General features: G+C 38.2%; 1 long non-coding RNA gene across 1 annotated transcript, besides 2 other annotated features; it reads right to left on the bottom strand.

Moving 5' to 3' along the window:
- Positions 1 to 38,279: 38,279 nt before the first annotated feature.
- LOC107985703 (uncharacterized) lies at positions 38,280 to 70,236 on the bottom strand. The gene is made up of 3 exons (XR_001755968.1): positions 70,094 to 70,236; positions 67,667 to 67,797; positions 38,280 to 38,551 (listed from the first exon to the last, which is right to left on the bottom strand). It is a non-coding gene; the product is annotated as an uncharacterized LOC107985703 (long non-coding RNA).
- Positions 47,768 to 48,296: an enhancer, noted in NCBI's record as "OCT4-NANOG hESC enhancer chrX:144947148-144947676 (GRCh37/hg19 assembly coordinates)". NCBI's record gives its function as "activates a minimal SCP1, AML or CMV promoter by ChIP-STARR-seq in naive H9 embryonic stem cells {active_cell/tissue: H9 hESC(naive)}" and the evidence as "EXISTENCE:reporter gene assay evidence [ECO:0000049][PMID:30033119]".
- Positions 54,796 to 55,995: an enhancer, noted in NCBI's record as "MED14-independent group 3 enhancer chrX:144939449-144940648 (GRCh37/hg19 assembly coordinates)". NCBI's record gives its function as "activates an origin of replication core promoter dependent on BRD2, BRD4, P300/CBP and CDK7 cofactors, and independent of MED14, by STARR-seq in HCT116 cells {active_cell/tissue: HCT116}" and the evidence as "EXISTENCE:reporter gene assay evidence [ECO:0000049][PMID:35650434]".
- Positions 70,237 to 72,089: the final 1,853 nt, after the last annotated feature.

Here is a 72,089-nt window from a genome sequence, read left to right as displayed (position 1 = left end):
TGGCCAAGTGCAATGGCTCATGCCTGTAATCCCAACACTTTAGGAGGCTGAGGTGGGAGGATTGCTTGAGGTCAGAAGGCCAGGACCAGCCTAAGAAACATAGCAAGACTCAAGAAGACGTTTATGCAGCCAACAGATACATGAAAAAATGCTCATCATCACTGGCCATCAGAGAAATGCAAATCAAAACCACAATGAGATACCATCTCATACCAGTTAGAATGGCGATCATTAAAAAGTCTGGAAACAACAGGTGCTGGAGAAGACGTGGAGAAATAGGAACACTTTTACACTGTTGGTGGGACTGTAAACTAGTTCAACCATTGTGGAAGACAGTGTGGCAATTCCTCAAGGATCTAAAACTAGAAATACTATTTGACCCAGCCATCCCATTACTGGGTATATACCCAAAGGATTATAAATCATGCTGCTATAAAGACACATGCACACCTATGTTTATTGCGGCACTATTCACAATAGTGAAGTCTTGGAACCAACCCAAATGTCCATCAATGATAGACTGGATTAAGAAAATGTGGCACATATACACCATGGAATACTATGCAGCCATAAAAAGGATGAGTTCATGTCCTTTTTAGGGACATGGATGAAGCTGGAAACCATCATTCTCAGCAAACTATTGCAAGGACAGAAAACCAAACACCACATGTTCTCACTCACAGGTGGGAATTGAACAATGAGAACACTTGGACACAGGAAGGGGAACATCACACACCGGGGCCTGTTGTGGGGTGGGGGGAGGGGGGAGGGATAGCATTAGGAGATATACCTAATGCTAGATGACGAGTTAAGGGGTGCAGCACACCAACATGGCACATGTATACATATGTAACAAACCTGCACATTGTGCACATGTACCCTAGAACTTAAAGTATAATAATAATAAAAAGAAACATAGCAAGACTCCATCTCTACACAAAATAAAAATAAATTAGCAGAATGTGGTGCTGCGTGCCTATAGTCCCAGCTACTTGGGAGGTGGCGGTGGGAGGTTCACTTGAGCTCAGGATTTCGAGTGTGCAGTGAGCTAAAATCACACCACTGCACTCTAGTCTGGGTAACAGAGACCCTGTCTCTAAACATTAAATAAGTAAATAAATAATAGTAAAGACATGAAATTGTTATCGCTTTAAATTATTTGTACAGATGTATTTTAACATCAGTTTCTCACATCCCTCGTATTTAATATAATTACCTTGTACATGGCACTCATTCTTCTAAGTTAGGTTCATGTATGTGTACACAATTATTTAAATCACTTATAAAAATTCCTACATAATAATCTGTCATTTCTTTTACATATATTCTGGAAACTTATTGATATATCTGTTCATAACCATATAAATCTTGTTTCTGTTGCCAAGATATTCTTGGTTTGGTCAACTTAAAAAATCTATATCAAAATTACATGTTTTTCAAAAAACTAATTCCACAAGGCTTGTAATAAACATTACAGTATCATTTTGAACCACTCTCTCTAACCCTGATCCTTCTTCTCTAGATGAAGCCACTTTTCCATTGTTTCTTTGGGAATTTGTATCCATGTTTTAGAAAAATATGCTTATACTATTACTTATTGATTTTTAAGTTCTAAACGGCCACTATTGGCTTTTGCTACTATGGAAGAAGATAAGTTTCTCTCTCTCTTTCTCTCTCTCTCTCTGTTTCTCTCTCTTTCTCTTTCTCTCTCTTCCTCTCTCTCCCCCCTCTCTCTCTCACACACACACACGCACACACACACACAGCACCACCATCACCACAAAAACAACCCTCACTACATGTCCTTTTTCTCATCTCATCCAGCCAATATAACATGTTTATATATCATCAAGCCAATATATCATCCAGCCAATATAATATGTTTTTGTTAGGACAATAGTGAGTGGTTAATCTATTAGAGAAATGCAAACATTGTTCAAATCGAAACCGAGTAATATACTTTGATTATATTTCCTTTTTTATAGGGCTTGTGCTTGTTTTCTCCCTCGCAGTTAACAACTGTCTTGTTATAGTTTTGTATGTATCTATCACTAATTTATCCCATACTCTCAACAGAGACATAAATCTCCTCACAATACTTTCAGAAATATCGATCCATCTTTCATTTGAAACTTGTTCTGGGAAACATCACTTCTGGAGTTCTTTGTCACCGTACTCTAACCTCGTATGCTGCTCTCCGGGCTTATTGCCCATGGGAGAATATGAGCGTGTGTGGTTTATGGTGTCCTAACTGCTTCCTGTGTGGACATTTAGCAAATATTCTTGTGTTTCGCCCTACCTTCACCTTCATTGTCACAAGTACCTGATATTTCCAATTCCTTGGGAATTTTTATATTTAAGGCCTTCCAAACCAACCTGCTTCTGGGATTCCCCATTGCTAGGTTTGCACAGGGCTTTCTCTCTCTGCTCAATCATTTCCTGGTCACTTATCAACATTTCTACGTCCAAAATATTATTCCTAAGCCTTCTCTTCCTTTATCTTGCAAGTATATGCTTTTAAAACTTCTCATTGTTGCCTTTTGTTCCAATTAAGTAGGGAATTATGACAAAGGGGTGTGATCTATCTAATGTGTATAACCTGAAGAATTTTCTTTTATATTTTAAATATATTTAAAAGAAGAATATATTTTATATTTTAAAATATAAAACCTTAAAAGTCTGGAAGTATTGTTTATTCAAGAGAGTCGTTGATGTTACATAGAGAAGTCATCACTTATTTTTTCCGTCTTTTTCTGTCTGCCCTGTCTGCTGAAGAAACTAAAATAGTATATGTTCTGGTTGATTTTCTTATTTTAGAATGTGTATCCGTATTTATATCTATATATAAAACCATTTCAAAATGATTAGGCTAGGGATAAAATAGCATTGTAAACAGTAAGTACTATAACATGCCTATGAAGAAGACGACAGTATTTTTGAGAATACATACCCCTGATAACAACTCAACCCTTATCTTTTATACCTGAGACACTCATTCTTTTTTCTAGAGTCTGGTCTTTCAGGTCAACTATTGACAAGAGAGTTTGCTGCCTGATCCTGCTCAGTTATCCATGCAGTCACTTGAAACGCATATATTTATTGTTTTATGTATAATAAAAATTGATAGTATTTATTGCACTTCAGATTCAGAGAATTAGAATAGTCCTAATTCTTTGTGTATGACATGCTCTCAATATCAGTCCATGGCTGCTTTTATTTAATTATTTAGTTAGTTGTTTTAAATAATTAAGACATACTCACAAGCCTATAACTGAAGACAAAATCTAGGAAAGCAAGAGTAATAATAATAATAATATAATTACATATAAGCAATCTTCTGCTTTTATTTAATTATTTAATTAGTTGTTTTAAATAATTAAGAAACACTCACAAGACTATCACTGAAAACAAAATCTAGGACATCAATAAAAACACTCAAAAGCCTATCACTAAAACCAAAAGCTAGGACAGCAATAGTAATAATAATAATAACACAATAATAATAATTATTATTATATATAAGCAGTCTTATATATATTCCCTATTGTCCATGTATAAAGAGTTTTTCTTGTTTTTTCTTATGAGGGAAATCAACGGGCCATATTTTATACAAGAGTTCAGCTTTAGGAGATTATGTTAAACCATTTCCCAAACTAACTCCACTGGGTTACACCGCCACCAAGCAGTGGGTAAAATGTTGTGCATTCACATCTTGGCCAACACTAGGTGTCATCAGTCTTTTATATTTGTGGCAATAAGATAGAGTTAGACTGTAACCTATCTTGATATGCTCTTAGTGGTCTTGATTTGCGTTTCTCTGATCACTAATGATGTGGAATATCTCTTCATAATTTTCTTGTTATTAATATTAAGTGTATTAGTTTGTTCTCACACTGCTATAAAGAACTACCTGAGACTGGGTAACTTTTGAAGAAAAAAGGTTTAATTGAGTCACAGTTGCACATGCTGGACAGGAGCCATAACTGGAGAGGCCTCGGGAAACTTACAATCATTGTGGAAGACAAAGGGGAAGCAAACACATATTCACATGGCCAGGAGGAGACAGAGAGAGTAAAGGGGGGAAGTGCTACACACTTTGAAACAACCAGATCTCATGAGAACTCACCCATTATCATGAGAACAGCAAGGGGGAAATCTACCTCCATAATCCAATCACTTCCCACCAGGCCCCTCCCACAACATTGGAGATTAGAATTCAACATGAGATTTGGCTAGGAACACAAAGACAAATCATATCACTAAGAGCAAATATTTCACATTAAACATATATTTACTGTAGCTTTTTGGCAGATATATTTATAAGTCAGTTTTCTTCTATTTCTAGCTTTTAAGAGTATTATTAGGAATGAATCTTTAATTTGATTAGGTGTCTTTATTGTGAGAATTCTGTTCTAATTTCCTACCTTGCCTGGGCTTACAGCCATGTTCCTGTCCTGCTTGCTATTGTAAAAACTCAAGACTTTAGGTTAGTGAGTCTAGCATGGGCCCTCCCATCACCCACTGTTCATTTCCATTTACCCTCTGGTAATTTCTCCTTTATGAATTTCTATCCCTACTTTATTATGAGCTCAGCTCTACATTGAAAAAAGTTTTATTTTATCTCATATTTCTAAGTTTATCAGAGATGGGTAGCTGTTTTAGGTCATCTACACCACTGATTCTCAAACTTTAATGTTGATAGAAATCACCTGGAGATCTCGTTTAAAATTCAGATTATTATTAAGCATATCTGGAATAGAACCAAAGATTCTAGATTTCTAACAAGTTCTCAGGGGATACCTCTGCTGCTAATCCCTGAACCACACTTTGAGTAGCAAGTGCCTACCTTGACCATTATAGTGCTGGAAACAAGATTCCAAAATCATTTTTCAGCTTTGGACTCTAAAGAAAACAGTTTATAGGGATTTTTCAGCCAAATTCATCCAGGGTTGCCCTGGAAGCAACATGAAACCCAAAATTCACTGAACAAATTCTGGTATAAAAATTGCAGTTTACAAGTTAGAGCTTAATTTTAACAAATAAGAGGGTTTATTCAAAGCTCTTACCTCCTGGAGTTTTGACCGGTAGTTTTCAAATAGGAAGCTAACGTGTTGTAAGTAAACGTGTATTGGGCATGAGATTGAATTTTTGATATGTAAATGACCTACAGTGCTCTGATGTTACAATTTGCTGAAATATGGTGATACGTATTGGCTAATCTGAGCCCCATAACAAATATGGGAGGCAGAGGTAATAACACCCTCTCTCTGCAAAGGGTTTTGTGTGAGGGTTGGATGGGATGATGCTCATAAAAGCATTTAGTCACTGTTTGAAATGGAAGCAATCAATCAGGAAAGGTTATTTTTTGTTTCTCTTTCTTTTTTTGTTATTACTTTCACTATGTCCATGTGTTCCTTTTTTTCCGATCATAAAACTTGAACCTTGCCAGAGGCTAAGTGACATGTATGATGTGACATGTATGATCTTAATCTCAGGCCAAGAGTGGCCTAGATTTGCTTTTCTTATCAAATTGTTTTCTCTACAACGTTTTATGACAGAAGCGATGCTCCCTCATCCTAATTATCCAAATAGTGCAAAAGTAGATAAAGAATAATTGTACAATCTCCCCCTATATTGCTTCATTCTCATTTCCTTGACAGGATTCTCAAAAATGCTGACAGCATTTACATAAACATCTGTGTGTTTTTTTTGGGGGGGGGGGGCTCAAGCAAATATTTATCAACACACATATATTTAAGTCAAGATCATTTCCTGGGTTGTTGCTTTTTATAAACAATGAGATCTACAAAAATAGATTGTTTTACGACTTCCCGTCAGCACATTGCAATACATCATGGGCATCTTATAGGTCAGTAGATTTCCTTCGTTTTTTTTTGTTGTTGTTGTTGTTAATATTCTCCTGTAATTCCCATGAATGATATTTTGTTGTATGCTGTGAAGTTAGGGTTACATTTTTTTAAATGTGCAAATCTCTAATTTTTCCTGGTTCACAATTTCATTTCAGTGAAATTTCTGTCAATTTTGGAGCCAATACCAGGTTTAAAAAAATAATACATAATTACAGTGTCATTTAGAATCTGACATGACAAATGCTCCTTATGGATTTCCTATTGTACTATATTTCTTTAATAATGAAACCTTTTTATTTTTAAGAAAAATGCAACAACATTTATCAAGGTGAGGAAGTTCTTTTCTATTGTTAGTCTGCTGGGAGTTTTTATCATGAATAAGTATTGGATTTTGCTAATTGCTTTTATTGATACGATCTTAGGATTTTTCTTCTTTAGCTGTTGATGTGATAGAGTAATTAATTGATTTTTGAACGTTCCTCTGTGGTTGTTTAGTTAGCACTCTTTACTTTCTCATGCCTTGCCATTTTGCTTCATCTGTTCCCTAAATAAAAATCTTGGATCACTAAAAAAAAAAAAAAAAAAAGTCACATTTGATGATTTGATGTGATATGCTATGGTTTGATTTGTTTCAAAGAAATCCAAAAATAGGATCACTGGAAGGGTAGTAGATGGAGTATAAAAGAAATATTTAATCATGAGTTGACTATCATTACAGCTGGATGGTGGGTAAACTATTAACTATTTTCACATGTGTTTGAAATTGTCCATATAAAAAAATTAAAACGTAGATTCGGCTTCTGTGTTCCACTTTTTAAAAAAAATGTCACTTTGGAGTTTCTAATGAGCAAAAATATAAATGAATTTGAGAAAAACTGACATCTTCACAATAACCAGTCTTCTAGAATGAAGGGAACACATGCCAATATTCAAGCCTTCTTTAATACCTTTCAGGAAATGATGGTAGAACAAGCACTTTATATATTTCTAGAATAACTTGACCATTTTATTCTAGATATTTTATCCTTATCCTTGTTGTCAATGGATTGTTTTTCAACTGATTAATACTAGTGTAGTGTAAAAAAACTAACAATTTTTACATACTTCTTTTTGCTGAATGCCCGTCTTACTTTTCCTATCTTAATACTTACCATGTACTTTTAGGTATGTAATCCTATTAACTGTGTTAATTATGGAACATTGAAAGCAAGGTTAAAAATAGAAGTATTAAGTATTGACCAGTGGCATGCGCTGCCAAATAGAACAAATCAAGTAGAGCATTTTTTTTTCTATGCCCCCTACTTGGCTTGTACCCGGCGATCTCATCTTTTAGACGTGGGACATCCAGCTGTACTATGGGATCTGGTCCCTTAGGTGGAAGGCGTAAAGAGAAAGGCTGAACCAGAGATGCAATAACAGCCACAGAAAACTCAAATTCATTACTGACCTTGGGATACGAAAATCATGATTTATGACTGGAGGCTGAGAAATGTGTGCAAACTTAGCCAGCAGGCAGATTTATTCATAGAATCAAAATCTGGTATGTAAGCTTCTATATTCTAAATAGGATGCCAATATCTTATCTATGAATGGGTTTTCTTGGGCATAGATTCAAAAGTCCTGATAATATAATCTCTTTCTGTTTGTTTCTAGAATTAAACTTTACAAAAAAATTTTTACTTACATTGCTTCATTTGATCCTCAAGATAAATCTCTTGAAAGAAGGGAAATCAAAGTATTTATTTGGTAGGATTGTAATGAAGCTCAATGAAATAAAGCACAGGAAATGGTTCAGCAAAATGTCTGATACATTAGTAAACACTCAGTATACATTGGTTATGGTTATTATTGTTATTATTACTAATATTTTGCCTTATCATATGCTTGCAAAAGGTGAGGAAACTTCAGATTTGAGAACGTTTAGTGATTTTTTCAAGACCCACACAATGTGAGCAGCCCAAATTAAAGAATTGTTTGTTGTTGTTTTTCTTTGTGTGTGTGTGTGTGTTTGAGATGGGGTCTCACTCTGTTGCCCAGGCTGGAGTGTAGTAGCATAATCACAGCTCACAACAGCCTTGACCTCCTGGGCTCAAGTGATCCTTCTACCTCAGTCTCCCAAGTAGCTGGGACTATGGGCATGCACCACCATGGCTGCCTTTTTGTTGTTGTTGTTAGAGATGGGCTTTCCCTATGTTGTTCAGTCTGGTCTCAAACTCCTGGGCTCAAGGGATCCTCCTGCCTTTGCCTCCCAAAATGTTGGTATTACAGGCATGAGCCACCACACCTGGTTGAAGTTATTTTTATTTAGATGTTTTCATCAGTATTTTAAAATATCAAAACAATATTTTGTCATGATAGATAGGGAAATAATGCAAAGATGAATTTTAAGAGTTTCTAATTTTCCTTTTTTCATTCTTATCTTCCTCCTAATCAGCAGCAAATGCCTGATGCATATTTTCTGTGCACAACCAAACATGTATAAGTGCACAAACACATATATGACAGAGTTGGTGGTTTTCATTTGTTTAAAACTTGAATTATTCTATTTACATTTTTTTCTGTGCTTTGCCCAATACGGATAGATGTATGTTGTCTGCCCTTTTCCTAATACAGACAGATATACCTTTCTCCATCAAAATTCATGGTTTATGATTTAATGTTTAATCCTTTAGTTAACATGGAAAGTATTTAGTACAATATGGAAAGTAACTGAAGAACTTGTGTATTTTCCACACATGTTCATGTTGGTTGGTATCATTCGAGTTGATAATTCTGTTCCATTTAATACTCATTCAATTTTTCGAGGCATATCCATGGTTTAAACTATCATGATTTCACTAAAATAATGCCATATTCTATGACATAGCCTTCTTGAAGCTTTTCTTTAAAACCCTCAACAATTTATTTATGCAGATGAATTTTAACATAATCTATTTGATTTCTCCCCTCCCCAAGGAATTTTAATGTAATTTATAATATTTAATCATCCCAGTAAAGATCATAATAATATATTCATTTATTTGGATTGCTTTTTATAGCCCTCATAAAATATTTATTGTATTAGTCCATTCTCACACTGCTATAAAGAACTGCCGGAGACTGGGTAATTTATGAAGAAAAGAGTTTTAATTGACTCACAGTTCTGCACGGCTGGGGAAGCTTCAGGAAACTTACGATCATGGCGGTAGGCAAAGGAGAAGCAAGTACCTTCCTCACAAGGTGGCAGGAGAGAGAGAGGGAGCAGGTGAAACTGCCACTGTTGAACCATCAGATCTCCTGAGAATTCTCTCACTCATGGGAACAGCATGGGGGAAACCACCTCCATGATCCAATCACCTCCCACCAGGTCTCTCCCCAACACCTGGGGATTACACTTTGATATGAGATTTGGGTGGGGACACTGAGCTACACCCTATCATTTGCATTTTTTTCATAGATTCTCCAAAATTATTCCTAACTTTTTCTCTGAGATATTATACATTTTGTTTCCATTATGAGTTGGTTCATTACCTAATAACCATTTTGAAATACATACTGCTAACCATTGGGAATTTTAATATTTCTATTTAGCTAGTAATGTGTTATCATTTGATTCCAGGTTTATGATAATTTACACGTTTAATAACTCATGAATGTAAACTGAAGTCCTGAAACACTCATTATTATCCCTGTGCACTTCACATGCCCATATATAAGAAATTATCCAATAGCCTTGCTCTTGGATACAAGTCTCTTAGCTATCCCTCAACATTTATTATTTCAATAAGAAATGTTTACCCTTATTTAATATCCAGGAAATCTGTGTCCTCATTTGCATGGTTAGATGGATTTTGATTTTGCTCTCTGCTGTTCCAGAGTTCCTTGGACAGCTTCCTGAAAACCAGCTCACTCTATGTATACATTTATAGACACCACAAATACACACACACACACACACACACATATATATATAGTGAAAGAGAGACTGAATTATTGATTGATTGATTTTTGAGGAATTGACTCATGATTGTTTGGGCTAACAAGGCCAAGTCTAAATTATTTAGAACAGGCTAGCAGGCCGGGCACTCAGGAAAGAGTTATTGCAGTCTTGAGTTCAAAATTTGCAGGACAGGACAGGCAAGCTACAAATTCAGGCAGGATTTCTCTATTGCAGTCTTGAAGTAGATTTGATTCTTCTTCAGGAAACTGAAGTCTTCGCTCTTAAGGCAGTCAAGTGATTGGATGAGGCCCACCCACATTATGGATAGTAATTGGCACTACTCAAAATCGACTCATTTAAATGTTAATCATATGTAAAATAATACCTCCACAGCAACATTTAGACTGGAGTTTGACCAAACAACCGGGCACCATATCCTAGCCAAGCTGACATGTCAAATTAAACATTATCCATAACAAGGAAGGATTTCCCAAGCCACCTAAACCATGGCAAGGCAGATGTAGAGGTGTTGAATAATAATTCAACATACTCGTAGTAAAGAACTGTGTTTTGTTACACATGGAGCAAAATTTTGTCATAATAAAAAGGATTATGTTTTTCAACCATTTTTCGGTCACCTAAGTGTTTTTCCTTTTGTTGACTTACTCGATCCTCGGGAAAATCTGTGATGCAGATGTAATCATATTCTTTGCACCAGGGTTTTTTTTGGTCACAATTTAATGGAATACTATACATGGAAGCAGCTAGCAAGCTGCTGAGCATGTAAATAGGCACACAGTGAAAGTTAATGTTTATCTCGTTTTCATTATTATTGATGCTAAGAGATTTTTTTCTATCTTCATACACAAAAAAATTTGAATGTGATGAATATTTAAGTGATGAGACAAAGTCCAAAACAACCAATCATTCTATATTTGCTTCAAATAAAAATTCTTAAATATTTTTATATACAAAAATAATACTTATACTAGATAGTTGAAAAAAAGGCAGATAGGTAAAGAAAATTTATTAATCTCCCCCTTCAAGGTGAATACAAAACTCACTAATGTTTTCTTATTAAAAAACTGCAACTTAGTAGTGTAGGTTAGTCTTACCATTAAGGAGTACTCAGAGTACTTAACTTCTGGCAGGTTTATAAGTATATATTTAAAAGAATTCACCATATTATAAATTATCCAAATACAAGCCAAATATAAAATTTTCTTTGTAATAGCATGTACCCTCCTTCTCTGAGTTTTTATATTTGCAAGAATTTTTACATGTATTATCTCATTTGATCAGCAGGAGTATAATCCATAATACATGCCTTGGGTTCATTCTTAAGATTAAATAAACTAATCCAGGTTTAGGCATTTAGAATATGGATACGATCATTCAGTAAACTCCATTCTTATTAGTCTTTTTTATTCTGAAAGCTCATATTTTTAACTCCTTCAGACACATAACAATATGATTGGTTTGGAAAATTTACATGAGGAGTTAAAGTCACAAAACGATAAAATGGCCTGTGTTTGCTCTAAATGTTTTTAAAACATATTTTCTTTACTTTTTAATTATAAATTACAATATTTGGTCATAAAAAGTAAAAAATGTATCCTCCTACAACTCCCCATTTCTGTTGCCCTAACTTAATGTTAAATGTACAAACAGCATACTTCCACAATTTTCTGTGCTAGAAAAAATGCATAATCAACCTGCCGACAATTAGAGAAGGGAGTGTGTGACTGTGGCTTGTTTCCGCGGAAGTGCTATTGTGCTATTTATTTGTGCTATTTATGCATAAGCTGCATTTCTCACCTAATTATACATAATAGTTCTGTCAATCTGTTTTTTCAGGGATTAATATTCTAAAATTATTACTCTGACAATGCAAAATGCAATTGTGAAGTGAAAATTTAATTTTTATAAATCTGCAAATGCTGAATTTTTCCAACATCGTTTGAGCCATCAGTTTATGTCTGTGGTTTGGAATAAATACTAAATTGCTTTATTATTATTTTGTCTTTAGTATCTATTATGAGAACTGTCCCTCATTGCTGTTTTTAATAGAGGTTGGCATTGCATATTGAAGTTCATGTACACTTCCAGATGAAGTTTAATATCAGTTTGTTTTGATGGTCCAAAAATACATCACATTGGTATTTAATTAACATAAATATATAAGTGAATTCGAGGAAATGTATCAACTCTTATGTAGTGAGTTATTTCTTTTTTCACAATTTATTTTCTTGTTTTGCATAGGTTCAATTTAAACCCTGCAAAAATTCTGTAAAGTGCTTTAAATTTTGATATGCTTCACATTTTAAATTCCTATCTCTTCAAGTCATTATATGACATGGAACTTAGGTCATGTCAAACCTTGGGAAATCAATCTATCAATCTTTGTAAAACTGGTTGTTCTCAAAGTTATAACTGCTAACTAAGCTTTATAATTTTGGATTTTCTCCCACTTCCTCCCTCTATCACTCTTTGATCCATATTCTATTTCATAAGTTATTAAAGCAGAACTTGGGCAAAACTACAAACAGATTTTGAAGGGCTGGTTCTGAAAATTGTATTTTCTGTACCAGCTCTACTCCTCCCAGAATAAGGCAGTGATAAATCTTTGTGAATAATTCTTATGCTGGAGGGCCTGCATTTTATTAGTAAGTATTTCTATCTAAGATCATGAGAGTTTATCCACATGGTTATGCCTTCTTTGATCTCTCCATGGAAAATGTAGTTGTGTTTGCCCTGAAAGGAAAGAAATATTTGATACATTTTTTCTTTCTAATGTGAATTAGCTTTCCCATGATATGTTCAAACTAATTATTATTTTTATACTGGGAAGCTATTAATTGTAAGATATGCCTTTTCCATATCCCTATATAATTAGAATTTCTCATATGGCTCATTGGCTTTTGATTTATTTTCCTGAGTTTGAGGTTTCTATGCAATTAAGCCTATCATCTATACATGTCCTATGTTATGTTTCCACATTGACGAAGTCATAGTCCACCTTCATCACCAGCCATCCCCTACCCACTACAGCCCCAGCATACACGGTATTAATAGCCTGAATATATCCTTCCATATATATAATATATGAGATTTACTATTAAAATGTAACTATATTCAGAATATTCTCCAGAGTATTTCTTATAATCTCAATAGCTCACTATACACTGTGAATATTCTTATAGGGATTTAGGTTGTTACGGTTTTAGTTTTGAAATTCAACTCTTTAGCACACGCGAAAAGCATTTTCATGTATGCAGGGAATGAAGTTTTAACATTTTTTTCCTGCAGTTATAAACTTTGCCCACAGCATTTGAACTGCTGATTCTGCTTCCTTGTTTTTTCTCAGTTCTTAAGCTGATGCCGCAATTGTTTTAATTATTTTAGCTTTAGAATAAAGTTTGAAGACAAATATCCCTCTCCAATTTTTGGAGATTTTCCTTTAGTTCTTTACCATTTTTTGGTTATTGTTTTGATGAAACGTAATATCATTTTTTTAGTATTAAAAAGGTAACTTTGGAATATTTAATATAATTAACTTCCTTACAGTACCAGATCTGCTAGGATAATAAATATATATTGATTCACTGTAGTTGATTTTTATATTCACAACAATTGGGAAGTTTTTAATTTTTTTTATTTTTGGGGGGAAGTTTTTAAAAGAAATTCTGACTAATCCTTGCCAATCTGATTCCTAGTTGAAATAACTAGGAATATTTTTAAAAATAACAATGAGAACACATGCACACAGGAAGGGGAACATCACACACCGGGGACTGTCGTGGGGTGGGGGAGGGGGGAGGGATAGCATTAGGAGATATACCTAATGTAAATGACGAGTTAATGGGTGCAGCACACAACATGGCACATGTATACGTATGTAACAAACCTGCACGTTGTGCACATGTACCCTAAAACTTAAAATATAATAATAATAATAATAATAATAAAGTACCCACAGTCAATAACACTCAGTACAAAAAGAAAAGAAATATTTTTAAAAACATTTTCTCCTCTGAGTGGATTTTTAACCAATTTTTCTAAAACTAAATATTGTTGGTAAATAAAAAAGCTACTATTTTATTATCTTGCTTTCCATCTGCTCACTAAGACATAAGTTTCCATCATTCTTTACTAGATTCTTTTGGATTACCTGCATTAATCATCATATTTTATAAGACTCGATCCACTGAAACATTAAACATCCTTATAGTCGATAAAGCCTCCATGTTTTTGTACAGAGAAGGTCAACAAAAATGTCTTCATTTTGGGGTTTTCTTCTCTTCACACTGTCCATTACTATCTCGTGGTACTCTGCAGTACACAGATCCATGCCCTCAGGTAAACTTGCAGAGTAAATTTGCTGCCATTTCTCCACAGTCCCACAAGTCACTCACATTCACAAGGGCCTTTTAAGAATTGGACAATACAGCTTAAAATCAGCTAGAAGGACAGTGTATTCAAATTACTTATATTGTAGCAGGTAACAATATAGATTCTAAGTAAAAAAAAAAAAAACAAGCATTTGTAAATGTCTTTTGTTAGCCACTGAATCAAATGTTTGAGTAATGTATTTGCTTGTGTTTCCATTTTGAGTTTTCACTTTAAAAAGTAAAAAGAGGTTGTTTCTGTTTTTGTTCTTTCCAGTGTGGCTGACTAGAGGTGTTCGATGCCAGATCTCCTCAGAAAGAAGATTAAAGTTACAGGTCATGGCTAGAGGAGAAACCTGAGGAAAGAGTGCTGAAACCTGTCGGAGAACCCATAGGAAGAAGCTGGGCTGCAGAAATGGAAGGCAGCAGGATTCTGGCAGAGACTGATCACTGAGCAGCTTGTAGTCCCATAGAAAAGGTAGCTGGGGGTACATCTTTGCTCCCCTCAGCCTTGCAACAGACTGCTGACTGCTGAATGGTCAGAGAGCATTTCTGCCTCCGGAAGTCCGATCAATGCTGTCAGTGGCCATTTCACCGGACATCCAGCTTGTGCAGGTGCACTCGCACACCCCGTAAACCCAAACTGACGTGGCGGTGAGTGGCATATTGTTTGTGCACCCATTGTGGGTTACTACTCTGCTGGGAGAATCCCAGCCCTCGTGTCACCGCATCACCAGATTCCCAGCAAACATACACCATAACCCACTCTGACTGGCCCATGCATGACGTACTGTAGAATCCCCAGAGATACAGCCCTCGACACAGGCTGCTTCTAGGGGAAGGGGGAGCATACCAAAGTGTCACATGAGACAAAGGAAACCCAGGCTTGGTGTGGATCTCTGACGGAGGGGCGCATTGTTCCACTTCATCAGATAGGCAGTACCAGAGGCCAGTAGCAGAGGTAGAGAGGGGTTCACCTCCCGCTCCTCCTGACCACTGCTGTAGATGCACCTAAGGCTTTTCTCACTGGGGGCCTGGATGTGCACTTGGAGATAGCGTTCCAGCTCTATTTGCAGGGGCTGCATCCCCACTAAAAGGATGTCCACAACCTGCACTTGTGCGAAGGGTGGGACTCATCTACCCCTCCTACACAGAGCAGCGTGGGCCCTGCAATGGAACATGGAACAGCTGCAGAGCTTTCTGTTTGGGGATAGGAGAAGAGATTCTGCCCCAAGGCCGTTTCAGTAGTAGCTACAAGATGGGTATTTCCTGTGGACCTCAGTCACATTGCACCTGGAGATACAGGACAGTGTAACTGAACTGAAGGTTGGAGCCATGTAATAGAGACATGATAGGGGAATGAATTGCACTGTATTCCTGCCTGCCCAGGAGGAGGAACTGGTGCAGCCCCCACCTCACCCACTTCAGGCCTCAGCATATCCCCCCCATGACATCTCCCTGTCACACCCATCAGGGGGGTGCTTCCACTCTTCATTGAAATTACTCAAGAGTGAACCAAGTCTTACTATTAAACACCACCTATTGGACTGGAGATTGAACTGCAACACACACACACACACACACACACACACAACAAAAAACCAAAACCTTTTGAAAGAAAGGCATAGTGCTAGGGTTTGAGCTAATTAAGCTACCTGAGACCTCCACACTCCCAGCCCCACAGTAGATAGTGTTGGCTTGTATGTCCACATGAATACAACAAGCAGCATTTGAGAAAACCACCACACAAAAGGTATCTATACCAAGGAATCTATACAAAGATGTGGCCTCATGAAAACACCCAGAAGCAAAGTCAGTTAATCATATACAGCATACACTCCATCGACACCCTCAAGAGAGAAAAGAATAAACAATAAAAAGTCCCATTAAAACTGCAGCGATTTCAAAAATAAGAAACAACTACTCCAGATGAGAGGGAATCAGTGCAATAAATCCAACAGTACCAAAAGAGTGTTTTTGACATTGCCAAAGGATCTGAACAGCACCGTAGCAATGGATCCCAACCAAACTGACAATTCTGAAACAAATGGGCAATAATTTAAAATATGAATTGTCCTAAATATATATGCACCCAAGACAGGAGCACCCATATTCATTTAAAAATTCTTAGACACATTTGAAGAGACTTAAATAACTACACAATAATATTGGGAGACTTCAATATACTACTGACAGTATTAGACAAATCATCAAGGCAGAAAACCAGCAAAGATATTTGGGATTTGAAATCAACACTTGACCAAATGAAACAAACAGAAATATACAGAATTCTTCTTGCAAAAACAACAGAATATATGTTCTTCGTATCTGCACATGGCACATACTCTAAAATTGACCACACAATTGATAATAACACAATTGTCAGCAAATTTTAAAAATATCAAAATCATACCAACCACAGTGCAATAAAAATAGAAATCAAAAGTAAGAAGAGAGCTCAAAGCCATGCAATTGCATGGAAATTAAACAACCGGCTCCTGAATGACTTTTGGGTAAACTGTAAAATTAAGGCAGACATCAAGAAATTCTTTGAAAACAAAGATACAACATGCCAGAATCTCTAGGACGCAGCTCACGCCATGTTAAGAGGAAAGTTTATACTGCTAAATCCCCCATCAAAAAGTTAGAAAGATCTCAAATTAGCAACCTAACATCACACATAGAAGGACTAGAATGATGAGATCAAGCCAACCTGAAAGCTAGCATAATAAAATAAATTACCAACATCAGAGCTGAACTGAATGAAATTGAGACACAAAAAAACATACAAAAGATCAATGAAACTAGCAGTTAGCTATTTAAAAAAATAAACAAGATTAATAGGCCACTAGCTGGACTAATAGAGAAAAAAAGAGGGAAAATAAAAACAAACACAATCAGAAATGAAAAAGACCAGTGACCCCACAGAAATACAAACATCCCTCAGAGACTGTTACAAATAACTCTATGCACAAAAACTAGAACATCTACAAGAATTGGATAAATTCCTGGAAACATACAACCTCCCAAGATTGAACCAGGAAGAAATTGAAACTCTGAACAGACCACTAATGAGTTCTGAAATGGAATCTGGAATAAAAAGCCTACCAAGCAGAAAAAGCTCAGGACCAAATGGATTCATAGCTGGCTTCTACCTGATGTATAAGAGAGAGCTGGTACCACTTGTACTGAAACTATTCCCAAAAAATCAAGAAGGAAGGACTTCTACCTAGCTCATTCTTTGAGGCCAGCATCATTCTGGTACCAAAACCTGGTAAAGACATAACAATAAAAGAAAACATCAGGCCAACAACTTTCATGAATATAGATGCAAAAATCTTCAAAAAATTTTACAGAAACAAATCCAGCACCACATCAAAAAGATAACTGATGATGAACAAGTATGCTTTATCCCTGAGATGTAAAGTTGGTTCAACATACACAAATCAAGAAATATGATTCATCACATGAACAGAACTAAAAACAAAAACCATATGACTATTTCAATAAATGCTGAAAAGGCTTCTGATAAAATGCAGCATTCCTTCATGTGAAAACCCATCAACAAACTAGTCATTGAAGGAAAATACCTCAGAACAATAAGAGCCATTTATGACAAACTCACAGTGAATATTATACTGTATGGGCAAAAGCTGGAAGCATTCCTCTTGCATATGGCCACAAGGCAAGCAGGTCCACTCTCACCATTCCTATTTAACATAGTACTGGGAGTCCTAGTCAGATCAATCAGGCAAGAGAAAGTAATATAAGGCATGCAAATATGAAGAAAGGAAGTCAAACTATCTGTTTGCAGACTTTATACTTTTATATGTAGAAAACTCAGTGGTCTCTGCCCAAAAGCTCCTAGATCTGATAAAGAACCTCAGCAAAGTTTCAGTATTAAAAAATCAGGCCGGGCAAGGTGGCTCATGCCTATAATCCCTGCACTTTGGGAGGCTGAAGCAGGTGGATCACTTGAGGTTAGGAGTTCCAGACCAGCCTGGCTAATATGGCAAAACCCCATCTCTTCTAAAAATACAAAAACTAGCCAGGCATGGTAGTGTGCACCTGTAGTCCCAGCTACTTGGGAGGTTGAGGCAGGAGAATCACTTGAACCTGAGGAGGTGGAGGTTGCAGTGAGCCAAGATCACTCCACTGCACTCCAGCCTGGGCAACAGAGTGAGACTCTGTCAAAAAAAAATCAATGTACAAAATAAGTCTCATTTTTATAAATCAACAACGTCCAAGCTCAGTACCAGATAAAGAACACAAACCCATTCACTATAGCCACAAATAAAATAAAATACTTAGGAATACAGCTAATAAGAGAGTTGAAGGATCCCAACAACAAAAATTGCAAAACACTGTGGAAGGAAGTCAAACATTACACAAACAAATAAAAAATAACTACAAGCTCATGGATAAGTAGAATCAATATTGTTAAAATGGCCATACTGCCAAATGCAAGTTACAGATTCAATGCTATTCTTATCAAAATACCAACAACATTTTTCACAGAATTAGAATAAACTATTCTAAACTTCAGATGGAACCAAAAAAAGAGCCCGTATAGCCAAAGCAATTCTAAGCACGAAGAACAAAGCTGGAGGAATCATATTTCCCAATTTCAAACTATACTACAAGGCTACAGTAATAAAAACAGCATGGAACTGGTACAAATCAGACACATAGATCAATGGAACAGAATAGAGCACCCAGATATAAAGCTATACACCTACAACCACCTTATTTTTGACACAGTTGACAAAAACAGGCAAAGCTGAAAGAAATTTATATTCAATAAATGGTGCTGGGATAACTGGTGAGCCATATACATAAGATTTAATATGGACCCCTTCTTTACACCATATACAAAAATCAACTCAAGATGGATTAAATAATTAAATATCAAACCTAAAACTATAAAAACCCCTGAAGAAAACCTAGGCAAAACCATTCTGGACATAGTTTTCAGCAAAGACTTCATGATGAAGATACTGAAAGCAATTGTAACAAAACGAAAAATCGACAAATAAGACCAAAGTAAAACAAAGAGCTTCCACACAGCAAAAGAAACTATCAAGAGAGTAAACAGACAACCCAGAGAATGGGAGAAAATATTTGCAAAATATGCATCTGACAAAGGTCTAATATAAAGAATCTATAAGTAACTTAAAGACTTAACAAGCAAAAACTAACAACCCCATTAAAAATTGGGCAAAGGACATGTACAGACATTTCTCAAAAGAAGACATATATGTGGCCAACAAATACATGGAAACATACTCAATATCCCTAATCATTAGAGTAATGCAAATCAAAACCAAAGTAAGATACCACTTCATACCAGTCAGAATGGCTATTTTTAAAATGTCAAAAAATAACATATGCTGGTATGGTAGTGGGGAAGAGGGGATGTTTATACACTGCTAGTGGGAATGTAAATTCGTTCAGCCACTGTGGAAACCAGTCTGGAGATTTCTGAAAGAACTTAAAACAGAAGTACTATTTGACCCAGCAATCCCATTATTGGAGATACACTCATAGGAATATAAATTGTTCTACCATGAAGACACATGCATGTGTATGTTCATTGCAGCAGTATTCATGATCGAAAAGACATGGAATCAACCTAGATTCCCATCAATGGTAGACTGGATAAAGAAAATATGATACATATAAATGATGAAATACTATGCAGCCATAAAAATGAGTGAGATTGTTTCCTTTGCTGCAATGTGGATGGAGCTGGAGGCCATTATTCTAAGTGAATTAATGAGGAAGCAAAAATCTAAATACTGCACGTTCTCCCTTGTAAGTAAGTGCTAAACTTTGAGTACACACGGACACAAAGAGAGATGAGAATAATAGATACTATGGCCTACTTGAAGGTGGAGGGTGGGAGGAGGGTGAAGATCAAAAAACTACCTATCGAGTACCATGCTTATTACCTGGTGACATAATAATACGTACTCCAAATCCCCATGACAGATAATTTACCCATAAAACAAACCTGCACCTGTACCCTTGAAACTAAAATAAAGGTTTAAAGAAAACATGATTTGTAAAGAAGCTCAATTGAATCAAGGAGAAAGTTGAAAATTGACACAAATAAATAAAAAAAAGAATTCAGGATATGAAAGACTAGATATATATATTTATTTAAAACCAAACAAACAAAAAAAAACCAGAGCTTCTAGTAATGAAAATTTACTGATAGAATTTCAAACTACAGTTGAAAACTTCAACAATAGACTAGATCAACCAGAATAAACAATTTTAGACATACAGACCTGTCTTTCAGATTAACTGAGTCAGATGAAAATAAAGAAAAAATAATTTTAAAATGAACAAAGCCTTCAAGAAATATGGGATTATGTAAATGGACCAAACCTATGGCTTACAGGTGTTTCTGGTGGAAAAGAAGAAAAAGAGATTTGGAAAATGTTTCTGAGGGAATAATTCAGAAAGATTTCCCTGATCTTGCTAGAGAGGTAGCCATTCATATAAAAGAAATTCAGAGAACAGCTGCGAGATACTATACAATATGAACATCACCAAGGCATATAGTCAACAGACTTCTCAGCAAAGACGTTACAAGCCAGAAAAGGTTGGGGGCTTATTTTTAGTCTCCATATAGGAAAAAAATGTCAGCCAAAAATGTTATATCCTACCAAAATAAGCTTCATAAATGAAGGAGAAATGAAGTATTTCCCACACAAGCAAATGCTAAGGGAATTCTTCACCACTGGACTGGCCCTACAAGAGATGCTCAAAGGATTTCTAAAAATGGAAACAAAGGGACAACACTCACCATCATAAAAGCACACAGATCCTGTAAAGCAAATACACAACTCACAGATCCTGTAAAGCAATTACACAATTGAGAATCTGATGCATTGAGCTAACAGCACTATGACAGAAAAAAAATTCACATATCAATATTAACCTTGAAAATAAATGGCCTAAATATTCCACTTTAAAGATATAGACTGGCAAATTGGATTAAGGGAAAAAAAGACTCAACCATCTGCTGCCTAAAATAGACCCACCTAATGTCTAAAGACACCTACCAACTCCAAGTAAAGGGGTGGAAAAAGGTATATCATAAAAATAGAAAATGAAAGCAAGCAGGAATACCCATTTTTATATCAGATAAAACAGACTTAAACCAACAACAGTAAAGAAAGACAAAGAAGGGTATTATATGATTATAAAGGGTTTAATACAACAAGAAGATTTAACTATCCTAAATATATATGTACCCAACACCATACCACCCAGATTCATAAAAATACTGCTACTCAACCTTAGAAAAGAGATTTACAGCAATACAATAATAGTGGAGAATTTCAACACCCCACTGACAACATTAGACTGATCACTGCAGCAAAAATTCAATGAAGAAACTCTGCACCTAAACTGGATTCCAGACCAAATGGATCTAATAGACATTTTTTAAATAGAATATTTAAAAAATATTCTACCCAACAATTGCAGAATATACATTTTTCTTATCTGCAAACAGGATATTATTCAAAATCAATCATATAGTTCGCCATAAAGCAAGTGTCAATAAATTTTATAAAATCAAATTTATATCAAGTATCTTCTTGGATCACAGTGGAATAAAGTTTGAAATCAATGCCAAGAGGAACTCACAAAAGTACACAGAAATACATGAAAACTAAATGATTTGCTCCTGATTCACTTTTGGGTAAACAACAAAGTTAAAGCAGAAATTAAAAAAAAAAAATTGAATCATGAAAATAGAGACACAGCACACCAAAACTGCTGGAATACAGCGAAGCCATGCTGAGAGAAAAGATTATAGTGTTAAATGTCTATATAAAATGATTGGGCCTGGCACGGTGGCTCACGCCTGTTATCCCAGCACTTTGGGAGACCAAGGCAGGTAGATCACTTGAGGCCAGGAGCTCGAGACTAACCTGGCCAACATGGTGAAACGCTGTCTCTAATAAAAATACAAAAATTAGCCAGCCCTGGTGGTGCACACCTATAATTCCAGCTACTCACTGGGATTTCAGTGACTGAGGCATGAGAATCACTTGAACCTGGGAGGCAGAGGTAACAACTATTAGAGCAGAACTAAATGAAGTAGAGACAGAAAAATGATACAAAAGATCAAGGTAATGAAAACTTAGTTATTTAATAGGATAAAAATTAATAGATAGCTAGTTAGATTAACCAAGAATAAAGGAGAAAAGTTTCAAATAGGCACAATCAGAAATGGTAAAGGTGACGTTACAACTGATACCACAGGAACAAAAAAGATCTTCGGACTGTTATGAACATTTCTATGCACATAAACTCATAAAGCTAGAGGAAACTGACACATTTCTGGAAACATACAACCTCCCAAGATTGAACCAAGAAGTTATAGAAATCCTGAAAGTAACAATAACAAGTAATGAAATTGAATCAGTAATAAAATATCTCTCAACAAAAAACAAAAAGCCCAAAACCAGATGGATTCACAGCTGAATTCTACCAGATGTACAAAGAAGAGCTCATACCAATCTTACTGAAAATATTCCAAATAAAATGAGGAAGAATGATTCCTCTCTAACTCATTCTACAAAACAAGTATCACACTGATACGAAAATCAGGCAAGGACAAAATGAAAAAAAGAAAACTACAGGTCAATATTCCTGATGAACTTAGATGCAAAAATCCTGAAGAAAATACTAGCAAATCAAATCCAGCGGCATATCAAAAAGGTAACTTATCATGATCAACTAGGTTTTTTTCCCCCCCAGGGATGCAAAGGTGGTTCAACATATGCAAATGAACACGTTATTGACCACATAAACAAAATTAAAAACAAAAAACAATATGATTATCTCAATAGTTGCAGAAAAAGTATTTGATAAAATTCAACATCCCTTCCTGATAAAAAATCTTTGACAAACTAGGTATCAAAGAAACATACCTCAAAATAATAAAAGCAATATATGACAAACCCACGGCCAACATCATACTGAATAGGGAAAAGTTGAAAACATTTCCCTTAAAGACTAGAACAAGACAGGGATGGCCACTCTCACCACTCCTATTCAATATAGTACTGGAAGTCCTAGCCAGAACAATCAGGCAAGACAACAAAATAAAAGCATCCAAATTGGAAAAGAGGAAGCCAAATTATCTGTTTATAACATGATCTTATACCTGGAAAATTATAAAAACTCCTCCAAAAGATTCATAGATTTCATAAGCAACTTCAGTAAAGTTTCAGGATACAGTATCAATGTATACAAATCAGTAGCATTTCTATACACCAACAACAATTGAGAATCAAATCAAGAACATCATCCCATTTACAATAGCTAAAAAATAATTAAAATACCTAGGAATACATTTAACCAAGGAGGTGAAAGATCTCTACAAGGAGAACTACAAAACACTGATGAAAGAAATCACAGATGACATAGTATAGTAAAACCATACTATGCTCATGGACTGGAAGAATCAACATCATAAAAATGACCATACTCCCCAAAGCAATCTACAGATTGAGCACAACTGCTATCAAATTACTAATATCATTTTTCACAGTATTAGAAAAACAACAATGTTAAAGTTTACCTGGAACCAAAAAAGAGCTTGAATAGCCATAGCAATCTTAAGCAAAAAGAACAAAGCCAGAGACATAGCATTACCTGACATAAATTATATTACAAGACTATAGTAACCAAAACAACATCATACCGGTACAAAAATAGACACATAGGCCAATGGAACAGAATAGAGAACACAGAAATAAAGCCAAACACATAAAACCACCTGATCTTTCACAAGGTCGACAAAAATAAACAATGGGGATAGGACACCCTATTCAATAGATTGTGCTGGAAAAAATTGGCTAGGCATATGCAGAAGATTGAAACCCGGCCCCTATCACTCACCATATACAAAAATCAAGTCAATATTGATTAAAGACTTAAATGTAACACCTGAAACTATAAAATTCTAGAAGAAAATCTAGAAAAAACTTCTCCTGGACTTGGGCCTAGGCAAATAATATATAACTAAGACCTCAAAAGCAAATGCAGCAAAACAAAAATAGGCAAATGAGACTTAACTAAAAGGATTCTGCACAGCAAAAGAAATAATCAACAGAATAAACAGATAATCTACAGAATGGGAGAAAATATTTGCAAATTATATATCTGACCAAGGACTAATATTCAGAATATTCAAAGAGCTCACACAACTCAACAGGAAAAAAATATTTAAAAATGGGCAAAAGGGGCCGGGTGCGGTGGCTCATGCCTGCAATCCCAGCACTTTGGGAGGCTGAGGTGGGCGGATAATCTGAGGTCAGCAGTTCGAGACCAGCCTGACCAAAATGGCGAAACCCCGTCTCTACTAAAAATACAAAATTAGCTGGGGGTGGTGGCGCATGCCTGTAATCCCAGCTACTCCGGAAGCTGAGGCAGGAGAATCACTTGAACCTGGGATGGAGAGGTTGCAATGAGCCAAGGTTGCGCCATTGCACTCCATCCCGGGAAACAAGAGCAAAACTCCATCTCAAAAAATAAAAGTGGGTACAAGTCATGAAGAGGCATTTCTCCAAGAAGACATGCAAGTGGCAAACAAACACGTGAAAAAAATGCTCAACATCACTCATCATCAGAAAAAATGCAAATTAAAACTACAATTAGATACCATCTTACACCTGACAGAATAGGCTATTTTTAAAAATACAACTAATAACAGATGTTAGTGAGGATGTGGAGAAATGAGAACTCTTATACATTGTTGGTGGGAATATAAATTGGTACAACCTCTATGGGAAGCAGTGTGGAGATTTCACAGAGAACCAAAAATAGTGCTACCATTGGACCTAGAAATCCCACTACTTGGTATCTACCTTAAGGAAACCAAATCATTTCATCAAAAAGACACCTGCAGTCATATGTTTAGCAACAGTGTTACAGCACTATTCACGATAGCAAAGTCAGGGTATTAACTTAAGTGTCCATCAGTAGCTGACTGGATAAAGTAAATGTAGTATATATATTCCATGGAATACTATGTAGCCATAAAAAAGAATGAAATCATTCTTTACAGCAACATGGATGGAGCTGGAGGCCATTAGCCTAAGAGAAATAACTCAGAAACAGAAAACCAAAAGCTGCATGTTCTCACTTAGAAGTGGGAGCTAAACAATAGATACACATGCACTTAAAGATGAAGATAAGAAACACTGGGGATTCCAAAAGGGGGAAGAGTGGGAAGGAATAAGAGTTGGAACATTACCCATTGGATACAATGTTCACTCTTTCAATGAAGTGTGCACTAGTAACCCAAACCTCACCATTATGCAATATATCAAGGTAACAAACATGCACATGTACCCCCTAAATCTAAACTTATAAAAAACTAAAAAGAAGACAACTTTGTCATTTGCAACAACATGGATGAAACTGGAACAACAACACGGATGAAACTGGAGGACATTACGTTACGTGATATAAGCCAGGCAGAAAAAGAACTCATTAATATGTGAAATATAAAATGGTTGAACTCATGGAAGTAGAGAGTAAAAATGGTGCTTTCCAGGGGCTGTGTCAGTAGCAGGGGAGGGTGTTGGGAGCATTGTTGTTCAAAAGATACAAAATTTCAGGTAGACAGAAGAAATAAATCCAAGAGATATCGTATAGTAAAACATGGTGACTGTAGTTAATATATTGTATTCTCAAAAAATGTTAAGAGAGTCGGTTTTGTGTTCTCACCACAAAAATGACAACGATGTGAGGCTATGCATATGTTAATTAGCTCGATTTAGCCATTTCATAATGTATATATATTTCAAAACATTATGTTTTACATAAATACAATTTTATCTGTCAGTTTAAAATAAATAAATAAATATGTTTACATGTGTTGATTCATTAAATCCTGAAACCACAGGATATAGGTGAAAATAGGATCTAAGGTACAGATTTGTCATTAAGATTGAAATAATCTGTGTAAATTCAATCAATATACTGCCTGAAAAACAAGTGATCGGGAAATGTTAATAATTATCCATGCTATTATCAATACTAGTAATCTGTTTGATTTTCTCCTTTGTACAGAAAAGAGAACTTGAGATGGGAGAGGTTCTTGTTTCAAATATCAAGAAGCCCAAGTTATTTAGGAACGAGGTTTTTAACCTAATTTGTTAAAAATTATAAAGATATAAACTGAAGAAGTTAATAATCTCTCACATCTTCTCTGTTCCATAGTCCTAATATTTAAAAGGTATACACATGTCATCCTGGATATAGCAAAACTCAATGTTATAATTATGGTATCTGTTTCCAAACACATCAAATAGTTTTTTTCAAGTACATTTCAAGCGCATCGTTATGGAAATTTTAATATTTCATCATGTCTCTGGAAATGTGTTAAAGTCTTAGTCAGTTGCCTGCAAGACTAAATGAATGATAATATTTAAAATACAAAAGACATGAAGGGAAATAAGGAATATTTATATTATTAAGTAATAACATGTATTATAAAGCAATAATAAAAGAATACAGCACTGACACAGAAATTGGCAGCTGAAATGATCGTATTGCTTTAAACCGGGTTTAGCAAATTTATTAATGTATTTTGCATTGCCCCAAAATAATTTTTGATAAATTTGTTTCTGGATACTTCATAAGCATTATTTCTATTGTGACTAAACCTATTTTTATTGTATTTTCTAATTTCTTCTTGCTGTTATATGGGGAAGTTATTGATTTCTGTATATTTTATTTCTGCCTACACATCTAACTAAACTATCTTACTAGTTCTCATAACTTTTCAGTTTATTCTAGAATGTTGATCATGTTATCTGTGTCAGGCATCCATTGCAACATTAAAACCAAGCTACAGGCTGGGTAAATGCTATATGTTGTCCATGTTCTCTCCTTCCTGACTGCCCCCTAAGTCTTTCTGACATGAGTTATTTACCCTTGTATTTACTATTGTATCCCTGTAGGTGTGGTTAATATTTACAATTAGTTGACTTTCATGAAAGCAGTTTATGCCACATAATATGGGTGGGCCTAATCTAAGCAGTGGAAGGTCTGACAATGCTTGGATTTGAAGCTTATCCCATCGTAGCCACTTTCTAGCTGTATGACCTTGGCAAATTACTTAACTCTCAGTGCCTCAGTTTGTTCATCTATGAAATGGGAATCATAGTAGTAATGAAGATGGAGTGAGTTCACAGACATAAGCCATTTTGAACAGTACCTGCCATGTAGAAAGTACTAAACACATAATAATGATAACATTTAAGGGTGCAATATAATACTGATGATTGAATTTGTCTTGTATCCAGATTAGACATATGATCACATCTTGGTGGTTAAGTGGATATATTCTAAACAGGATGCCAACATTTAACAATAAATGTGCTTTGTTAATGATATGACCTACTATAGACTTGTATTTGCTTCCATGTTGATTATCAGTGAAATTATTTTTACATGTTTTTTTCAACTGAGTCTCATGAGAAATTTGTGAGTTTGATGTAATAATAGGGTTCTCATAAGGACTAAATGATATAATTCATATAAAAGTCTAAGAACAATTACTACAAATGGTTTTATTATCTCATTTTTATGGATGTAATCATAAAAGCTTTAAAACCTTAGATAGTTTCTTTCAGTTGGCATAACACTTGACTCCCTATGTTCTTTTATCTTGTTAAATTACAAAAGTTGTTTTCCTCCTTAATTTTCGTTTATTCACAAATGCAATATTTGCCATTGTATCCAGTGGAATAAGGCAAATAAACATAAAGAAGTTTCTAATTCTTCTCATTCTCCACTCTATTTCCATCCCCCTGAGATGGTGGATGGAAACACCTCGGTGTATATCCTTGCACTAGTTTCGTTCCTTCTCCAGCTCAAACAAATAGATACATACCTATAAACACATACGCAAGCTTTTCATTACCATTGTGTGTTTTACAAATTTTTTATCCTAAATAAATTATTATGCGACCTCCTTTGTCTTGTAACAAAATATTTTAGGACATTCTTCTAAATCAGTGATTGTCAACTAGGAGAGATTTCCCCCACCCACAACATTTGGCCATATCTGGAGATGTTTTTGGTTGCCGTAACAGGAGCAGGGGGTGGGGCGCTACTGGCATTTATTGGATAGAGGTCAGGGATGCTGTTGAACATTCTATAATGCACAGGATAGCCATCCTCCCAGCCAACAAAGAATTATCCCATCCAAAATATCAATAGTGCCAAGGTTGAGAAACCCTGTTCTGGATCAACAGAGCTACAGCTATTTATATACATAGTTATGCAATATTCCATAATAATGGCAAACCAGAATTTACTCAATTCTACTAGTGATGAATTGAATTAGTGGTTTCTAGTGTTTTCTACCACAAATAATGTGGCAATACACACTCTTTTCCTTACATCTTCCTATACTGATGCTTTTCTTTCCCTTGGATACATTGCCCAAAGTGAGACTGATGGGTCAATTTTTAAGGGTTTAATAGATATTTTTGTGTAATTTTTCAATTTTTGCTGGTAATTCACATCACGCCACTAATAAATAAGAATGCCATTTCTTCAGTATTCTTTCTAGGAACTAGATGTTACAAATCTTTTGTAATTTTAGCCAGTCGTATGAGAAAAACTTCAGGCCTCATTGTTATTTTAATGTGCTTTTCCCTAATTTAGTTAAGTTTGAGCAGCATTTTAAATATTTGGATATTTGAAATATTAAAATATCCAAATATTAAACTATTTGGATATCTCCTATTAATCCCTATTACTATCTTTTGCACATTTTTTCTATAGTTGTTTTTTTTTTGTTTTTTTCTGGAGACAGTGTCTTGCTGTTGTCCAAGATGGAGTGCAGTGGCGTGACCACAGTTCACTGAAGCCTTGAACTCTCAGCTCAAATGATCCTCCCACCTCAGCCTCCAACATATGTAGGCCAACAGGTGTGAGCCACCACACTTGGCATTTTCGTATTGCATTTTAAAGCAATTTGTACATGCAGTTACAACATTTTGTCTGTCACAAGTGTTGCAAATATTTTTCTCATCTGTGATTTGACTTTTTCACTGGTTATATGTCTTTCCACTTAATACGTTTTAATTTTAAAAAATGTTCTTATAATTTTTAATTTATTACATCTTACATTCTTCCTTGCTTAGGAAGATTTATAAAAAATATATATTTATTTAAAAATATATATAGTAAATTTTTGCTAATCTTTATTATTTTATTTTTTACCCTTATATCCTAAATCTATCTGAAATTTATTTTTTATCTGATGGAAGATAAATGTCTAAATTAGTTTTCTACCTGATAAGAATTATCTCTGCACCATTAATTAATAAATTATTATTTCCTCACTGAAGCAAAATTGGTTCCTGTTTATCTTTGAGGCTTTTGTTTTAGATTTTCAATTCTGTTTTTGTCATCTATTTTCTATTTCTATGTTAGTACCATAGTATTATTTTAGTGTAAGTTTTTATATCTGGTTAGGCAAATCTCTCTTCACTTTTCTTTTTCACAAAGGATTTAGCTATTCTTGCACAATTATTCTTTTCTATAAACATTAAAATCATTTTATCCAGTTCCAAACATAAATCTATGTCTGTAAGTGTCCTGACAGAAAACAAATGACACATTCCCCTAGATAATTAGGGAGGGTTTAATAAAGGAACGGCTGTAGGTTATATAAGGGGTACTGAAAAAGGATGGTGACGCCCCTTCAAGCTAGCTACAGCAGGGAGCCATGGTAACCAGTGGATCTGAAAGTTGAAGGGAAGGCAGAGGTTACTTGAGTCCTAAGACAGGGTTACCAACAGGACTTGGAGTTTTCTGTAGAAGGCCACAACCAGCCCTTGGCACTCAGCTGGGAGGAAGCCAGAGAAACGAATGCCCTAACGTCACTCCCTTCCTACTTCTAGAACTCCTGCCAGTGCCTCCTTACTGGCCAAACCCAACTGGGAAGCAGAGATAAAGAGAGGGCATGTATGCAGTCCATATAGATCAGCTTCCTGGGGTACAGAGCAGGATGGAGAAGGGAGGGGTGCATCTAGAGCAGGGGTCTTCAACCCTCAGGTCATAGACCAGTACCAGTCTGTGGCCTGGTAGCAACTGGGCCGCACAGCAGGAGATGAGCGGCCAAAACAGTGAGCATGACCGCCTGAGCTCCGCCTCCTGTCAGATCAGCGGAGGCATTAGACTCTCATAAAAGCCAGAACCCTATTGCGGACGGCACATGCAAAGGATCTAGGTTTCATGCTCCTTAGGAGAATCTAACTAATGCCTGATGATCTGGGGTGGAACAATTTCATCCTAAAACTATGCCCCCAATCTGTGGAAAAATTGTCTTCCACAAAACAGGTCCCTGGTGCCAAAAAGATTGGGGACTGCTGATCTAGGGAATCAGATGGAACAGATCCAGCTCATAACCTACTGGAGTTCTGATACAGAACTTCATTTTATTATGTATTCATTTTGTGAGAACCGAGCTTTTGTCAGTGTAAAGACTCTGAGGTGGGATGGAACTTAGCAAATTTGAAGAACACGAAGAAAACTAGTGAACTGGAGCACAGGGGTGAAGCCAAGAGTGGGAGGGATGAGGTAGGCAGTGACTGGTCATGTACAGCTTCATCAGTCATGGTTAGGAGCCTGAGATTTATTCCATGTACCCTGGTGTACCACTGGGGAACTTCAGCAGCACAGTGATTTGAGCTCAACTACATTTTTGTTTAGGTTTGCTACTAAAATGTGTTATAGTATTTGAGCTAATGCATATTTTCTGACATATATTTTCAAATCGCACCAACTTATACTCACTCTAAAGAATGTATGATTCGGTACATGGATGAAGCTGGAAACCATCATTCTCAGCAAACTATCGCAAGGACAAAAAAAACAAACACCGCATGTTCTCACTCATAGGTGGGAATTGAACAATGAGAACACTTGGACACAGGGTGGGGAACATCACACACCGGGGCCTGTTGTGGGGTGGGGGGAGGGGGGAGGGATAGCATTAGGAGATATACCTAATGTAAATGACGAGTTAATGGGTGCAGCACACCAACATGGCACATGTATACATATGTAACTAACCCGCACGTTGTGCACATGTACCCTAAAACTTAAAGTATAAAAAAAAAAAGTATGATTCTGTCCATGTCAGTGTATCCCTGATATCCTTCAGTGTATTATTTGAAAATTGAAAATTGTTGCTAATTCATTGAAATAAGTAAATAAAGTGAAGTAAGTAAATATAGTGTCTTAGTCTGTTTGTGCCACTGAAACAGAATACCTGAGACTGGGTGGTTTATAAAGGACAGAGTTTATTTGCTCGCAGTTCTGGAAACTGGTAAGTCTAAGGTAAAGGTGCTGGCTGGGTCTGTTGTCTGATAACTGCTGCATTCTTCAGAGAGGTAGAACTCTATATCCTCACATGGTGGGAAAAGGGCACTTTCCTGGGTCCAGCACTGCCTGAAGCCTCTTTTTTATAAGGGCTTTAATCCCAGCAATAAGTACAAAGCCCTCATGGCCTAACCAGCTCCTAAAGTCTCTTCTTTTTAATACTATCACAGTGGCAACACCTGAATTTTGGAGAGAACGCATTCATACAATAGCATAAAGGTATCTTTTTGTCTTGATTGCATGGCTTTAAGTAATGGTAATACTGCTGCATATTTATTTGTATTGGTCATATGAATTTAATTTGGAGGGATGAGTCTGCTCCTATCCTTTTTTCATATTTCCATTAGGATGCACAGCGAATGCCATGGTATGCCATCCACATTCCCCTTTCAAGACCGAGGCACTTTTTCTCCCAGCTGTCAAGAGTGTTGGTATCCAATGATTGTTAGTTGAATCCCTGACAAAGATCACGTCTCCTTCTCCCCTTCCCCACCCCCACCTGTGACTAATGCCTGGTCAATGCAGGAGTAAAATCTTGGTTGATATGGTTTGGCAATTCAAATCTCAGCTCAAATTGCAATCCCCATGTGTCCAGGGAGGGACCAGGTGGGAGGTGATTGGATCATGGGGGCGGTTTCCCTCATGCTGTTCTCTTGATAGTGAGTGAGTTCCCGCCACATCTGATGGTTTTATAAGGGGCTCTTCCCGCTTCGCTCCTCACTCTTCTTTCTCCTGCTGCATTGTGAACCGGGTGCTTGCTTCCCCTTCGCCTTCTACCGTGATTGTGAGTTTCCTGAGGCCTCCCCAGCCATGTGGAACTGTGAGTCAATTAAACCTTTTTCCTTTGTAAATTTCCCAGTCTCAGGTAGTATCTGTATAGCAGTGTGAAAACAGACGAATACTTTGGACCTCTGCCTTAAAGAGCGCCCTCTCTGAAGGGTCATCCCAGCTCGAAAGCTCTCCTGGGAGGGGAGGGAGGCAATAGAATTCCTCCCTCTGTCTCTTCCTGCTTTCCTCACGCCCTACATGCATTGATCTCCAGAGCACTTTCCAAGGAAATTGGTTACTTAAAATTTTCCTACTCAGTCTGTTTCCTGGCAAACCCAATCTGGAACAAGATGTTAGTAATTTAGCATTTAATCAGTAATAGGTTTTTCTATTTACCCTTGTATCTAGCATGTTTAAAACCATTTTCCTGGTCTGTTATTGGTCATTTTTGTTAGTAGCAGTTTTTTTTTTTTTTTCTTAAAGGAAACTTATATCTTAACTTCAGGGACAATTAATAATCTCTCCAATTTATATATCCTTTCATATACCTAAAGCTTGTTCTGTTTAGCCCCCCAAATATTAGTTTCTCTGTACAATGCTACTTTATTTATGAAATAGTGATTTCTTATTTAGTCAAAAATAGTGGTTTTTTATAATAATTGTTTCTATCATCGGATCTTTCAACAATCATTCTCTCCTAGTCTTTTTAATGGTCTTATGTTTTAAAATTTCACACTTTAACCCATGTGAAATATATTTGGGTATGTGAGATGAAGCAAACGTGTAAGTTTACGCCCCTCCCCCAAATATATTCAACTTATCCAACAAGTTATCAGCCATCAGTCCTCCTCCATTGTTCTCTCTGTCTATACTTAAGCCAACACTACAATATTTTAATTATTTCAACTTTACCTCACCAATATCTGGTATGGTAAACATGCCCTCATTTCTCTTAATTTTTTTACTTTTCTCCTGAATACTTCATCTATTTATTCGTGCAGATGGATTATAACATCAGTTTGTAAAAAAACTTTATGTCATATTTGGATTTTAATGTAATTACCTTAATTATAAATTAATTACAGAAAAATTAGTAACTTTATAATGCTGAATCATCCTATCCAGAAACAGATAGAACAGATGGTGAAGTGTGTGTGTATATGTGTGTGTGTGTGTGTATATATATATATATATTTGTGTATGTATGTATATATATATCTGTATATAGGTATTAATATATTCCTCAAGAAAGGTTTTTAGATTTATTCACACGAGCCTTGAACAGATGATGTATTTTGGTCGTGTATTTTCTATTTTATATTTTTTTCTCTGGTTTGTGAGTGGGGAGTTTTCTTACTTGGTTATGTGATTGTCAACAGTTACTTAATCCTACTTGCCCCAATTTCTGCATCTGTAGAAGGGGAAATAACAATGGCCCTTTTCTGATGAGTCTGTTGTGAGTGTTAAATAATACATGTAAGGCCCATAGCACATCCTCAACACATTTTAAGTGCATGATACATGGATGTTTCTATCTATAAAACACATATTCCCCAGAAATTTCATTTAGCTGTGCACTTCTTTTAATGTCCATTAATATTAGCCATCAGTAATCATTCACCAAGTGTTTACTGACACCACTCTCCTAACTCCTGGAAACCTGCTTTGCATTTTGTGGCAGCCACTAGGCCAGGTGCTGGGCAAAAAGTGGTGAATGAAACAGATACAGTCCCTGCCCTAATGGGCCTTCCAGTATGTGGAGACAGACAGAACGATCAAGGATACACTGTTAGATGTCTGATTATAGACTGCTAAATGATTAGTAGGGGGAAAAGGCATATTACGAAATAATACCTATGGGGACCCAATTCGGGCAGGTGGTAGGGCCAGGCAGTAATAACGTTTTATCAAAGATTGGACATATAAATTGCTGTTCAAGGCAGAGTATTCAAGGCAGAGTAAATGGCATGCCTGAAACCTCTAAGGCAGGAAAAATACTCCTTTATAGATACGTGCATCATGGAAAGGCAGTGTTATGTAATACAATGAACATAGGTTTTTGGATCACACAGGACTTGAATCCCAACTGCCTGCCACTTACTCTGGACCCTAGGCAAGTTGACTCCTGTGGGCCCGGGTTTCCTTATTGCAAAGTGAGCTCAGTAACCACCAATCTTACTGGCGGTAGTGAGGATTGCATAAGATAATGCATACAATGCATTAGTATCACAAAACTTAGTACAGAGGATACACAAAATAAATGTTATCTTTTATTATTGATAAACATTATTCCACTCTCTAAGGACTGTATTTGGCTTTCATTTTGCTTTGATAGTTCCTCACGACATCTAGGGCTCCCTCAGTGAATGTTGTTCAAGGCAGAAAAAAATTACTTGTCTTTCTCTTAGTTAAAAAAAAAGAGCTTACTATAGTCATAACAGTGGCTGTTGATTGCCTGCTGTGTGCCAAAACCCTAGTATGTATGTATGTATGTATGTATGTATGTATGTATGTATGTATTTTTGAGACAGGAGTTTCACTCTTGTTGCCCGGGCTGGAGTGCAGTGGCGCAATCTCAGCTCACTGCAACCTGCGCCTCCCGGGTTCAAACGATTCTCCTGCCTCAGCCTCCTGAGTAACCGGCCTAGTAGTTATTTTTACACATTGACTCCTTACAACACATCCATAAGGTAGGCATCAATATCCACAGCTTAAAGATATGAAAGCCAATATTTAGAGCAGTTAGTTACACACATACCCAAAACTATACCATTAGTAAATGACTGATTCATGATTTTGAAAGGGGACATGTGGCTTTCTTCTTCATAAATTTGCATTTCATCTTAACTATACCCAATACTCACATTTGATCCTGCGTCTAACATTCCACTCCAGGTTACCTATGCTGCTCCTGTCTCTTGTTTTTGCCTTCACGTCCCCTTTTGGAATTATGGCTTAGCACCATTTTATTATATTCTACCTTGGCTTCACATGACAGTGATTCTGGTTCCCCGTCTAAGCTATACAGTCTCAGTTTGACTTGGATAAACGCCCTTTCGGCCTTGACTCAGTTTAAGAATCCTTCTACCTTAGGGCAAACCTTTGAGAATCTTCCCACAGGACTTGCCCCAACCCAGTGGGAAGAAACCAGTGTCTACTGTAATTTACTTTGACCCTTACATGAACAAAGAACACATTTGGGTCCAAAGTAACGTAAGTTACAGCTCCAAGCACTCTGTAATGTGTTCATTTATGTAAACTATTTCAAATTAAAAGCAAGGACCTTGGTTTTTAGCAAACGAAAGTCATGGCAATTTAAATAGTTCATGTAGATTATCAATAAACCAAAAAAATGCTCAGACTTGCCAGCGTCGAAATTAAATAGCTGATTATTCAAGACAAACATCTTTCTTCTGCTGTCTGGTGGCTTTATGGATAGAGGAAACCCAGGTGACATTTTCAATCCAAAATTTCTTTTGAGGCATTCCAGTCATTTAGAAATGCCCTTCTAAAAATTAAAGAAGGAGGAAGAGGCTTTTCAGACAGATTAAGCAGAATGCCAAAAGTGAACTCTTCAGTCTAAAATCAAGTCTCATCTTTGCAAAAAGCAATAGCTTCTTTGTAGAGCAGACATCCTAATTATGTCCACTAGTTTCCACACAGCCCGTAATGAGAACAAATGATTCACAGCTAGCAGAACTTTGAGTGAATTAAAATCATGGTTTCTAGCAAGGGAAGTTATTCAGTGAAATTGTTTTATTTCTTTTAGTAATAGAGTTCACTGAAATATTGTAGAAAAGATCACTATGTAAAAAATACAGAAAGCAACTTTGGGGACTATGGAAGAGAGTGTCCCCACTTTCCAGGGCCCCTCTTCGATGAGGTGGCCGATGAGGGCTTCTACTGAGCACAGTTTAGAAACTATTAACTTAAGTGAGTTCAAAATATGTTTTCATAATTTAGAAAAAGAAAGGAAAATCTATCAACAAAGTAAACTTTTCCTGGAAATATGAGGCAACTTTCCACTTTATCTGAGATTCTTTTTCCATGTTCACAGCTTGAAGCTCCTCTTCAGCCATTTATCTCCTTTAGACAAACTCCTATCGCCAGTGGCAATTAAGCTCACTGTAGTTCACAGTTAACAGCCTAAGTTGAATTGGACAAATAAAACTAGCTCATGTCTTATTCATTCCCACATATTAACCTTAGAATTTTTAACTGGCATTCTTCATAGTGAAGCAGACAGTGGCTGACCTTGTGCAAAGATTCATGATTTCTTGTAGGAAAGCGTTTGAAATGGGAAGCAACTCCACTGAGCAGCCAGTTCAGGATCCAGGGCAAAACTGCCATTTCACTCATTTATCCACTGTATTTACAAACCTTTTATACAAAAGTCAATAGTGCTGATTTGAAAGTAATTCTGCAGCTGGATGTTTTTAATGGCTAGAAGGGCCATTTGACTGCTACGCTAGACTTGGGAATAATTTAAGCTGGGTAATAGATGGTCACATTTTGTGTGACAAACAACTTGGGCGGGGAGAACCTGGTGCAAACAGTGATAGAAATGCATTGCTAGTAGTTACTGTATTTTAGTAGATGGTTTAATTTACTTGAGTTCAGCTAGATTTACATCATCCGTATTCATTAGGCTCAAGCCATCTGAATGAATTTCCTTAAGCATCAATAAAACAAGGTCTATGCAGCTGAATTTTCTAGAGATATCAGTATTTACTAAGAAATCACTGCTTATATTTGCCTGTGTCACAGGGAGCTCATTTAAAAACTGTGTTCTATTTGAAACATTCACTAGCTGCTGTTTCTAACAAATGATAGTTTGGCAATAGACTGAGTAGTTTTGTTAGAGACCTGAAAGAGTTCCTACGGCTTCTTAACCAACAGGAAATGACTTAGGCGGTGGGGAGACCCTGCTCAGAGAATTAGTTCTTTAAGAGGCATGAGCATTTTACTTGACAAATCTTTTTATGGCTATATAAAAATGTACATTATCTGACATCAGTACAGCTGAAGAACTTTTTAACTGAAGGTAGTAAAAAGAACAGTTAATGGTCTGCTCTATAAATTTGTTTCAAGGAGAAAAGAAGAACTGTCCATCAGGGGAAAAATACTTCAAAAAGATAAGCAATCTGGTCTTCCGATGACAACTCTTCTGGTGAACTACTAATGAAAAATAATGACTGAGGATTTCTTTGTACAAAATAACCATGTTTGTAAAGCTGGGCAAATTATCCTATTTTCCAAAACTACATTCACATACAAACACACACATATACATACACACAGTTACGTGTCAACTGATGGCAAGATGCATTCTGAGAAATGTGTCTGTAGGTGATTTCATCATTGTACAAAGATCATAGAGTGTGATTACACAGACCTACATGGTATAGCCTACTACACACCTTGGCTGTATAGTATAGCCAATGCACCTAGGCTGTAAACCTGTACAGCATGTTTCTGTATGGAATACTGTAGGCAATTGTAACTCAATGGTAAGTGTTTTTGCTTCAAAACATATGTAAGCCTAGAAAAGGTACAGAAAAAATATGTTATAGAAGATAAAATATGGTACACCTGCAGAGGACACTTGAATGGATCTTCCAGGACTGAAAGTTGCTCTGGGTGAGTCTGTGAGTGAGTGGCAAGTGACAGTGAAGGCCTAGTGTAGACTTTATAAACACTGTACACTTAACACTGTTTATATTAAAAATTCCCTTCTTCATTAATAAATTAACCTTAGCGTACTGTAACTATTTTACTTTATAACCTTTTAATGTTATTTAAGATTTTGACTGTTTTGTAATAACACTTGGCTTAAAACACAAACATATATGAATGTACAAAAACGTTTTCTTTATATTTTTATTCTATAAGCATTTTCTATTTAAAATATTTTTATATCTTACATTTTTGTATCAAAAACGAAGACACAAATACACCTATTAGCCTGAGCCTACGTAGAGTCAGGATCATCAGCGTCACTGTCTTCCACCTCCACATGCTGTCTCACTGGAAGGTCTTCGGGGCCAATAACATGCATGGAGCTGTCATCTCCTATGATAACAGTGCCTTCTTCAGGAATAATTCCTGAAGGACCGGCCTGTGGCTGTTTTACAATTAACTTTCATTTCTTTAAGTAGAAGCACACTCTAAAACAAGGATAAAAAGTATAGTATAGTAAATATATAAACCAGTAATATAGTTATTCATTATCATTATCAAGTAGTATATACTATACATAATTGTATGTGCTATGCTATGACATCATTAGATCACAGAAATTTTTAGTGCTATTATAATGTTATAGAACCATCATCATATATGCAATCTGTCATTGACCCAAATATTGTTATGGGGCACAACACTGTATATAAAACTATACACACACACACACACACACACACACACACACACACACACACTCATCTATAGCTATATACATATAACTGTAACTAGTTACATATATCATGTGTATTATATAGAGAGAGTTATAATTATCCATGCTCTGTGTTCTAACAATTTACACTCAGTAAGTTAATTATATAAATTTCTGTCTCATCACTATATTATTTATTTTGCTGACCACTGGTGGACATCCATACATCTACCTGTGTGGGTATGCATGCACATATGTTTGTGTTTCTCTGAATAATGGTAAACAAATGCAGATAGTTGTAATCATTAGACATGGTGATATGGTTTGGCTGTGTCCCCACCCAAATCTCATCTTGAACTGTAGCTCTCATGACCCCCATGTGTTGTGGGAGGGGCCCAGTGAGAGGCAATTGAATCATGGGGACAGGTCTTTCCTGTGCTGTTCTCGTGATAGTGAATAAGTCTCAGGAGACCTGATGGTTTTATAAAGAGGAGTTCCCCTGCACATTGTCTCTCTTGCCTGCTGCCATGTAAGACATCCCTTTGCTCTTCCTTCATCTTCTGCGGTGATTGTGAGACCTCCCCAGCCATGTGGAACTGTGAGTTCATTAAAACCCTTTCCTTTATAAATTACCCAGTCTCGGGTATGTCTTTATTAGCAGCACGAGAACAGACCAATACACACAGTTTAGAGACAAGCATTAACTCTTGGAAAGGTGTCACTAAGGTGACATAAGTTGCTTTTCATAATGTGCAAAATTATTTCTATTTTACTTCGCCCAGCCTAATTAAATCCTCTCCCTCTTGTGGTACTAGAAGTAGCGTCAATAGCATCTCCTACCTGGAGCTCTAGAGCATTAAGCTAAGGGGAGTAGCCAAGTTGAGAGTGCAGAGGCCTGAATGAGATCTGACAAGTGAAGGAATTGCATGCTTTGAGTAGGCAAATTAAGAAAACCTTAAGATAGGCTTGAAGGAGTGCAGTATAAAGCAAAGGGCTTCAAGTCCTGAGAGTATCAAGGGAAAAAATAAGTCAAAATGGATGAGGATGAGGGCATAACAATCTGGAAGAATATTGGTAATAAGATGCCTTTAACCTTGGATCAGTTTTCCTTTTCCTTCAGCAGGTGGAAGTGTGGGTAGTTTTCAACAGTGCCTTAATTGACCCTGACTGTATCTACCACCTTTGATAATGGAAAGTTGTCTGCATTAGGCTTCCTTGCTTTTATATTATAACCAAAGAATCTATGCAAAGATGCCCAACTATGGAAGAGACTCAACATATTTAGCAATTATTGGGTATGACCTCCTAGGATTTGCTTCTGAAGAATCACATCAAGTGGTCCAGAATAGAGCCTTTAAATGCTTTTTTGAAATCCCCAAAGTAGAAGGGCAAGATGGCTAACTAGACACAGTCAGGAGGAGCATCTGTCACGGAGGGACAGAGACATCGGGGAGACTGGTGCACTCCTAGTGGATCTTCAGAAGGAAGGCAATGAGAGTGGACAGAGGGAAGACACACATGCTGGGCTGAAGGGGGAGGAAGCTGGAAACCTTGCACAGGGCTACTGTGTACCAGGATTCCTTCCTGGCCCCAAATGACTCCTGGGGAAGGGGTGAGTTACACAGGAAAGGAGCAACCTGCGCTCGCCAAAGGCCTCTGGAATCCTGGCAGAAGGAGATCCCACAACCACCACAGACATTTGAGTAGGCAGGGAGAGCTGCTTAGAGAAGAGGTAGGGGCAGAACTCCAGCCGGCACACAGCCCAGAGAGGTTAGTGCAAGAGTGTCTGTAGTAGAGCATGGCCAGGGACACTGATCCCCCTGGGCTTGACTTGCTCTTATAGATTTCAGCCTTAAGGAATGGTCAGACCTGAATACTGCAGGGCAGTCTTGCTGATGAGATGGGGCCAATCAGACCTGAGCACCCCTTGGTCTGCTTGCCACTCCAGGGGCCCCAGCCTGTTCACGCAGGCTTGGATGCCAGGGGGGATACCTCCTAGGAGACTGAATCATAGCTCCTACTCTGGTGAGCTGTGCCTGACTGGCAGACAGCTCCAGCAGAGCGACCCCCACATACATGTACTAGCCTGCCCATGCCTGCCCTACTGAAGCCTCCCCTGAACCACTTTGCCTGCATATGCTCTCCCACAGCCACCTCCCACATCACTTCGCCAGTGCGTTTGCACACGGGCAGACTTGACTCTCCTTCCCTGCCAGCACGCATGCGCATGTGCACGCTGGTGTGTCACTGCTGCCAGCATGAGTGCACCTCAACTCCCCTTTCCCCACCACACTGCTATTGCCATTCGAGTGTTGGAGGGAACAGGACCCACAGGTACCCTGTTCCTGCACCAATACTGCCGTGGGTACAAAACTAGGCACAGGAAACAGCAGACTTGCCCCCGGCCTGAGCAGCCATCATCACCCAGATGAACGTGCACAGAGGGTGCACACAGTCCTGTGCCCACCAGTGCACTGCCCCCATGCTAACACCACCACCAGCATGAAAACATGCATAGTTGCCAGCATGGTCCCCCTTCCCCCTAGAGCCAGGCTCCCCCTGCTACTGCTGCAAATGCCCACATAGAGGCTGCCAGCCTGGCACCCACTAGCATCCTGCCACTGCTGACAAACGGGCACCCCACTGCACTGCTACTGCCACTGCTGCTGACATGTGCAAACAAGAATGTATCCTTCTGTCACTCCCCTACCAAATGCTTTGGCTGGCACCACCCACTTGAAGTGTTGTGACCAGTGGTCCGCAAACACCTTGACCCCTCAAGCACAGTAGGTTCTTAACATCGAGGACCCAGAGAACAAAGCCGGGGCCCAAAACAACTTCCCCATAGATAGAGCGTGCAGTCTAGGAGTCCTGAGCTGAGCCTTGCCCCCCTAAAAACTTCCAGAAATGAAGCCAGTCAACTAAACCCACCTTATAACACACTCAGACTCCCAAGGTCATCAAATAGAATTACAAAGAAAAAACATCCAAATGAGAGCAACTTCAAAGATTGAAAGAACATCAGTCCACAAAGATGAGAAAGAACCAGCGCAAGAATTCTGACACCTCAAAAAGCCAGAGTGCCTTCTTTCCTCCAAACAATGACACTAGTTCTCCAGCAAGAGTTCTTAACCAGGCTGAGATATCTGAACTGACAGAAATAGAATTCAGAAAATAGATAAGAACAAAGATCATCAAGATTCAGGAGAAGGTTGAAACCCAGTCTAAGGAAGATAAGAATCACAATAAAATGATACAATAACTGGCAGACAAAATAGCCAGTATAGAAAAGAATGTAACTGCCCTGATAGAAACACACTACCAGAATTTTAAAATGTGATCACAAATATTAACAATAGAATAGATCAAACTGGGGAAAGAATCTCAGAACTTAAAGAGTGGCTTTCTGAAATAAGGCAGTCAGACAAGAATAAAAAATAGAGAATGAAAAGGAATGAACAAAATCTCTGAGAAATATGAGATTATGTAAAGAAAGCAAACCTATGACTCATTGATGTCCCTGAAAGAGATGGGGAGAATGGAAGCAACTTGGAAAACATTTCAGAATATCATCTTTGACAACTTCCCCAACCTAGCTAGAGAGGCCAATATTCAAATTCAGGAAATGCAGAGAACCCTTGCGAGATACTTTACAAGAAGATGATCCCCAAGACACAGAATCGTCAGATTCTCCAAGGTAAAAATGAAAGAAGAAAATGTTGAAGACACCTAGAGAGAAAGGAGACGTCACCTAAAAAAGGAAACCCATTGGACTAACAGCAGACCTCTCAGCAGAAACCCTGTAAGCCAGAAGAGATTGGGGGCCTGTGTCCAGCATTCTTAAAGAAAAGGAATTCCAGCCAAGAATTTTATGTCCGGCCAAACTAAGCTTCAAAAGCAAAGAAGAAACAAGAGCCTTAACAGACAAGAAAATGCTGAGAGAATTAATTACCACCAGACCTGCCTTACAGGAGCTCCTCAAAGAAGCACTAAATATGGAAAGGAAAGACCATTACCAGCCACTACAAAAGCACACTTAAGTACACAGAACAGTGACACTATAAAGCAATCACAAAAACAAGTCTGCATAATAACTATCAAGCCATATGATGACAGGATCAATTTCGCGCATATTAATATTAACTTTGAATGTAAATGGGCTAAATGCCCCCAATTAAAAAGCACAGAGTGACAATCTGGATAAAGAAGCAAGGCTCAGCATACCATTGGGCCTTGCTTCTTCATCCAGATTGTCACTCTGTGCCTTTTCTCACCCATCTCACATGCAGTTACACTCATAGGCTCAAAATAAAGGCATGGAGAAAAATCTACCAAGAAAACAGAAAACAAAAAAGCAGGAGTTGCAATCTTAATTTCATATGAAAAAGACTTGAAACCAACAAAGATCAAAGAAGACAAATAATGTTATTACACAATGGTAAAGGGTTCAATTTAACAAGAAGACATAACTATCCTAAATACATATGCACCTGGATCACCCATATTGATAAAGCAAGTTCTTAGAGACCTTCAAAGAGACTTGGACTCCCACACAATAATAGTGGGAGTCTTCCACACATGACAGACAGTATTAGAGAGATCATCAAGGCAGAAAACAAAGATATTCAGGACTGGAACTCAACACTGGATTAAATGGACCTGATAGACATCTACAGGTCTCTCCACTCCAAAACAACTGAAGACACATTCTTCTCATTGCCACATGGCAAATACTCTAAAATAGACTAAATAATTGGACATAAAACAATCCTCAGCAAATGAAAAAGACCCAAAATCTACCAACCACTCTCTGAGACCACAATGCAATAAAAATAGAAATCAAGACGAAGAAAGTAGCTCAAAATCACATAGTTACATGGAAGTTAAACAATCTGCTCCTGAATGACTTTTGGGTAAATAATGAAATTAAGGCAGAAATCAAGTTCTTTGAAAATAATAAGAACAAAGATACAACATACCAGAATCTTTCATCCACAGCTAAGTCAGTGTTAAAAAGGAAATTTATACCACTAGACACCCACATGAAAATGTAAGAAAGATCTCAAATTAACAAGCTAACATTCCAACTAAAAACACTAGAAAAGCAAGAGCAAACCAACCCCAAAGCTAGCAAGAGAAAATGACCAAAATCAGAGCTGAACTGAGGGAGATTAAGACATGAAAAATCATTCAAAAGGTCAACAAGTCAGGAGTTTGTGTTTTGAATAAATTAATAAGATAGATAGACAGCTAGCTAGACTAATAAAGAAGAAAAGAGAAAAAATCTAAATAAACACAATCAGAAGCAACAAGGAGGATATTACCAGTGACCCCACCAAAATACAAATAACCATCAAAAACTACTATGAACACTGCTATGCACACTAACTAGAAAACCTGGAAGAAATGGATAAATTCCTGAACAGTACACACACCCTCCCAAGAATGAACCAAGGTGAATTTGAATCCCTGAACATACCAATAACAAGCTTCAAAATTGAATCTGTAATAAATAGCCTATCAACCAAAGACACCCAAATTCTACCAGATGTACAAAGAAGAGTTAGAACTGTTCCTATGAAACATTCCAAATAATTGAGGCAGAGGGACTCCTCCCCATCTCGTTTTATGAGGCCAGCATTATCCTGACACCAAAATCTAGCAGAGACACACACACAAAAAGAAAATTTCAGGTCAATATCTTTGATGAACACTGATGCAAAAATCCTCACCAATAATGCTAGCAAACTGAATCCAGCAGCACGTTAAAAAGCTAATCCACCACAATCAAGTAGGCGTTATCCCTGGGATCCAAGTTTGATTCAACATATGCAAACCAATAAATGTGATTCATCACATAAGCAGAACTAAAGACAAAAACTACATGATTATCTCAATAGATTCACAAAAGTTTTTTTATAAAATTCAACATTCGTTCATGTTAAAAACTCTCAATAAACTAGGTATTGAAGAAATATATGTCAATATAATAAGAGCCATAGATGACAAACCCACGGCCGGCTTCTTACTGAATGTGGAAAAGTTGGAAGCATTACTTGTGATAACCAGCACAAGATAAAGATGCCCTCCCTCACCACGCCTATTCAAGATAATATTGAAAGTCCTTGCCAGAGTATTCAGATAAGAGAAGGAAAGAAAGGACATCCAAATAGGAAGAGAGGATGTCAAATTTTCCCTGTTTGCAGATGACATGATTTGATATCTAGAAATATCCATAGTCTCAGAACAAAAGCTTCTTAAGCTGATAAACAACTTCAGTAGTTTCAGGATACAAAATCAACGTAGAAAAATCTCTAGCATTCCCATATACCAACAACAGCCAAGCCAAGAGCAAAATGACGAATGCAATCACATTCACAATTGCCACAAAAAGAATAAAACACCTAGGAATACAGCTAACCAGGGAGGTAAATGATCTCTACAATAACAATTACAAAATACTGCTCAAGGAAATCAGAGATGACACAAACAAATGGAAAAGCATTTCATGCTCGTGGATAGGAAGAATCAATATAGTTAAAATGGCCATACTTCCCAAAACAATTTACAGATTCAATGCTATTCCTATTATATTACCAATGACATTCTTCATAGAACTAGAAAAAAACTATTTTAAAATTAATATGGAATGCAAAATGATCCCAAATAGCTAAGGCAATCCTAAGCAAAAAGAACAAAGCTGGAGGCATCCCATTACCCAACTTCAAATTATATTACAGGGCTATAGTAACCAAAACAGCATGGTACAGGCACAAAAACAGACACATAGACCAGTGGAACAGAAGAGAGAGCCCAGAAATAAGGCCATACACCTACAACCATCTGATCTTTGACAAAGCTGACAAAAACACGCAATGGGGAAAAGACTCCCTATTCAATAAATAATGCCAGGATAACTGGCTAGCCATATGCAGAAGATTGAACCTGGACCCCTTCCTTACGACATACACAAAAATAAACTCGAGATGGATTGAGGACTTAAATGTAAAACCCAAAACTATGAAAACCCTGGAAGACAACCTAGGCAATACCATTCTGAACATAGGAACTGACAAAGATTTCATGACAAAGACAGCAAAAGAAACTGCAAGAAAAGCAAAAATTGACAAATGGGATCTAATTAAACTAAAGAGCTTCTGCACAGCAAAAGAAACTATCAACAGAGTAAATAGAAAACCTACAGAATGGGAGAATTGTTTTTCAAACTATTCATCTGACAAAAGTCGAATATGCAGCATTGTAAGATAATTAAACAGATATGCAGAAAAAAAGCATTAAAAAGTGGGCAAAGGACATGAACACTTTTCAAAAGAAGACATGTGTGGCCAAGAAGCATATGAAAAAAGCTCAATATCACTCATTGTTAGAGAAATACAAATCAAAACCACACTGAGATATCATCTCACACCAGTCAGAATGGCTATTATTAAAAAGTTAAAAAATAACAGATGCCGGTGATGTTGCAGAGAAAGAGAACACTTATACACTGTTTCTAGGAGTGTAAATCAGTTCAACCATTGTGGAAAGTAGTGTGATGATTCCTCAAACAGCTGAAAACCGAATTGCCATTTGACCCAGCAATTCCATTACTGGGTATATAACCAAAGGAAGTAAATCATTCTACCATAAAGACACATGCATGTGAATGTTCATTGCAGCACTATTCACAATAACAAAGACATGGAATCAACCTAAATGCCCATCAGTGACAGATTAGACAAAGAAAACATGGTACATATATATCATGGAATATTATGCAACCATATAAAAGAACAAGATTATGTCTTTTGTGACAACATGCATGGAGCTGGAGGCTATCATCCTAAGCAAACTAATGCGGAAACAGAATATCAAACACTGCATGTTCTCACTTATAAATGGGAGCTAAATGATGAGAACACGTGGACACATAGAGAGGAACAAGGCACACTGGGGCCTACTGGAGAGTGAAGAGTGGGAGGAGGCAGAGGATCAGAAAAAAAAAATCTGTTGGGTACTAGGGTTAATACCTGGGTGACGAAATAATCTGTACAATAAATCCCCATGATGCAAGTTTACCTATATAACAAACCTTTATGTGTACCCCTGAACCTAAAATCAAAGTTTTATTAAATAAGAAAATCCTCAAAGTCTCATAATATTGAAACTATCTCTACATCTCTACTCTGTGTTATTTTAGAAACAACATATCCCAAGTATTAAAGCTTTACAACATACCTCCCAAATTAATTTTCAAGGTCCCAGGGAGAGAAGAGTGTATTCAGAACTAAGGTCGAGAAATTACAAATTTTTTTGATAAACAACTCACTTAACTGGCCATGCAATCAAACATTTTGTCCTGAGAAATTAAGCATATTTCAGAAAATGCTTTCATATAATCTTAAATATGTTTTTGTAAGGACAGTTTATGATGTTCTCCCCTAAGGATGCATTCCTCAGAACATATCTCCATCGTTAACTAACACATGACTATATGTGTGTGTGATATATATACCACACACACACACACACACACACACAGAGAGAGAGAGAGAGAGAGAGAGAGAGACAGAGAGCCTCCACGTGCATGCAAGAGAGATTGGTATGTTCAAAAAGTTTTAGAAGTGATTAAACTTAACCATTTGAGGAAAAGTAGCAAGTCTAAAATTAAATTATCTTTGGAAACTCCTTAAGTTGCCTCCAAAAGTACAGTTCAGCACGTCTTTCAGTAATTCCAGCATAGCTAGTTTTTCCTTCAGTGTTGATGTGGATTGTTTCTTCATTTGGTCATCAGATAAATTAATTGGCTTGTCTTTAAGGCCTATATTAGCAGTCAGGGTTCTCCAGATAAACAAAACTAATAGGGTGGTGAGAGAGACAGAGGCAGAGAGAGAGAGAGAGAGAGAGAGATTGTGATTCATTGTAATGAATTGGCTTATGCAATTATCGAGGCTGACAAGTCCCAAGAGCTGCGATCAGCAATCTGGGGACCCAAGAAAACCAATGATGTAGATTCAGTTGGAGTCTAATGGCCTGAGAAACAGGAAAGTTGGTGGATGGTTAAGTTCCAGTCTGAATGCCAGCAAGCTCGAGATCCAGAAAAAGCTAATAATGTTTTAGATCAAGTTTGGAGGCATGACACAAAGATGTCCCAGCTCAAGGCAGGAGAAACTCCCTCTCACTCAAGGAAGGGTTGGCCTTTTATTTTATTCAGGCCTTTAACTGATTGCACGAGGACCACCCACATTAGGAAGGGCCATCAACCTAGCCATTCAAATGTTAATCTCATCCAAACCACCCTAACAGGCACACTCAAAATAGTGTTGGACCAAATACCTGGGCACCCAACGGCCCAGTGAAGTTGACCCATAAAATTAACTATTGCAGGGACGATGTTGAGTAAAAATGAAGAATCTTTTAAACTCTTGAATCACACTCTGCACAGAGAGATACGCGTGTTTCAAAAGTCACAGCACTAAGATTCCGAAAATATTCGACTCAGGTGCACCATCTACTGAGTTCATTCTGGGGACATAGGCTTGCAAAGTTTACTTATGAAGTAAAATGTCATGAAGATTTACCCTCATCATTTTAATTATTCTTGTTTTCTTCTGTTCATTCTTTCATTCCCTCTCCCTCTCCTCCTCCCCCTGTCACCCACCATCCCTCCCTCTTTCTCTCTTCCCAGCCCACATGTTTACAATTTAAGTTAAATGCACATATGGTACATCCTTGCTATGTATGCTTCTCCCATTTCTTGCTATTGCAACAGGATGTTGAATGGATCTTTTCTGTACGACTTTAGAACTTTTGGTTAATGGTTAATGCGCCAAATCTGAGGACATTGGGTAATAAATAACTCCACCTTCTAAAGAGTATTTGCTAGACACGTTCCCATAAGGCTTACCAAAGTGTGGCTAACAGGTCTTGCAAGCCTGCTCATTGCTACCAGCCTGTAGAGAGAGAAGACTAGAAATTTCTGAATTCATTAAATTAGGTGCATCCATTTAAGTGGGGGAGAATTAATAGCAGGAAGAGGTAGGCCTGTTGGTGCGGGGGTATGGTTTTACACTTTTCCTTCCTCGATCCTCAGCCCAGGAAAAGGGCTCTAAGACAAACACTTAGAACCGTTGGGGCTGTCTGCAACTGGGGAGGCTTATATATGATTCCCTGGCTGGATGTTTGCTAAGCTACAAGAAGCATCACCCCTTGCCCCCACGTTGACATCAGAGTGAAACATAATAGAATAATTCTCGGGAAACTTGATACGTGTCTTTAAAAATGTGAACATAGACACTTGTGTTTGCTTCTCACCTGAATGTTGTTTGGCACTGCTTGTAGTGGCAGGATGAAAAGAGAGTGTCAGTGGGGCAGCCTTCACTTTTCCTACTTGGCATTTCAAGAATTTGGAGTATTCTTCCCAAACTAGTAGATGCCATAGAAGGGAGCCAGGCTTGAGCCATCTTGCTTCTTATCACAGTCTTCTACGGAAATGGGACCCGGGATATAGTGTCATGGGGAAGAACTGAGTGGGTTCACAATGTTTTTGCCAGAGTATACTTTGCTCACATTTTAAGGAACCATGTAGTGCTGAAGACCCTACAGTCAATTTTCTGAACAGTCTATAAATGTTTCCAAAAAGGAACTAGCATTTGGGTCACTAGCCACACAAGGAATTTACAGCTAAATAAATAGTCATTCCTCCTTTCTCTCAACCACCTCTCTCAACCTGATCCTGGGGAAAACTGGAAAATAACAAATGAAAAGCAAATAACTGAGGCTACTTCTCCATCTCAGTTTCAGGTGCCTAAGCCACAGGTCAGGCCTGAACTTGGAGAGGGGGATGAGTGCAGGAAATAGAAGTTTTGTATTGGAAGTGAGATTGAAGTTTTGATTTGGACTGGGATGGACATTCAAATCCCTGAAAACGTGTCATGAGGCTTTTTGTAGGTGTAACTATGTAGGAAAAAACAATTCTATGGAAGCTATGCTTTCAGTGGTGGGGCAGGGAGATCCATAAAAGCAGGGTAGGGAATAGTGCTGGAAGAAGAATGAAGTCATTTCCTATTTGTGCCTTACCAATTTCAGTCCATTCAATAAACTGGTATCAGTTTTGTAGTAAGGTCTGAAGTATATCAGGGGATGGGAGAGGTTTGTGAGAGAAACTGACTGTAGTCTGTCACTCTGATTTACTGGGGGAACATTATTCAGAGTGAGAATCCATTTCAGCCAGTCTGGAGAGTAGGCTTCATCATTTAGATGCACTTTTAGGGAAATTATTTTCCAGCCTCTTTGAAAAACCATTATCCAAAGTTTAGATTACTTTTGGGGAATATTATTGGATTACAGTCTTTGAACAATGGCTATGACACATGGTCTGAGATTTGCTGTGAGTTGATGGAATGCCTGTGAGGTCCCACCATTGAGATCATTCATGCCATCCAAGCAAACAGCCCTTAGAGTCTAAAGCAGAATACTTTAGTGCCCTTGGAGGCTTTCAGGTGAGGAACAAGAGATCTGGAGGACATAGTGCTGGTTGGTGGGTCAGAGTACAGAGCTGGGTTCAGCCTCCAGAAAAAGCAGCCTAGGTCAGGCTCTGCATTCTTTTAGGTCCTCAGCAGGTGTGGATTATGATAAAGCTCCAAATGCAATAAGAAAAATGAATTATTTATCTGGAAAAGAAGTGGAAGTGAAGCCAACTGGACTCTGCAAGCAAGGGTGTAAAGGAAATGTTTTGGTTTAATATTGATACATCTTGAACAAGACACAGCCATGATTGCCAGATTAGGGCAACTAGGACAGCAAGACTGGGGAATATGGGCTCTTAGGGAAGTACCAGAAATGGTCAAGATTGACTCAGGTGTAATCCCAGTTGCACCTGCAGATATCAGCTGATGAGGGCTTGAGAGAGATGGAGCTGAATAGCCATGGGGTTTCTGTCTGAGTGCATTATCCACCACTCTCACTCTCTCATCTTCTTACTCCCTCTTCCACAGGCAAGCGAAAGTGACCTAAGATGATGTGGAAGTTCTTAAGAAACGCCTGGACCTGGAAAGCCTAGTCCCTTTTCCTGTGTTTCTCTAGGAAGAAAGATGCTGCAGTAGGCTTTGTGTGAGTAGGTGTTTTTTTCTCTTTTTGAGGGAAGAGGCTAAATTTTCTATGTGAGTTGTCATTCTGTGTTAACAGGCACAGTGTCCTTAAGAGACTGAGGCAATCCATCAACTGGCTAAATACAGCAGGGGTTGGGAACCCTTGATCACCATGGGATTTTGTGGCACTCCCACTATCCCCCATCCAAACCCATAACTTTGAAAATCATAAAACTGGGGGGAACATTTTGGACTTTGGCATGATGCAGAATGGCATCTCAAGCTGATCTTATCCAGCTCTTAATGTGAAAGAGAACCTTAGTTGGTATGGGAGGTGCATATAATATTATTATTTGCAAAATCATTCTTTCAAATAGAATACTTAAAAATGCTTTTTCATCATTTTCATAGGGGAGGATTGAGAGTAACTATTTCCAACTCTTTCACAGGAATGACAACTAATGTGGTACTCTTGTGATAATTACAGTAAAATGATCTGATTTCATGCTGGTGCTGGATGATACTTTTCACTTGTCTGAGATCAGCCTGTCATTGATTTCCATATGAAAAAAGAATATGAAACACATAATTCATATACATGTTTGGCACACCGTTAAGTATATGGTTAATACGTATTGAATTAAATTCAGTTGGAATTTAGAAGTTATTACATGACCAATAGTATATAATTCACAGAGGCATGTGACATAAATTAAGCATTTATGGGTGGAAATGTGGTTCATTGCTTGTGGTTATCACACATATAATCAATATAGATAGATACAGATACGGTGAGAAATTATGTGACATCTGTTGTCAGTGTTTTTGGTTTGGTTTGGCCAAGAAGGCATTTGTGGGACTATTTGTTTCTTAGGAGGGGCCTAAAATTCAAGTTTTCTGCCTGAAGGTGACCAGTGATCTTCAGAGACATTTATCTTTGGCAGGAAACCAGCAAGCTTCCATTCAGACATTCATACTTCTTTCAGATCTTTCTTTATCTTCCTTCTTACACGTCATCCAAGGAATCACTATGATTGTCCTTCCAAGTGCCAGCTGATATTTTCGGCTTCCTGTCTCTTTGCCCAAGGGAAAAAATGCTGATTTCCTCTTTGCTATTTGGCAAATGTCAAAAGAAAAAGACTGGCTACGCTATGTATTCCTTTCAGCAGCATGAATGGACATCCTGTATTTTTTCTCCAAAGAAGATTTAACTAGCTAAAACTTAATTAGCCTAAACTCAAAGAGTTTTTCCTATTATTTCTCTATTGCTTCTCCTTCATTTGTTCCTTTCTGTTTCAAGAATTCCAATCCTATGTACTTAAGAATTTCACGGCCTTTACATCTTTGCATATTGTGTTTCTATCTCTTCAACCTTTTCTCTGGGTTTCAGGAGAAATTTTTAAATTCTTCTATTTTACAGATTTCGTTTTCTGTAATAATCTGTCTACTGTTCATTGCCTTGATGGTACTGGTTTTTTTTCATTCTGTAATTGCATATTTTATGTAAAAGCCATCTTGCGTGATTTCTCGTTGCTTTGTTTTAATCTATAAAATGTTCTCTTAAAACTCTTGGAGAATACAAATTATAATTTTTCTAATGTTTCCTTCAGTTCCATAGATGAAGTCTATTTCAGTGGTAGAAGTCTACCCTTATTCCTTGAACTAGTCTTTTTCTTCTGGACTACTGAATCTTTTCATATTGTTGAATATTTCATATTGGTGAATTGTTCTGTTTTCACATCCTAACCATGCAGTTGCTACTGAGTTTTGCTAGTTAGTACACATAATTTATTTTTGAAAAGAAAAGTGAAAGTTTGACATTTTTAAAGTTTCGTTTTGCTAGATTGAGGATCAAGTTCGTTGTAAATAAACGTGGAGAGGATTCCTGCAGATAGTGCTGCGCGCAGCAGTTTCTCTCCACGTTTTTGGTGGTAGCTTAAAGTTAGCTTGAAGACTGACCTCTTTGAAAATTGTCGTTGCTGCCTATCATGACCTGTTACAGCACTGGCCTCTCTCTTTTTAGCACATCGCCCCTGCTAGGGGTATTACGTAGGCGAGTGAATACTCCAGTTGTCACTTAGTGGTCTGGTGCTGGAGTAGTTCTCAGATCATTGTATTGTCCCCTTCCCCCACTGACCCATAGGTCCAGGGTCTTACTTACATTCACTTCCACAGGGGTCATGGGAATTCGAAGAAGGTCTGCTCAGGGATACCGTCTATTTACCTCTCATCTGGGTTTTTCATTCTTATGTGGAAGAACAACAGAATAATATAGCCCTAGACCTTCTCCTATCCATACCACACCCTTCGGAATGTTGCGATTCTTGCCTGTTGATGGGATCCTTCTGTTTTCCAGTAATAGTTTAAATTTTTATTTTTATATTTATGTGATTATTTTAATTAACAGGAGTGTTCAGTGCAGCATTGCTCTTTTATAGTGAACAGTCGAAAACTAGCAAAAAGTTAAATAGTTTGTATCCACTAAATACGAGACCATTCAAATTAATGTAAATCCACACTTGTTTCTAAGTGAAGAAAAAGTTACAACATTTATTGGATAGCATGATAACCATTTTATAAAATTAAATTACATGTAAGCAGAGAAAGAAAGATCTTGCCGTCCGTTGAAGTCATTCTAGCATTTAGGATTTGAAAAAAAAAAAAAATGTGTTGATCTGCCATCCCAAGTCCTGTGGGAAGTCTAGTATTTCCCCAATATTTTTGGGAATTCCTGACAATTTATATTCTCATGATCACTTCTGATTCAAAATCTGTGCTTCTTTTTAATTCTTGTGCTTCTCTTCCTCTTCCTGAAACTTGGTCACTATTCCTTTATTTCATTTTCCCAAACCATTTCTTTATTCATTCAACAAATATTGAATGAATTAAAAAAATTACTTTGTTAATGGTTGGGTCTTTATGTTCATTCTAAGATAGTTTATTGTTGTTAAGGAGGAGTTTCCCACTCTCATGGAGATTACATTTTCAACCAAGGCATTTGTAGATATGTTGCTGATGACTTGAGTGAATTCAGGGGCAGCTATTTAACACCCTTGTTCTTGAAATTCCTCTGCCTATTCTTTCACAAAGAATTCCTTACAGCCCCCTTCCCTTGAAGGTGCCACCTTCCTACCAGCCTGCTCAACTTTCAATTTCTTCACTTTATCTCTCATCGAATCCCTGTCCTTTATTTATTTTTTTTCCCAGAATAGTTTTTTTATTTCATTTCCTTCCTCTAATCACATGCATGGGACCTCATCATTCTCATCCTCAAGTACTTATTAAGGCATTTACCTAATCAGATACAGTCCGTTTCCTAAAAAGAACTCTCTCTAGTATTAGCTGTTAAAGTAATTCACTTTACTACTTCACTGAATGTTTTTGTAAGTCTAGAGAAATATATAAATTGTGACATCCAAATGGATGATATCATCTCAGGGCTCTGGGATTAGGGGTGATTTTCTTCCTTACTTCATTATTCATAATCTGAATTTTCTATTTTCCAATATAAATTTATATTACAAAAAAAATCTTTAAAAGCAAACAAGAAACCTTACTAAAACCCTCAATCTCTTCAGTTTACGTAATTAAAAACAGAATATAGTTGATCTCAACTTATCATTTCAGGTTCTCAAACTTTTCTGACAAGCATCTTATTTGTAAATCAAATAAGTTTCCTGAAAAGGGGACTGTAGTATATATTTTAAAACTAATTTCAACAACGTTCTTTAAAATAAGCACACAATTTGGGTATATACATATTACTAGCCAAAGAAAGGGTAGATTAAAACATGAAAGTGTTTTAATTTGGGGGGATGAATAGGGATTTACTGTAAATCTTTCTGTATGGTTTACATTTTTATCATCAGATGTATGTATTACTTTTATTTTAAAAGTTGAAAAGATAGAGGGCAGAGAAATGGGGGTTGAATAGAGGGCAGAGAAATGGGGGTTGAAAAGATGGAAATAAAACTTGAAAAGAAATGCATACACCAAATATAAAGCTTCTCTAGAGCCTTTCCATTTATTTTCTGTTAGAAAACATCCTTCATAGGTGATTTTGAGGAAAATCCTGGTTGACTGTGTTACAGAGTAGTACTTTACCCGACCTCGATTAATCACACTATAGTAAAAAAGAGAGTCTGCTACTGACAGACAAGACGAGCTGGATTTCCTAAGCCGACTAAGAATCCCTAAGCCTAGCTGGGAAGGTGACCACATCCACCTTTAGACACGGGGCTTGCAACTTAGCTCACACCCGACCAATCAGGTAGTAAAGAGAGCTCACTAAAATGCTAATTAGGCAAAAACAGGAGGTAAAGAAAGAGCCAATCATTTATCGCCTGAGAGCACAGTGGGAGGGACAATGATCGGGATATAAACCCAGGCATTCTAGCCAGCAACGGCTACCCTCTTTGGGTCCCCTCCCTTTGTAATGGAGCTCTGTTTTCACCCTATTAAATCTTGCAGCTGCACACTCTTCTGGTCCATGTTTGTTACTGCTTGAGCTGAGCTTTCGCTTGCTGTCCACCACTACTGTTTGCTGCTGTTGCAGTTGCAGACCCGCCGCTGACTTCCATCCCTCCAGATACGGCAGGGTGTCCGCTGTGCTCCTGTTGCCACTCCTGATTGGGCTAAAGGCTCGCCATTGTTCCTGCACGGCTAAGTGCCCGGGTTCATCCTAATTGAGCTGAACACTAGTCACTGGGTTCCACGGTTCTCTTCTGTGACCCACGGCTTCTAAGAGAGCTGTAACACTCACTGCATGGCCCAAGACTCCATTCCTTGGAATCCGTGAGGCTAAGAACCCCAGGTCAGAGAACATGAGGCTTGCCACCATCTTGGAAGAGGCCTGCCGCCATCTTGGAAGCAGCCCGCCACCATCTTGGGAGCTCTGGGAGCAAGGACCCCCACAGTAACACTGCTAAGTAGTTACATGACCTTAAGCAAGTCATTTCATCTAATACATATTTTGTGATCTTCAAAATGAGGGATTTGGACTATGTTGTGAATTATAAATCCCAAGTCCAACATTTTTATGACTCCATTTAAAATTAATTAAAACATCTAGAATAAAAGATGAAGAAGGATAAGTGTCAGTGGATAAAGATGCAAATAGCTGGTTCTGTAAGTAGAAAACAAGGGTCCATTCCACTGAGAAAAAATTGTTAAAGGCCTATACCTGCTTTGACAACCTTGTAACATACAGAGCGCAGAACTGACACTATCTTAATTCTTCATTGCCAAGCATTTTCTATATAGATTGTGATTTTTTTTTCCGATGGCAAAAAGTGATCTCATTTTATAGAATGTGTAAGCTATTTGGTTTCCAACCAACTGTGCTGAGTGCATCTACTCTGTAGAGAGAAGGATGCTGGAACCTAGATGTATAAAGCACTGATCTATAAAGCACTTTATAGGTGCTTTATAGGATACTGGAACCTAGATGTATAAAGAACCCTGGGCTAATCCCTGGTAATGACTGACCCAAAGGTGCCTCAAGGAAATGTCAGGCACTTTGCAAAGCCACACTTCATCCTTCAGATCAATTTGAAAAATACTACGTTGCTTTAATTCTTGAAACAATGTCCCTAGCAAGATGAAAGAGTGCTACTTCTCTAAGTGCGTGGATTTGGCAATAAAATATCTGGCCCTTCTTGTACCCAAATTAAAACTAACGTTTTTATAGTCCTATCACTTTTATGAACATAACGCAAGACAACTTCCTCTGCTTCAGTACAAGGATACGGAACTCGAATCTGTAATATAAATGAGGCTTTAGGAATCTGGTTTCAATAAAATTCTATTCTTCTTATTGAAAATTACAAAGTACCCCCAAAACAGTGGAGGCGACAGTTTTATAAAAATGAGTACCTACCATTCTGGCCAACTGAATTCAAAAGGTTTCCCCCTGTCCAAGAGAGAGGAGCAAACTCTTAAGAGAAAGGATTATAGTATTTATCGGGTCCAGGTTTGTTGCTGTCATTTCACTCTTAGTTCCTTAAGCCAGGTTTCCCCTATTGCCTCTTCCATATGACACTCACTGTGAGTTCTTCAGGCCATTTTCAAATGTCTACTAAATGTATTGTTCCAAGTATGCTCGAAGGATCTAAATCATAATGCCCTCATTCTGTCATATTTATTTAAATGTATATTGGTGTGTAGGCTTATTTTATTATTAAAAAAGATATCACCCTTTTTGCTCTGTCTAATCTAAACAATCTTTAACTGTGTCAAGCAAGGAATTAATTAGTTTTATATTTCTCATGTTAATTTCTCCGGCTTTCCCAGTTAGTTCCAATGGAGGTTTGTTTTATTAGCTTAATAACACTTTTTTTCCTTCTGTGCTACTAAGATTTTTCATAAAAAATTTAAGGATTTCATATGGGGCTGAATAAATAGAAAATAATTGAATGACAAGGCTGATAATATGGGCCTCTCCAGGTACCCAGCTGTTGTAACCCCATCAAGTCTGTAAGGAGTACTGGCTCTGTCCCGCGTGTGCCATGGCATCTTGGCAATGGACCGATCTGGTATCAAGACAGTCATCTCTGCATGAGCACAGAAGGGTAGGAGGAGAATGCAGGCAAGTGGACTATTTATTTAAAGGCAAAATTTCAAGGGGCTGACCTACCACATCAGGGACAATGACTAATGTGTTCTACAGAGAGAAACGAAGCAGAGGAACAACTATTCCCAAAGGTTAGATGCCATCCATTGAACTCCATTAAGCAATCAAATACCCCAGATGACTCAGAGTCACACTGTTTCTTATGTTGGGAAAACTTGCACTCCACCCATCTCATCCATTAATGCCTCAGCCCCTCAGCAAGGAAGGTCTCCAACCTGAGAGGTTATGTAATTATAAGGAGAATGCTAATTGAGAGGGGGCTAACTTGAGGAGGGCTCTAGTAGGCTCAATTTTAGTTATTATTCTTCAGGGAAGAAAACATTAGGCAAGGAGAGCTCTGGAAGTAGCAGCCAGGGGAACACTTGTGACTGAGGAGTTTAAGGGATGTTCTTTAAGATCCACAACATCTTAAAGGGACTGCAAAGGACTAAAGGAAACAGATGTGATGGCACAAGTCCTGGAGGTGCTACAGTGGCCTATTACTTTTTCTCCTTTTTTTTTTTCCTTTTTAAAAATCGTGGTAAAATAAGCTAACATAAAATTTACCATCTTAACCATTTTTAAGTGAATAGTTTAGTGATGTTAAGTAAATTCATAGTGCCACGATCCATCCACAGAACTCTTTTCATCTTCCCAAACTGAATCTCTGTACTCATTAAACACTAACTTCCCCACCCCCGTCCCCCCAGCCCCTGGCACTCAACATTCTGCTTTCTCTCACTATGAGTTTGATGACTCCAGGAACCTCAAATAAGTAGAATCACACAGTATTTGTGTCTTTGTTGCTGGCTTCTTTCACTTAGCATGATGTCCTCAAGGTTCATCCATGTTGTAGCATGTAGCATGTGCCATAATTTCCTTTTTTTTTTTTTTTGAGACAGAGTCTTGCCCCTGTTGCCCAAGCTGGAGTGCAGTGGCGTGATCTGGGCTCACTGCAACCTCTGCCTCCTGGGTTCAAGCAATTCTCCTGCCTCAGCTTCCTGGGTAGCTGGGATTACAAGTGCGTGCCACCACGCCTGGCTAATTTTTTGTATTTTTAGTAGAGACGGGGTTTCACGGTGTTGGCCAGGCTGGTCTCGAACTCCTGACCTCGTGATCTGCCTGCCTCAGCCTCCCAAAGTGCTGGGATTACAGGTGTGAGCCACCATGCCCAGCCAATTTCCTTTTTTAAAAGACTGAATAATAATATTCCATTGTATGGATAGACCACTTTTCATTTGCCCTTTCATTGGTTGATGGATACTTGGGATACAATGGACTGTTTCTGAATTAAAACCAGATTGTTCCTGGACACTATCTAGAACTAAGTTGCCAAGAGTGTGTATTATAGAAAAGTTCCTGGGACACCAGCAAGGTCCTATTCACAACAGTTCAGCTTTCTGAGAAAATAACCAAAATGACAAAAAAAACTACGCAGCATAATTGAATTGCCGTTTGGTGGGAAGAAGGAAACAGCACCTATTTAGTACATTTGCTTGGTTGCTTGTGGTTTTGATAATACTTTTTTACTAGAGTGATAATCACAAGTTTAAATAAAATTCGGAAAGCACCGAATCTCTCTTAAAACACATTTAATAATTTCATATTTCTGTCCAATGAACTAAATTTCTTAGTATTGTGTGAAAGTTCACCTTGTAAAGATGTATAAAATCCTGTAGGCTTTTGATGCATTATGGATGTAAAGTGGTGCTTTTTTAAGAGCAAAATGCATATTTCATACTTTCCAAAACAGTTTATGTTTTAAAAGATAACATTCATTTGTCTTAAAAAGATCTTTTACAAGCTTTGGGAATGTAAAAAAGCATTCATAACGGGCTAGTACACGGGTTTTCAACTTGCTGTTATGTCACGATCTGATATCTGATGCCCTTTCTTAATCCTCTTCTAATATTCTCTCTCATCTATATTTTTCACTCTCCTTTCAAAGTCAATTTCCCCCTTTTCTATTCTTCCTTCCTTACATATTTCTTAGCCTTGCCCATGCCTCAGCCTGCTGTATACTGCTGTGTGTCTTCATAAACATTATTCAACCCTGCTGATGGCTCTGAGGGAAAGAGCAGATGTGGGTGGAATGTGACAGCCAGCTAAGAGATCCTTCGACTCCCTCACCAGCACAAATGAATACTTGAAAATTGCCCTAAAACATGTTAGCTTACAATGAGTTATTAGAGACAAATAACATACAGATGGAATGTTCTTGCTAATCGAAGGAAATTTGAAATAGTTATTTTGTTTTTAAGAAGATTAATTGCTGATTTGGCTCTTTAAGGCATTTACCATACTAAATAATGCAAACAGTTAGTGGTGATATAAATTCCCCCCTATTATGGATAAATGTCTGAAAAGGCAAATGTTTTCAGTAAGACTTTTCCAAGGGTTCTTTTCTTACCTGAGCCTCATAGATGTTTTTATTTCTTCATAGTCTTAAGTGTAGTCCATATTTAAATTTGGCTCATTTCAAATCCATGCTGGTATTAATGTGAACATGAACATAAATAACAACATTTTCCCATGCTTTCAATAGCTGTTGGCTTTGGTTACTGCCAAATAGATTTGGTTATATTCATCAAACCCTAAGTCACCAAAACACTAGTTCCTCAGATGAAAGAACAGGTTGCCACTGGTTATATGAAGCCATGGTTTAATAACTTTTTCTGTCTCTCTCCCTCCCTCTCTCTTTCTCTTTTACCCCCTTTTTGCACTCTCTGTCTCTCCTCTCTTTCTGTGCTTCTCTCTTTCGGTTTCTCTCTCTCCCTCCCTACATACAAACACACAGACACACACAGACACACACAGACACACACAGACAGACACACACAGACACACACACGCACACAGACGTCCACACACGCAGACACACACACATGCGCACACAGACACATACAGACACACACGCACATACACACACACACAGACACGCAGACACACACAGAGACACACACACACACAGACACACACACACAGACACACAGACACACACAGACACACACACACATGCACACAGACAGACACACACAAACACGTATGCACACAGACACACACGCACATACACAGACACACGCAGACACACACAGACACACACACGCACGCAGACACACACGCACATAGACACACACAGACAGACACACAGACACACACGCACACAGACACACACATGCACACACACACACGCACATACACACAGAGACACATACATAGACACACACGCAGACACACACACAGACACACACACAGACACACACACACAGTGCTTCTTTCCACTTAAGCTGGGCAATCTTAAGCAAATGCATTCCTCTCTCTTTCCCTGACTTTCTCTCTCTATAAAAAGAAGTTAGACTAAATGATCTTTAAGACCCTTTCTGGCTCAGACATGCTTTGCTTTAAAGTCTATGAATAAACATGACACCAATATCCACATTGCTACTTCCCTTTTAAAATGACCTATACTCTGGGAAAGAGAGTTTGATGAATGTTGTAAAAAATCACTTCCTGGAAATGAGATGAGCTGTTTTCATAATGAATATGATTTCATGCACCTAGCTTTTAAAGAAGCATTTTACCTGCTTGGTTTCTAAATTGCAGATTATCATGGCATTAAGAAAATTAATGGTTAACATTTATAGACATTTACAAAATCCACTCCACATTGATAAGTTCTGAAGCATAGCCTAGTGACTTTCCCGATAAGGTTACTATTTCTTTTGTACAGCTGAAAACCTTAAAGGTGAATTACTGGTGAATTGATATATAGTACTATAGCCAACGTATTTAAATTTAAATTTGTCATATGTCAGTATGTACTGAACACACCATAAAGCTAGCTGCAAGTGTTTCATTTACTTTTAAAAAGTGGCATATAATAGTATTTCTGAGAGAAATAAGTTTATTTAATTGACTGATGATGATTCTCATCTCTTTAAAATAAAGTGCATCTAAATATATATTTGTCTTGCTGAGCCCAAACCAATGAAAAAGCATGCTTATTACTTGCTACGTCAAGTATCACCCATAGCTTCATAAGCAGACTGAGATTAATGGTAGGGGTACCTGTAACCAAGGTATTAAACTATTGATTTGGGAAGACACGTAACGCTTCTGATTTTATCTTCAAAATATCTCTGAGCATCAGCAACGGTAAGCAAATAAAATGTGATGCGATATGGATTGTGCTAAGTTATTTCCTCCTCAAACTTCCATTCATCAGAGAAACTGGAAAGGATGGACAGCTCCAGACGCTGGAAAGGAGAATCACCTTAATGGTGGATGTCTCTTACTTTGTTGTCTTCATAGGGCATCACTGCCCGGGAAGGAAAACATACTGTGAACCGAGTTGGTCCCATGAGTCTGAGGCAACATGATAGATGTCTGGCTGGCCTCTCTTATAAGTCATAATATTGCTCTTGACTTTTCAGATAGAATGCCTACATAAGCGTTCTGAAAATGCACCCTTGTGTTGTGGGATTTGGGCTTGTGGGAAAATCCCAATGTACGTAATCTAACTGGGCTTAGTTTTAAATAATAGAGAAAGTCTTCTGTATTTATTTACCTTTCTTTCTTTCTTTCTTTCTTTCTTTTCTCTTTCCTCTCTTACATAGTCAGATATTAGATGTTGAAAAAGAAACAAGAATGTGTAAAATTTATGACTTGGTAGCTGAAATGAAAAGAAGGGATAAAAGAAGAAAGGGAAAAGAAGTTTGGTGCCAAAGTGATCTAGGTGTGAACTACAATTGCTGATCATGATGTTCTACATATCTACTAAGGATATGGCCAGAAAATTGTCTCCAAGAGTCCTAGCAGCCATTAGGAAAAAAAGAGGATCTATGTGCTGCAAAATCCACAATGTCCATGAAGTAGAAATATATTAAGTATGCAATGGATATGTAATCATTCTTTGTAGAGAGAAAGGCCAGGAATTTTTCCCGGGCATCCATGTATACAGTAGTATTGGTCATCTAATGACTAAAGTCTCGAACACTATCTCTACATGTAACAATGAGTTACAGTGGGTTTTTATTTACCATGGCCCTTTTTTTGGGACAGGCACTCACTTTGTTGCCCAGGCTGGAGTGCAGTGGCACCATCGTAGCTCACTGTGGCTTCTACCTCCCAGGCTCAATTGATCCTCCCACCTCAGCTTCCCAAGTAGCTGGGACTGTAGGTGCATGCCACTATGCCCAGTGCCTGAGTAATTTTTTCTTTTCTTTCTTTTTCATTTTTTTAGAGATAAGATCTCACTTTGTTGTCCAGACTGGTCTCAAACTCCTGGACTCAAGTAATCCTCCTGTCTTGGCCTCTCAAAGTGCTGGTATTACAGGCCTGAGCCACAGCAGCTGGCCACCACGACTCTTAATAGAGGTTAAAGGTGTAGTATCATTCCAAAGCATAATTTGGGAAAAGACATTCTGCTGGATGGGCAGGATGATTACATCTATGTGCCTAGCTATCTGCGGACATACTCGAATCCAGGGATGTATTGGAAGAGTGGAGGGACCATGTCTGCTCTTAGAAATTCTTCCACATAAGGAGATGTTCATTTCAACTCAGCTTTTGACCAGAATTGAGTGGCAAAGAACTTGGGATTTTGTCTCATAAATAGTTAGAGCCCTGCTGCTTTATGTTGCAGTTGAATGTATATACAACCAGATCTGCATGATTTTACCAAGAGTAGAGCTGGGAAAAGTGTAAATATCATTTTCTTGAAGTTGAGAAATGATGAGATAAAGACAGTTGAAATATATTATGAAATGAAAGTACTAATTAGATTAATTGAATACTTGTCAGGCCTTGTTCAAAGTACTTTGTATGCATGATCGCATTTACTCATCATATCAACCATTCTTATACCAATTTTCCACATGAGGATATTGAATATCCGGGAAGTTAAGAAACTTGCCCAATAACCTACAAGTTGGAAGTGATGAAGCCAGGATTTAAAACCTGGCTACAGATTCCACATTCTTAACTACTATAATACATCGCCTCCTTGTGAGAGTGCTCCCCTCACTACTCCAAAATGATACCTCTAAAAGGAGCAGAGGGCCACGAGACAGCAGATAATTTCACAAAAACAGCTTGGCTATGATGCAGATTGGATTATCCAAGTAGAACAATGTGGGTACTCCCCAGATTTTGGCCTGGCAGTCAGAGGGAAGAGATCTGCAGTTGAAATCAGGCTTCCTGGCTTTGAGTCCTTTGAATACAACCTTTGATAAGTTTCTACTCCTCTTTGGCTCGGTTTCCCCAACTGTACAATGAGAGTTTTGAACTAGAATCTAGAGCGTCTTCACCAGGGGCACATAGTAATGTCACCTGGGTAACTTTCAAAGTGATAGGGAAGGGAAGTCCTGGGAAGGGAAGAGCATGGTCCCTTTAAATGATACGGAAGTGGGGGAGGGAAGTGCTGGGTAGAGGAGGGCATGGTCTTTGCCTAGGGCCCCGCCCCCACGTACCTAGGTGAGGACAGGCGTTTCTTGCCTAAATGTTGCATTTCCCAAGACCACCCTGGCCTGCCACACCCCCATCCTGTGCCTGTAAAGACCTGGAGACTGGCTGGGCGCGGTGGGTCACGCCTGTAATTCCAGCACTTTGGGAGCCCAAGGCCGGCGGATCACGAGGTCAGGAGATTGAGACCGTCCTGGCAAACATGGTGAAACCCCGTCTCTACTAAAAATACAAAAATTAGCTGGGCGTGGTGGCGCACGCCTGTAGTCCCAGCTACTCGGGAGGCTGAGGCACGAGAATCGCTTGAACCTGGGAGGTGGAGCTTGCAGTGAGCCGAGATCGCACCACTGCACTCCAGCCTGGCGACAGAGCGAGACTCCGTCTCAGACAAAACAAAAGAAAACAAAACAAAAACAAACGAACAGAAAAACCGGAGAGGACCCTAGCAGGCAGATACAGAGGCAGCTGGACGTCTAGAGGAGCACATCAGCGGAGGAACACACAGGCGGCTGGACACCAAGCCACCGATTGGAAGAAGCAGAATGATGTGGAGTTTGTCTGGGTCAGTCAGAGGAGAGCCCAGGTCGCTGAGTAGCCAGATTCCACTCCATCCCCTTCTGACTTACCCTGAGCTACCTCCACTCAATAAAACCTCGTACTCATTCTCCAAGCCCAGGTGTGATCCAATTCTTCCAGTACACCAAGGCAAGAACCCGGGATACGGAAAGCCCTCTGTCCTTGCTACAAGAAAGAGGGCCTAATTGAGCGAGTTAGCACAAACCACCTATAGATGGCAAAACGAAAAGAGCACCCTGTAACACATACCCACTGGGGCTTCAGGAGCTGTAAACATTCACCCCTAGACACTGCGGTGGGGTCGGAACCCCACAGCCTGCCCGTCTGCGTGCTCCCCTAGAGGTTTGAGAAGCGGGGCACTGAAAAAGCGAGCCACACCCCCATCACGTGCCCTTTGAGGGGGACAAGGGAATTTTTCCCGTTTCAAAAGCACATATGCTCAGGCCCTCCTCCAGACTTACTGAGCTCCCATCGTGAGCTAGATGCTGTGGAGGACATTGGGATAAGTTTTAAAAGACAAGTTTCTCCTTTGCAAAGGCCATTATGGTTTGATGCACGAATAGATAATTCTGCCTATGTAGAGGTTTTTGTTGGGCTAAAAGCTAGAGGTACTTGTATGAATGTAGCTCTGTGTATAAAAGCAGAAACAACATTATTACTCTTTCATGGTGAAGGACACTTGGAAAGGGGCCATGGGGGAAAGCTGAGAAGCAACAGCTAAAGCAAGCCTATAAGGACTCAGGAAAGCTGCTGAAGTGAGCGAACCCCGAGCACTGGCTACTGAAGTGAGGAAGGCATGAATAGCAGTAGGGAGTTTGAGAGCAGACCTAGGCATGTTAGGAATCCCAATAAAGCAATGAGGAATGAGGACAAGCACACTGGCTTTTTTTTTTTTTTTTTTTTTTTTTTTTTGCTACTGGTACTGACTAGAACACTCAGATTTGCCATTTACCAGCTGTGTCACAGAGGGCGTATTTATTTGATTTCCCTGAGCTTCAGTTTCTGTGATTGGAATATGGAGACAAACAGTACACTAGAGTCATGGGGGTTTTATTTGGATTTTGTCTTGTTCTTACTTTTTCTTTAAAATTTATTGTATCCTTTCTACTTGCCAGGCACTGTTCTAAGGGCTTTATGAGTGTTATCTCATTTCGTCTTCACCAGACCCCAAGGAGCAGGTCCAAGACACCGAGCGGTCAGTCTCGATCCACTTAGTTTAATTCCAGAGGCTACACTCAGTCTCTGAGGGAAGGTGGGTGCTCAGGAATTACTTGTTTCCCTATCCTTTCTTTCTGCTTAGCATGGGCAACTGTTCCAAATGGACAGAAGCTACTAAATTGCTTCTTTACAAGCTAAGTCCATTAAATTCTCTCCGTTATGAAAATGGCTTCTCTCGTTCCAGAAAGTGCTTTTTACAAGATTCATTAAACTCCCTTTCCCGTGTTCATGTCATTTTATGAGGATAGCAGAAATATAGCTATTAGTGCCATGGGTTGTCATAGACTTGTAGAACACCAGTGTTAGAGCTCTAAAGGCCCTTGGAAATCCTCTAGTTTACTCCTCTCATTTTACACATGGGGTAACTGAGGCTCTGAGTAGGTAAGTGATTTAACCATGAAAACCCACCAAGCTTGTGACTGTTCTCTGACTCCTAAGTCTATCCCCTTTCCACTTGATGACTCACTAACACCAATCAGAAATCTTGTGAGCATATATACCATTGGTGATTCATTCATTCATTCAACGGATATTATTGGAGCATTTACTATATGCCAGGCACTGTGCAAAGTCCTGGACTGAAAGAAATAGGCAGGAGGTTATGGTCGCCTTAGACAACACATCTTCACTATTACTGGAAGAGGGTGGGAGATAGAGGAGAGCAACGAAAACCCTGTACATCAGCAATTCTTGACTTTGGCTACTTACTAAAATTGCCTCAGGATCAGTTTAAAATGCCAATGCAAAAAAATATCTACAGACCCATCCTACACAAGTTGAATAAGAATCTGTGCATAGGGTCTGGGCATCCGTGGTTCCCCCTGTGATTTTAATGTGACCCTAGAGTTGGTAACCACTACTCCAAGCGTGTGGTCTTCTAAAATAGATGAGAAGTGTACAGAAAGGATGGTCCTTACACTAAGACTTAGCAGGAAATTGCTGTTGTAGGTTAACAAAAGCCTGGCCGGAGAGGCAATGGCTCTGGGAACAACCAAAATATATTAAACTGAAGCTCATATCCTGGCATATTCATGAGTTGGTCAAGCCCCACTGCAAGATATTGGGCGATTTCTCATTACTTACATTGAGATGTGAAAAAATTGTGAATCACTTGTTGAATGCCAAGCGCTCTACTAGGCACTTCGACATATATGAGTGAATGTAAGTAACCCTTAAACCACTGTGTAGTAGGTGCAATTATTATGCTCAATTTCCAGTTGAGGAAACTGAGAACCGAGAGGGCAAACTTGCTCCAGATCACAGAGGATGTGGCAGAACCAAGATTGGGACAAATGTTTTCTAACTTCAAGACTCTTTTCCACCATGTCATATTGCAAAGAAGGCATTTTCTAAAACAAACATGTTATGCTATTGGATCATGTGCGATTTAAATTGTACAGCCATTGTGATCATCAATCTCATGTTAGGCTGGTCTTTTCTTGCCCTGATTCTTTTCTCCCTCATCATGCCTGCCTGCTTGCTGTATGTCTTCCTGCTATTGCAGCCACAGGTGCAATCATGAAAGACACAAAAAAGGAAGACACTTGCCATTCAACCCTCTCTTTTCCCGGAGGAATGAATATGTCATACCTTTGACTTTGAAATCACTTCCTGTAATGAGTTTTGCCAAAGAAGAGGCACAAAGAATTGTGTCTTATTCTTAGCACATATTCTCAGCATGCCTTTTAATGACTCCCATGGAACCAGTTCTATGCATGCTGTGTTTCTGTCTATACTGAGCATTAGCAAGCACAAACAAACATTTCTCTACAGTGGTTTGAAATTAGCAAGACAATGTTGGATACATTTCTGCTCTATTGTTGCTAAAAACTAAAATATGTATTTACTTTCCTCTGAAGTAACCAAAAATTTCTGTCTACACTGTGCCTGTCTGTTTTGGCTGCATTTAAGGAAAGCACACCAGTTGACATACTGTGTAGATTTCAGCCCTGGCCTGCAAGTATTTTCATCTGCTTCTTGGAGGTGGTAGGGAGAGTGATGGAAGTATTTTTACTTCATCTGTTGGCAGCCCATTCACACGTCCAACGTGCTCATAAAAAGTCTCTGCAATGAAAAGCCAGCATAGGGTGTCAGAAGAAATAAAAGGCAAACCAAATTTAATCTGGGGATTTTTATGGGTATGGCGAGGGAAAAGTAAATGTCACAGTGCTGCCTGCAAGATGCTACCACTTGCATGCCAGCTTCCCTTTCCAGTGTGGCTTATCAACGAAGTTCAGTAGCCACTGAATGAGAAGCTTTTTGGAATAAAAACATGTTCACACACACAGTGGCTCCGCAGACGTTCATGCCCAGAGGAAGACAGGCTGCATCGTGCAACATCCGAAGTTTATGCATAGTATTGACACTGGGGAGCAGTGGCATATGTGATGTCTGCCATATCCCCTGAAGTCTTTTGTGCTCAGGCAGGGGGTGGGGTTGGTATGACGGAATCATAATCATAAAAAAAACTCATTAGAACACACAACCACTATTGTTTAATGCTACTCTCTGGCAGAAGGATGAGGCCTCTGTGCTCCAGTTGCCAGGGTAAATTAGATAGTCAAATTGAACGTCCAAACCTCTCACTAAAGAGGTAAGAGATCATTAGTGTCTCACAAAATAATGTTGAGTTTTCTCTCACTTTCCTAGTGACAGTTCAGGCCTGGTTTTCATATTCTGTCCAGAGACTTTAAACATCATCAAGTACGTTGGCTTTTATAAATGTTGCGTGGATAGACGTGCTTTTTTTAAAGTGCTTGGTAAGACCATAACAAGTGTGCTATGCAGATTGCCAAAAACCCTTCCCAGAAAATTGAAAAAACTTGGTTCCTTTGTTCCAGAACCTTACAGTGTGATCTGTGACTGTCCTGAAGCTCTGCGTCATGACAGTGTTGCCTTCAAATACTCTGGGTTACTATCTGGGCTGCTGCAGGACATTCAGTAAGGGATGCTCTCAGGCACTTGGAGGAGAACAACACTATGTTTCTTCTACAATGAGCATCTCCCTTGGCTGTACATCTCCGTAAGCGAGTTGAAAATGGGAACAGCAAAAGCTCTGTGCCACATGAAGCCTGCTGGACCTTGCATATCAGACAAACCAGCGCTCTGACGGGCACGTGGTGTTTTGCCTCTGCTCTTGCTCCCAGTAGCATGGCTGCTTGGGCTCTTGACACTGCCAAAATTTTGGGGGGACATAAAAGGTTGCCAGGGCGGGGCTGAGCGCCATGATAAGAGAGCAGAGAAATATATCAATGAAGGGAATTTTTCTTTTTTTTTCCCCCTCATAACTCCAAACTAAAAATAAACCACAAAACATTATAACCACCACAAATACGAACCAGCATGGGGGAAAACACTCACAAGAATGTGCACACGCACATACACACAAGCTCACTGATAGGGTGGTTGTGAACATGGCATGAATTTATACATGCAAAGCACTCAGAATATTGTATGGCAGAAATTAAGTGCTATATAATTGTTTGTTATTATTATTATTTGCATTAAGATGGGCATATGTCCATGTTGGATCAATCAAAAGAATAAAACACCCCATAGTTGCCCAATATATTTCCTTCATATTCAAGTCTTAACAAGAATGGATCAAGCTGTAAGAGGACTCATCTTTGCACATTAAAATTAATACAGGAAGAAAAAAGAAAGAAAGAATGAGAGCAGTTAGGATGATGCTAACTAACCACAGAAAGCAAACAGAGGCCAGATGTGGTGGCTCACGCCTGTAATCCCAGCACTTTGGGACGCCGAGGTGGGCGGATCACCTGAGGTCAGGAGTTCCAGACCAGCCTGACCTTAAGTCAGGTGAAACCTGGTGAAATCCGGCCTCTACTAAAAAAGAAACCCATCTCTACTAAAAACAAAACAAAACAAAACAAAACCATCTCTACTAAAAAAATACAAAAATTAACTGGGTGTGGTGGTGGGCACCTATAATCCCACCTACTCAGGAGGCTGAGGCAGGAGAATTGCTTAAACCCGGGAGGTGGAGGTTGCAGTGACCAGAGATCATGCCACTGCACTCTAGCCTGGGTGACAGAGCGAGACTCCGTCTCAAAAAAGAAAGAAGAAAAAAAAAGGAAAGATAAAGAAGGCAAAGAAAAAAAAAATGGTGGTATTTAATGGTATCCTAAGCAGAACCCAGAAGAAAAACACATATCACTTGGTTGGATAAGATCACCAAAGATACTTCAGAAAATCTTTTCAGAACCATCCCCCTACACACATACATGCACATCTTGAATATTAGGAGTCTTTTAAACAGCTATGTGATTACAAAGGTGAAATGTTCTCAGGCTTATGTTAATAGAAACCAAATGCTGAAATTTTTTTCCTGCCTGCTTACCTTCTGCCTGAGGTCAGAGCACCCCCGCTTTATGTAGTATGGTGGTCAGGCTCTCCCTATTTATTTAGCACAACCTAGACTGAACCACCCCTGTTCAACATCTGGATGCAGGAGAGGCTGTCCATAGCTGTGATTTGTGAATGGCTGATATCCACCAGGGTGCTTCTCATGCATAAGCCTAATTCATCGTCCTGTTCAATTTTCTTTTCAAGTTATCATGCGTGAGACATATTTAGAATCCTGGAATGTGAGAGCCAGAAAGAGTCTTTGAGATCAACTTGTCCAACCTCCTCATTTTACACTCACAACTGATAACTGCATTCCAATTTGTCACCAACATCGCTTCTGGCATAATTAGGGCGGCTAGCACTGGGAAAATGGGAACTGCTCCTCTTCCCCACATTCTCAGAAAGGCCAAGGTCACAGCCACCCCTCCCCCAGGCAGCCTCACACACAGTTTTCACTGTTTCCTTTCTGCTGCTGTGTGAGGCAGCTTATAAGCAACAGCTTTTTGTTGCTGAGGGAAGAACAAAACCCTGGCCTGCCAGCAGTGGAAAGATTTATAAGAGCTCAAAGAAGGTCAAAAGGCTAAATTACCCTGTGACTTGTATGTAATCGGCATCTTCTAGCGTGCTACAGGATGAGGCTGATTACATGGAAGGCAAAGGTGAAGAAAAAAGAGCATAAATAATCAAAGAAAATGAAGCTTGAACTGGTCATAGTCCTCATCTTTTTTTTCAGTCTTCACACAGCTTTCTGCTGAATATTTTTTTCTAAGAGCATTTAGAAAGAACAAACCTTAAAGATGCTTCCCTGATTTATCTAAAAGTAGCAATAAAAAATGACTTATTATATGGGGTTCTCTTTATTTTTAAGAGAGTCAAGAAAAAAATATGCTCGTAAATTAGAAGAAATGGTCCAGAATCAAAAGGCGTAATTATTGAGGAGTCACTTCCATTTGGAGGAATCAACGAAGCCTTCAGGGAAGAAATGTAACTTTCCCATTTCTTTTTCCCCTTTCCTGTTTCATTCTTTTTTGCTTTTTTACAGGGATGACTGAGGGGATGTGGTAATATTTAGTTAAAACTGAGATAAGCACATCTTTACTTCTCTCTCTTTCTCACTGTCTCTGTCTTTGTCTCTGTCTCTGTCTCTCTCTGTTTCTCTCTCTCTCTCTCATACATCCATGCATATAAATCTCAAGTGTCCATTATATTCTGGGAACTTTCTGTCTCTAGTTAACCCTAGGTTAGCACTCAGCACACTGTATTTCAAGTGCTCACTAGGTGACAGTAAGCTCCATGAGAGCAGAAACATCATCTATTTTATTTACCACTATTTGCTCGGCACCAGACGTAGTGCCCAGCATAGAGGAGGTGCCCAGTAAATACCAGCTGCATACATGAATGATTTTGGCACCAGTTCTTTGGACAACTTCATGGCTGTGATTTAAAACCAAACAAAGAAGAATATATTCCTAGGTAGTGTTTTTCCACACACCCCTGACCTTTACAAGGATCATCACTTTATCTGCCTTGTCTACGCAGAATTCCAGAGCTTAGCGAGATATGGGCACTTGAATGTTGGTTTAGTGACATAATGAATACATCATAGAAATCATTTAATAAAGAAATCATAACAGACCCAGAGTTTTTAGGAAGGCCACTTTCAGTGTAACATACACAAGCCCTGTTAAGTAACAAAGTTGAGAAGAAAACAAATTTAAGTTATAACCAAATTCTAATTATCTACTTGAATGCTTTCCAACTACTGCTGTGTGTAAGACATGACTGACATCCAAATTATATTGACCTTCCCTCTAAAAGTAGTCTCAGCCTTACAATAATTTCACATGTTGCAGAGCTTCTAACCATGTAGCATTTATATATTCATACAGTCATCACCTACATGCCCATACTAAATAACAGATACCAGGTAATGTTCATGATATAAAGGAATTGTTAGCACATTCATGAATTAGGGCATTTGTAGGTAA

This window comes from Homo sapiens, chromosome X, assembly GCF_000001405.40.
Source record: "Homo sapiens chromosome X, GRCh38.p14 Primary Assembly".
NCBI classification, from domain to species: Eukaryota; Metazoa; Chordata; class Mammalia; order Primates; family Hominidae; genus Homo; species Homo sapiens.
The sequence above is the reverse complement of the archived record's forward strand: the minus strand, read 5'-3'. Positions and strand labels throughout refer to the sequence as shown.